The sequence below is a fragment of the Spinacia oleracea genome, chromosome 5 (assembly GCF_020520425.1).
Source record: "Spinacia oleracea cultivar Varoflay chromosome 5, BTI_SOV_V1, whole genome shotgun sequence".
Lineage (NCBI taxonomy): Eukaryota > Viridiplantae > Streptophyta > Magnoliopsida > Caryophyllales > Amaranthaceae > Spinacia > Spinacia oleracea.
In genome coordinates, this window is record NC_079491.1 from 116,884,602 (window position 1) to 116,956,690 (window position 72,089).

Below are 72,089 nucleotides of genomic sequence, written 5' to 3' on the forward strand. Positions count from 1 at the left end.
CATGGGAATTGGTATAAAAGTTGCTTCCTCCGCCCCAACCATACCCTATTTACTCTTTGCAGATGATAGTTTACTTTTCTGTAAAGCCAAAGTAGGAGCTTGTGCAAACCTCCGTGATATTCTACATGAATTTTCTATTATGTTAGGACAATTGATTAATTTTCAAAAATCACCAATTGTCTTTTCATACAAGGTTACTAATTCTAGAAAAATCCAACTGGCTAGTTATTTTAATATGACTTCGAAATCTTTTCTGGGCAAATATCTAGGTGTCTTTTTTAACTCCAAGACATTTACAAAGCACAATTTTCATCACATTGTTGCTAAAGTAGAACAGAAAATGAACAGTTGGTCATCTAACATAGTATCCAAAGCAGGTAAATTTGTTTTAATTCAAAGCCACTTGGAGACTCTTCCCTCCTTTGATATGACTACCGCCCGTCTCCCAAAGACGATTACACATTCTTTAGATCAAATCAATAGGAATTTCTTTTGGAAACAGTCCCCCAGAAACAAGGTATTCCTATGTTGTCTTGGGATAAAATTTGCCAACCTAAATCTCAAGGAGGGCTAGGCCTACGCAAATCTGAAGCAGTAAACACCGTCTTCCTGGAAAAACTAGGGTGGAAAATTTTAACAGATCACACAAGCTTGTGGGTCCAAACCATCTATGCAAAATATTTGAAGCACAATAATTTTTTTGAATATAAGCCGCAACCTAAAGACTCCTGGATTTGGAAGAAAATTCTCCAAATTAGGCCCCTTCTTCGACAAGGCATAAGGTGGAAAGTGGGTAATGGTTCTGGAATTCTTTTCTGGCTAGATAATTGGTGTGCCTCTAGCAATTTAGTAACTTTGCTTAATCTCGATACTGATAATATCCGAAATTTGGACATCACAGTGGATCATTTTATTTCTTCACACGTCAATGGGATATCCAAGCTCTCTCATCTTTGGTTCCTCCAGATATAGTACAGAGAATTAGGAGTATTTCGGTTCCTATTTCTGATCTTATTGATGAACGTTGTTGGGGTCTATCCAGCAATGGTGAGTTCACAGTCAAATCGGCTACATATATGGTTAGCTCATAACTTCTCTTCTAATGCTAAATGGGAATTTTCGTGGATTTGGAAACTTGATATTGCACCTAAGCTCAGAGTCTTTCTCTGGCAGCTACTTCATAACGGCCTTCCCACTCGAGAAAACCTAATTGATCGGAATATTGACATACCTACGTGTTGTCCTCTCTGCAATAGCCAACTGGAAACGCAAGATCACTTGTTTTTGCTCTGCCCTAAAGTTAGAGAGTTTTGGGCTTCACGTTTTGCTACGCAATGGTTGGGAACTCCCGTCCAATATCCCTCTGTCCTACACCTATTTCGTGACCTACGCCAAAACATTATACACCCGGTTAAAAAAATAGTTACATCATTCTGGAGTATCTGAAAGTCTCGTAATGCACTCATCTTTCGACAAACTACTTTCTTGAGTATGTCTACTTATTCCAGGGCTTTTCGAATTTTTTCTGAATGGGGTATTCGTACCAAACTTGATTCTATGCTCATGGAGCGTCAGTCCAGACAATCCTCGTTTTCTCCCAAGATTATTCAAGTAGCATGGTCTCCCCCAGCGCCCGGTGTATTAAAAATTAATTTTGATGGCTCTGTTCGTGATAAATCTGGCACTGTGGGGGGTAGTGATTAGGGATTACCTCGGAAATAACATTGTTAGTCGCACTTATAACCTAGGAGCTACTTCTCCTCTTGTAGCTGAAGTCATGGCCCTCCGTAACGGTCTTTTACTTGCCATAGAACATAATATTAGACATATATTTATTGAGGGAGATAACCTTCTGGTTATTAATATTTTGCAGGGTAAAGCGCAGTGTCCCTGGAAGATCAAATTACTTATCGATGATATCAAGCAACTGTTGACTCGTTTCGACACTAAAGGCTCACGACATGTTTACCGTGAAGCTAACCGTGCAGCTGACTATGTTGCTGCTTTAGGCCACCTAGTCCAGACTCATTAGGATATTGGCCCATTTGTAGATAGTAAATTTTCTTATTTTCTTTCTTCAGATAAGTTAGGTTTCAGTCTCAAAGAGAAGACTTTCCTAACTTTTGTATTTTTCCTAATAAAAATATATATATTTGAAACAGATTATCGAAACAGTCAACCTTTTTAATCACCAACTAGCTTTTAAGCCCGTTCAAAGAACGGGCGATAGTGTAGTGGTTACTCTGTATTTAGTTTATCTTTTTAAGTTCAAATTTTATTGAGCTTGTGATTTTAGATAGAATATATGATTAAATAGAGGTAAATTTTAATAGTTGAATTAATACATAAATTAAATAGTGTATTAATTAATATTGAGTGTTAATCGGAAAGATGGAGTGCAAAATGTTGAATGAATAGATTGGTGAATTGATGTTGTATGAGGAAGATGGAGTGAAAGAATCGATTGGAGTTGTATAATATATCAAACAATAAAGAAAAATAAAATAAAAGCTAAATTGATGGAGGAAAGAATGGATGACACGTGTCATCTAATCAAATGTGTTGACACATGTCATCTAATAAATTGTGGTTTTCCTTTTTAAATACTCGGTATAGATATCAATCGTGGATATCTGGATATCGGATGCACGATCAGTGATGCCAATAGAAATAATATATATATTTAATTGATGGTTGAATTAAATAAATAGAAATCTAATATATATCTATTACTATATACTAAAAGAGACACCAGGAATGACACGTGTCATTTTCAGGTGCGGTTTTTTCCCGCCAAAATATTTTTTATTTTTTTTACTTTAAAATAAATAAATTACATTACGTTTTTTTAGGAAATTAAGATAAAAATATATTTTAATTACCATAGATGTGTACTGCAAAATATATTATTGGAGGAAAGCTAAATCAATATTATTTTTTCCTTTATGATATAATTTTATTTATGTATTATTAAAACTTTTTAATCTGATAAGAAATATAAAAATATTGATAAATGAACTTCTAATGTTAGTCTACTATTAATAATATAATACATGGTAACTGGTAAGTAAGAATGTTAATTAAAATAATAATACATGGTAAGTAGACTAACATATAAGTTTATTTATCAAGATTTTACTCAATTCAAAATATGTTGTATTTGACTAACTCGGTTATGCTCGGGTCTTTTTGAAAATTAGTCTTGAGTCATTCGGGTTTGTTTAACGTTGTTAAATCCTTCTACATACAAGTAACGACTACTCCGTATAATTTTTAACTTTGTATAGTAATATGCAAATTTAGTTCATTTGAATATTTTTTTACACAACTTTGAATTTATACTTTTCATATATCCTTTTTACTTTCCTGTTTTCCTAATATCACAAGTCTTTTAATTACTATTAAAATAATAAATTGTTTTAGTAATAGCCGTGCGTTGCACGGGCCCTAAACTAGTATATATATAAAGGGGAGTTTTTTCATGAGATTTCGGAGCGCCACGTAAGATTTCCACGTCATCAAATACATAGTATAAATAAACTAAATAATATTTCAGTTGTAGGATAAGGATGCTAATTAATAGAATTAACTAACAATTATGATAATTATACTAATTTTTAATCGACCAAATATAAAGATAAGCAATATCAAATCTATTTTTTAGTATAAGAAATGCTAGCTATGTACGAGATTTGATATCAAGAAATACTAGCTACTAATAAGTTACACGGTTTATATCAAATATAAATCTAATTAAATTCAATAAGATAAAGTTTGTTTTTTTATTTTTTTTCCTAAAAGGGATAAACTTTATTTTATAAAAAAAATCAGAGTTTAACATGACATAGAATTTCAATTATAAAATTATAAATAGACTTGATTTTTTTGGGCTTAATCGTAACCCCTTCTACTTATTTTCTTTCGTTTTCAATGTTCAATTACACACGGTATAATTTATTTCTTTAATGCTATGTACGAAGTATTATAATATTCAATTTTTTGTTTTTCGATTGTTGTTTGACGTAATTGTACTATGGTTAGTATAGTGTTTTTTTATTGTAACTTCTATCGATATTTTTTCTTAAATTCACATGTTAATTACATATATAGTATATATGCAGTATGTGGTTTTTTGAATAGTACTATTCATTTTTATGTTTTAGATGTAATGTTCATGTTTTGTAATGCAATTTATATCACATTGTAGAAAAAAAATAAGTATAAAATCTTAGACATAGAGATGAAAAAAATTTATTCGTATCAGGTTTTTATTTGGGTAATTAATGTTCAAGTGATCAGTCAATTAGTCCTAGTAATTTTGGGTTGCATCATATTGTAACATTAGGATTATTATCAATTAGCTTATTCCGAGTATTTTATTTTTAGAGATAAATTTTGCTAAAAATCCAAAGAGATAAATAAAAGAAAATGATAAATAAATACTAAATAAAAGATAATAATAGATGAATTTAATAGGAGTCCACTACTGATAAAAAAATAATAAGAGATAAATTTTGTTCGAAATCTAAATAGATAAATAAATACTTAGTAAAATATTTTCAAAGTCGAAGACATAAATAGCCGATAAAAAAAAGATAAATTATTTTGAGAGTGGAACTTTGCCATGTTACAGCATGATACCATAAGCATTAGTTCCTCTGGAGCAGAATTCCACCAATACGATCATATCATATCATCCTCCCCTAGGCCCTTAAGCACTACTCCATATAGGAGTCCAAATAGATAAAAAAGATTATTAGAGATAAATTTTTACTATGAGTCAACTACCATGTTCTATATAATGCACCTATTACAAAAAAAATCTCATTAATGAATGACTATTTAATCAGGACGGGCTTGCTATTGAATCACGCCGTAATTATTCTTTTACGACAGTTAATCCTGTCATTCATGCTTTCATCCCATAAAAAAGTAAAAACATATCATATATTCCCTATGTAATTTTACTTTATTAATATATGCATTGCACGGGCTTATTCCGAGTAAATTTACCCGGGAGTATTTTAATGTTTTGAATTTTAATTATCAAATTTTTCTAATATATCACAATTCTTTTCCATCTAATCTCACATGGAGTACTTCGTATTAGAGAAGAACATTACATATCGCACGGGCTTGTAATGAAAAGTACATATTTGTTATTATTATATCATCGTACAAAGATAGAAGTGCGATGCACATATCTGTTTTTAATTATTTAAGTTACTATGGGTATCTCTTAATTTAAAACTAATTTCATTTTATTTAATTTTACACCAAATTTCTATATATTTTATTCAGTTCTTATTGTTAAATTGTTTTTAGGATTATTTTACAATAGCTACATTAAAATTGTAGTCATAGTAACCATCTCCAATATGTATTGTCATTTTAATATATTTTACCTTGACCATTCATATACTCAACTAACATTTAAACTGAATTCTTAGAGGGATTTTCTTTTAAAACAATTTACTAATCATTCCGGACTGCTATCGATCAATAAACGTAGCCACTTGAATTAGTAGTTGGTTATTCATGTAATTTAAACAAAATCATTACATATAAATTGTATAAGTATAGACTCCCTATATCTTTGTTTTTTCACCCCATTTTCTATTTAGTCGATCCTGAATTAAATTGGATATGATGACGTTATTTTTCCTTTTGTACATACCTCTTCGTCAATTAAGACCATGTCCAGACTAATTACACTATTTTGTTTAGTGAAGTTTAGCACATCAAAAAGCCTTGAAACACGTACTTTTATTTTCCAATCGTTTTTGCTTGAATTAATTCCTCGAATCAATGAAATATTTCTGAAAAATAAACATACAGAGTACTTAATCATCATAATAACTATAGGGTAAAAGGAAAATCAAATATAATAAGATCATCATAATAACTATAGGGTAAAAGGAAAATCAAATATGATAAAAAGAGGAGTATAGTTGTATAAACTTACGCAGTCATGATCACAAAAACTTGAGTTTACTATAGGGTAAAAGGAAAATCAAATATAATAAAAAGAGGAGTATAGTTGTATAAACTTACGCAGCCATGATCACAAAAACTTGAGTTTTTTTTTTTTTTTGTAAACTATTATGTTGATGGTTAGATATGGGTTGAACATGTCATATATTTATAACCGGAAAAAATATAGTGTAATGCAAATAGAATTCTAATGTAAACGTCATAAGATAAAATTTGCACACGTAGAATTAGAGTTCGACGTCTAATAGAAAAGTCCTAAGATAAAATTGGTGAAGTTATAATCTATCTTTATTATAATATACTTACTCCTAAGATATTCGGCCCACGTATAACATTAGAAGTATAACTCCTAAGATGCCCACGTATAACATTAGAAGTATAACTCCTAAGATATTTTATCTTATGTAATCTAATGTATAACTACGTAATCTAAAAAATTTCAATAAACATTATTATAATTATTATAATTTATTTTTATAACATTATTAAAATCTATTTTTTTTAATAAACGTGATGACGTGGAAATCCTACGTGAACGCTTTCATTGATCTCCAAAAAACTCCCCCTTATATATATATATATTAGATTATTATAATTTATTTTTATAACATTATTAAAATCTATTTTTTTAAGAAACGTGATGACGTGGAAATCCTACGTGGACGCTTTCAATGATCTCCAAAAAAACTCCCCTTTATATATATATACTAGATTTTAGCCCGTGCGATGCACGGATTCTATTAAATTGTTATGTTTAAATAAAAATCCTATGTATATACCACTTTTATATATTAGATTAGATTAGTTTTTGATTTTGCATTGAATTTCATTTTAGATTTATTTAATTTTATTATGAGAGTGTTGGTTTTTGGATGAAATTGTATATGCGTAATATTAATAATTAATTAATAAAAAATAACTACGTGACACTTAATCATTTCTTTACGCGACACTCGACTTTTTTTAATTCAAAATTAATTTTGAAATATTATTTTTCATTGGCCGAAACCATTAGATTTTTCTACGTGGCGCTCTAATATTGGATTAATGTTTGATTTTAAATTGAATTTTATTTATTTTATTTTAGATTATTGTTTGATTTTAGATGAATTTTATTTTAGATTTATTTTTTAATTATTAGAGTGTTTGATTTTAGATGGAGTTGTATATATTAGTAATAATTAATTAATTAATTAAAATATCTATGTGGCACCAAATTAATTATCTACGGGGCAATCGATCATTTTTAATTATTAGAGTGTTTGATTTTCGATGGAGTTGTATATATTAATAATTAATTAATTAAAATATCTACGTGGCACCTAATTAATTATCTACGTGGCACTTGATTTTTTTAATTCAAAAAGAAATTAGAAATCTTATTTTTCATTGGCCGAAATCATTAGTAATCCTAGGTGGCGCTCTAATCTTTCAGCAAATATGCCTCCTTTATATATGTATATATATTAGATATTAGATTAGATTATATTGTATTATTGTGTATATCAGAAAACAAGGATTATGATCAATTTTCTTGAGTTTTTTTTTTTTTTAAATGATCTTATGTTTGTGCAAGCTATTATTATCAACAACTTTCCGCCATAAATCAACATGGTCATCAAAGTCGTACGGAAAACGATAAATTAGGGAATATATATTATGTTGATAGTTGACATACAGAAATTATGGTGATAGTTGGCGAAAGCTAAAATACGTCATGGGCAAGTTCCTAATAGTAGTGAAATTCTACAAGATAGAAATTGTATTAAAAAACACAGGTACGATGTATAAAAATAATTATTTGACTAAATTTATTCTCCGAATAATTATTTTAGTTATTTTTATCTTATCATAAGTTCACAACTGATCAGTTATTGACCATTTATTGTAATTGACCGACTAATAATTTCTCATTTAATATTTTAATACTTCGATCTGGGTGCATCGCACGGGGCTTCACACCAGTAAAATCTAAAACTATATCGGTTGAGGATTATAATAACATTGATATTATTCTCATCTTACGTTGTACAGACAATACATAGATGATAGGAGTAACCAACTACTCATGTCTTATGTCTACTGACTTGCATAATTAGTAATCACTGTCATGCACGACTACAAACTCATCAAATTGCTCCTGTTAAATAATTATTGGATATCTAATTTAGTACTCAAATTTCATCTCTAATAAAAAAAGTGGCACTTGAAATTACCATATATCGGCAAACTAAAATTGTGAAGATTATTCTAGTTTCTATTCACTTGAGAGTTATTATACATTTATTAATTATTGACTTGACCGTTGAAAGTGGGATCCTTGAATAATCACCCCCGAAGGTAGTTAACGTGATTACTTAAGCAGATCACCGATATTTTTCTTCCACTTTTTTAATAGATACACCAATTAACTTTTTATACACAAATTATTTATTAACTTTGACCAAATTTATTACTAATATATAAAGATAAATTTTGTATTTTTAATTGTTATTGAGTTAATCTCAATATATATTTTCAAATTATCTAATTTTTATTAAGATCCTAATTATAGATATACAAAAAAAACTAAGAAAATAAATAAAAAATTGCATGTCTTGGTGTTGAAGAACAAACAACTAAGAAACTAACACTATAAATAGGGACAATTATCGTATCCTAGTATAGCCAAAATACAAATATACTCCATAAAACTATACAAGTATTTAAAAGTTAAAAATTAAACACATTATTTTTCTAATGGGAGGAAAGAGCTCCATGAAGTATATAGTAGCAATGATTTTTATCCTAGCTCTAGGTAATTAATCAATTAATCAATTAATTAATTAATTATGTGCGCGCATGTTATTCGCATTTTATTTTTTTGTATTAATTAGATGTGGTTAATTGTTACTTTCATCCGGTTGTTTAATTACTATACTTAATACTAATCTCTGTTTTTCACATTTTAATTAATCCGCAGTCGGGAAAGCTCTAACTTGTGGTGTACATGGGGATGATTGTCTTCTTTTCACTTGTTGTGGGGGTTATACTTGCGGTAGCCCTAGCCATAATCAATGTATTCTAGGTAATCCACGATTTGATAATGTCATGTATTTTTTTATAATGGCTTGTTTTCTTTAGATTGCATAATATTTACTGTTCAACTTTGTCCATCATCTTCTTATAATGCGACCAATAAATAAGGTTTGGCTTAATAGTAAGATCTGTATCTCACAAACATTTCATGATTAATGACATTGGTTTCTTATGACTTTTTGTCATCCTTTAGTTGTTACAAACTTGGTTCTTTCCCTTCCTCTTCTTTTCTGATTTTGACGAGTTAACTAATGGTTATTCTCCTTGTTTAGGGATATAATAACTCTTCATTTTCATGAGTTAATAACTTTGATTTTCATTGATCACTTTTGATCTCTTATAGTCTTATATATTCTCTCACTTCTTTGATTAGAAATAGAGAATAAGATATATATATATATATATATATATATATATATATATATATATATATATATATATATATATATATATATATATATATATATATATATATATATATATATATATATATATATATATATATATATATATATATATACACGGAGGGAGTATTTGTTTATCCATTCTCGTTGGCTTGATTTGTATTTGGACTGCTCCTTAATATATAATTAATTGTTTGTGTGAAACGTTGTTTTGAAAATTGTGTTAAGCATTAGTGATCACGTACATGTTAATCAAAATGGAGTAGTTTGTACTGACTAAAATTAATATTTGGCACAAGGTACTATGTAACTCTTGTAATCAGACAACAATACTTATACAAAAGAAACAAAACTAAAACATGCGCGACAAGTTTTGAACCCAATATCTCTTAATCATATTGTCGCTGCCATCTAGCGAACTTGGATGTTGTGTTTATATAAACGGTTTTTTCATGAAATACCCCTGAGGTTTGCAATAATGCACCAAATACCCCTGCGCGTTTCAAAATTCATTGAATACCCCTATTTTTTCCGTATTGTTCACCAAATACCCCTATTATGACTTTCCGTTAATCCTCCGTTAAGTCATGTTTATAATTCACCAAATACACCTATTTATAAACTTTTTGCATAGTATACACCTATTTACAAAGTTTTTTGCACCAAATACCCAAACAGCTTATACCATTAATAATTGAATTTGAAGAACAATACATCTGAAAATTGAAGAACAAAACCCATAATATTGAAGAAGAGAATATTAAATTTTGAGAGTTTAATTCCTAAAATCGAAAATCTAAACTACAAATTCGAATTCCAGTGTCTATAATCTCTCTCTAATCTACCTAAATTCTGTTGTTTTTCGCCCCTTGCTGCTGCCGCTGCTATTCTATGCTCACGAAGAACTCAGCTCCAAAATCTAAAATAGGAAAACCAACGAAAATCAAAATCTGAAAAACACAAACAAATGTTGCTCCAAAATCTCCTCTAATTTCATATGCTCCCTCGAACCAAAGAGAAGAACATAAATGCTGAAGAACGAATTCGAGAACGAAAATCTGCAAAAAAAAAAAAAAAAACGAAAATCTAGTTATGTATTCTCTCTTAATTGTTGCGCTACCCTCTTTGCTCTCTACACTATCAATTTTTGTTCTCCGTCCTTCGAATCCAACCCCCGAATTCCAAAAAAAATCAGCCCAGAAAATAGGGGCAACATGAAATCCGAATTCAGCATCTTCAATTTCAACAGAAATATGAATTCATGTCCTACTGTCTTCATCATCACCTTACCCTAACTGAATTCATGTTCATGGGCACATGCCTAACCCACAAATCCACAATTTCATCTTCAATTTCATCTTTGTTCATAATATTCATCATCACCATACCTAACAGAAACCTCCCCTTGTTCATCAAACTTCAATTCACGATTTCAATTCACTAGAAAATTTGGGTTCGATTATTTGGGATTTGAGTTAGCAATTGATTTTTGATGAAGATGGTTTGAGAAGGAAAAATTGTGGTTGGGTTCACCATTTTGATACCCAGGAAAAAGAGATGTGAGATTGAGAGGAGAGAGGAGGGTGAGAGGAGAGAGGGGATTTAGAGTTAATTAGGGTTCATTAACTGTTAATTAGGATTGGCATTAATTCACCTCAAATTACTCAGAAATACAAGCTCGGTAGTTCTGCGAATCCACCATTTTCGCCATTTCCGCCGACGAAGGTTGAAGGTTGGCGGCGAAAGGAGAGGACTAAGCGCGGCAGCAGCAAAGGAAGGAGAAGACGGTGGCGAGAGAAGAGAAACGATGAAGAAGAAGAAGAAGAAGAAGAAGAAGAGGGGCGAGTAATTAAGAAGAACAGAGGAGATGAGATGAGAGAGAAGACATTAGATTTTTTTTTAAAGTTAAAATGTAGAATATTGGGTGAATAAGGGCATAAACGTAAATTAACGCTAACGGAGTACTAACGGCCGTTAAATCCAAGGGTATTTGGTGCACTTTAAGTTTAAATAGGGGTATTCTATGAATTTTGAAACGCGCAGGGGTATTTGGTGCATTATTGCAAACCTCAGGGGCATTTCATGAAAAAACCGTTATATAAATGCGCTAAAATATATTTGGTGGAGTTTAAATTTTCAGATTCTGGAACTTAAATATAACTTTATCAGTTTAACTATACACACCTATACAAAATGCTTGCGGAAATGTTTACCATCTACACAAGAAAGATTGTCCAAAAGCTCAACGTTACAACTCAGAGCCAAACCCAACAAGTACAACCCAATGCAAAAATGGCGTCATAACTTAAGTCGGCCACAATTCACCGTGCCCTTGACTTGCAAAACTATGCCGCCCATTCTAACTAATAATCGTAATGAATGTTACATCTATGGTGCCATACATGCGCTGTACAGTCAGTGTCTGCCTTTACTAGTTCAGTCCAGTGCTTAGGAATCTGTCCAGGACTGTGACATAGGGCTCCTCTTTAGTAGTCTTGACTGCAAGATTGTAGAGCGGCAAGTTCAAACAAGCGTACAATAACAAATAAACAATAACCACTCGAAATGCAATCCAGACCTTTGTTTTCGTCATTCTCCAGCTTCCTGGACTGTGCTGCTGAGACTGATATGCATATTTATTAATAGAATTTATATCAACTGTTTGATCTGAACACCAACTGTTATCAGCCAAAGAATCCTACATCCAACACCAGATCTGAACCTGTTAGGTCAATTCATATTTATTTCGAGCCCATAGGCTGATACAGAATTGGAAAAGCACTCAAGTTTGTGGAAGCAAATTAGTTTATTGCAGGTAAGGGTCAATCACATTCTTCTTGATCACAATTAACAAAGAGATGATCTACATATCAAACAAATTACTTCTTTAGAACGTATCTTGGCCTCAAATGAGCACTATATACCACGGCTGCACAAAAAGTCATTACATTTCTGCTCAGTACACATACAAGATCGACAAGGGCTACCAGTGAAGTACCTTGCTCTCCAGTCCTAGGCAAGTCTTAACTTCCAGGCGATCATAGTAAAAGAGTATCTGCACAAAAGAACAGAATATTGAAAGAACGGGATAGCGAAGAATATACTTCATATTGAAGCGAAAAGGGGATTAAATCACATGATGCATCAGCAAGCAGATTCCTGAAAGTGTTTTATATAGCTGTACTTTCACAAAGACAACCATATATGATGAGAGAGAGAGAGAGAGAGAGAGAGAGAGAGAGAGACAGAGAGACAGAGACAGAGATCAGGTTAGCCAGAACTGAGTCGCCTTCAGTAACTAACTAAGGAACTTCATGATAACCTATAACCACCATTATCAGGTACACGACAAAACCCCAGCCAAGTGCCAACACTACTGCCAACTAACTAAATCTTAAGCAGAATAGCCCTTACCTTATCAATCAACTGAATATTTGATGCATCAGCAGCCATGATCTGCACTCCAAGACAATGGTTGGGAGAAATGCAAAAAGGGCAGAATATGGAATTGTATACACATCCATCATCTTGGCACCAGATACCCTGTCCTGGGGTATCTTTGCTATTCCTATTAAAAAGTCTCTGATCAACTGATAGCATATCCACTATCAGAACTGCGACAAGAGATGGTGAAGTCTGCAGACTTTGTGGTCCATTCCCTTTGGAAAGACTAGTCAAGATAGTTTTTGATAGTGAAGTCAAGAAACATGTGACATACGAGCTGTTTTCAGGAAGACCGAGTGGACTTCTGCAGAGTGAGCAAACAATTTGTAATCGTTGATCCAAACAGAAACCAACAGGTTTGGGAGATATATCACCCTCGTTTGCCGCAGAAGGTTGACCGCTCGTCTTAATTTCACACGCTGAGAAATTCACTTTCGGAAATTTTGTTCTTTGACTAGAACTGTCATTTAACACTGAATAATCCACTATTCTAAAGTCCTGTGTATTTTCTGCAGTCGCCCCGTCAAATTTCATCTTTTGAATCGAGTTCATCTGCTGTGAATTGAGGAACATCCTCCTTTTCTGGGCATGAGAATTAACACTCAAATTTTCGGATGAATATATTTCCTGCATCAACTCGTTAGTATTTTCTCTGCCACTCCTTTCTGGAGTGAATTCGGCACATGTCACTTTTGAAGGAGATTGAGCTGAATCTGTTAAAGACACATGATTTGCTTGATCAAACTCCGTAGATGTCTGAATTATGGTGGAATAACAATCGTTCTCGTTCATGGTTGCTTCAGGACTAGATACAGCATAGTTCTCAGCCATAGGAGTCTCCTTAACAACAGAAAGTTCTATCCTTTCTTCAAAATTAGCTGTGCATGGAGTTTCCCAGCACCTGAAAATAAAGAAACCATGTCAGTAACACTTTCCAGGGGAATCATTGTCATTGACTACTGTGCATTTAGCAAATAAATCACATGCATTAGCACAACAAATAAGATTCCCATGAAATATTCAAGCAGAAACAGAAGGATGCACATTGCACTATATACATTAAAGGAATGGGAGCTCATGCTGGTTACGAAGTCAGCAATAGAGCATGGACGGTGGTGAATTGTTTTGGGCTTGGGTCCAATTTGCATGTGCTAGCTCCAAGTCTAGGCTTAGTGAAGGGCAGGTTAGAGCATTCTCCTAAACTACCTAAGCCACTTTCAATATAAAATCATTCAATTAGAGATGAGTGACAAAAGGTTTTGATTGCCAGAAAAACACATCAAACCTTTTCAGCCAAAAAAAACTTTTCAAGAACCATGATACAAAAATAGTGTGGCACTGGCACTGAAGTGGAAAAACATTAAAAAAAATACTAATCGTTCTAATAGTAATGTGAGTTCTAAGAAGTAGCAAAATTAAGCCTAATCATAGATTTATGGTTCATGATATTGTAGCGTCACTAAGTAGCAGAATATAGAACACAGTCACACACACAAAAGAATCAGAATATAGAACACAGTCACACACACAAAAGAATCACCTCAAACCCTCCCTACTATAGCAATCTTTGTCAATCTCTTTCTGGTTTTCATTATCTTCCTCGTGGACTGATGAGGCTTCCTGAATTCCGTCGTTTCTTTGAGATCTTTTTGTGATATAATCAGAACTACCGCCAGCTTTGCGTGATAGGCAGTGAGAAAGTCCAGTAGATGGCATCTTCTTGGTGTCAGAAACCACTCTGTTTACACTGACTTGTGAATTGGTCAATTTCTGACTTCTACATTTTATGGATCTTTTGACAGAATCATCAAGAGTATTGTTTTCTAAATCAGCAACAGGATCTTGCAGCTTACTAACATTGCAAACCCTCTCCTGTGAAAGAGCATAAAGTAAATCTACAAAATATATTTAAATATGGGACAACATAAATGTGGCAAGGAAGAAAAGAAAAAACATCAAGATAAGCTTCTTGTTTGACCTTAATGTTACAGAAGAAGGAATTCAATTCCTCAACAGATGTCTCAAAGTTCTCATATGTTCTGATTGACTTCCTTAGCCACTTTGAAATGTAGATTGTATTTCTTTCCTCGCGAAATCGTTCATCTGAAGGGAAGATAGTGAAGAGCCTTTGTCAAAAGTTATATAACATAGACGCAAATTTCACTACCAAAACACTGCTAAGATAGGAAGGATCTAACAGAACGGAAACAGTAGCAGAGCACCAGAACACAGACTTAGGGAGTGTTTGGTTTGGTGGAAAACGATTTTTCCCCTTTTCAATCATTTTACGTAGTTTGATTTGAAAAGGGATAGAAAACAATTTTCCATAACTCCCGCAAAGGTGGAATAACCTTTTCCATTTGAAAGGAAGGGAAACCACTTTTCCTTCTTACCTCCCCTCCCTCTTCCTTCTTCGCATCAATACTCACCCATCTTCTCCTATTTTCTTTTTCTATGAATTTTCTTGCATGGAACCAAACAAAGGAAACTAGTTTGGAATTGTGTTTTACCTTTGGAAAATATTCTCGATGAAAAATCATTTTTCACTGAAAATGTTTTACGCCAAACCAAACGGACCCTTAATATGCAGTATGCACTAAAGTTAAAGATAAATTTTCAAGTGATACCTTGCTATTGTCATGAACTTTGGAACAAATTAGCTTTACCGTCGTGGACAAGGAATATTATCATAAAAAATAACTGGTATAATTAAACGCAAAACCTCAGTTCAAACAATGCGCGAAAGCGAGGAAAAGCATACAACAATAAAACCAAAGCCTTATTCCCAAAAGGATGGGGTTGGCTGCAACTTTTTGGGAATAAGGCTTTGGTTTTATGAAGAAAAAGTTGTGAGAATCTATCTTCTGGAACAAAGGCAATAGTAACATCCAGAAAAACAAGCAGTAAGTCTAAATCTCCTCCTCCCCATTAATTTGTTTTATTTTAGTAGGGTTAAACATTGAAGAATGTTCACACATGAAATTAAAAGATAGCAAACAGCAGATTCAATTGCATTAATTCTAATGGATACAGTGGGTTTTACATGTCAAGTCTATAAGCTCTGAATTCTCTGATAAATTTAAATGTAAACATAATAATATCAAGCTAGAAGCTCTGAAACATAATAATAAATGTCAAGTTCAATAAGCTCTGAATCCTCGATAAACTAGATTTATCTTTTGCAATAAATTGTTAGTTAAGAATCTCTCTTTTTGGAAGCATTAGGATACTGTTCCATATAGTCACAAGCAGCAAAATAAAGCCTCTACTTAGCCATAGAACTCCACACAAATTTATGGAGTTCATAATATGCACAATAAAAAAAACGGCTACGTCCTTTTCCAAACCTGACAATTGCCTTTTCCTACATTTATTTATTAATCTCAAAGTCATTCCAAAACATGAAAGTAGCATACAGGAAGAAGACAAGAATTACCTAAGAAGATGATGGCCCCATAATCATGCCTATGACGAATACATCTGCCTGTCATCAGGGAAATCAAAGAGTAAACGTGACATTCTAAAGCCAACAAACAAACAACAAATAGCTATTAACATTTAGAACAAATACCGGGCACAAGTTAGAATTTACGTTTACATTACGACGAAAGCATTAAAATCCAGTACTCAATTCTAAGAGAATAGAAAGATAAACATGTGACAAGGTAAAAACTGAGCACATTTTAGGAAAATGATCTTGGTGTGAATCAATATTTAGGAATGGCAATGGGTCTGGGACCCTAACCTGACCCTACCCTAATTTAAGGGTATGGAACTTATTTTTTTAGCCCCTGTGAGTCTAGTTAGGGTATGGGTCTAGGTGTAGAGTAGGGTCCAGAAGGGTATGGATCTAGGTGTTATTGAGTAGAGTAGGATCCGGGTCCAAAGTTTTCAGACCCAAACCTTACCCATACCCTACCCATGGACCCTCCCAAACTTAGTTTCATAAAAAATAAACAACAGACTTCAAAAATTTAAAAAAAACTATGACTACACGTTTACACAAGACAAACTGAATGCAAATTATATCAGCATCACTGTTCTGACAGTCAGATCCATGTACATAAGACTTGGGCAGAAGAAGAAGACTTCAAATACTTTGGCAACCAACTTTACAATTCTACTAGGCGTCAAACCAACTCTAAGAGCTAGCTATTGTATAACAAGGTATTATTCATCATGATTAACTTGCATTACATTGCCCAAAATTGTCTACATGAAATGAAAATCAGTAAAGCTCGCCATCTTGATAACTCACTGCTCGCACAAATTAAGACACGGATCATATTGCGCCATTACCCCGCTTCTTGCGGGAGCCTCTTTGAGGCAATGGGGTAATGATAATGAATGAATCATATTCCGCCATTCAGATCTCTACAAAACCTGCCCATTAACAGGTGTTTGTATTGTTATGTAGACCAAGGCATATTTTGGTTGACAGCAAACAATGTGAAGAATAATAGTTCCTGGGAGACGTTATTGAAGTACTCTCCCAATCCCACCATTATGATCATCCTTAACCATAAGTGCCTTCCCTCACTCTCCCAGATGCATTCTGAACCAAAAAATCTCCCAATCCCACCATTATGATCATCCTTGACCTTAAGTGCTTTCCCTCGATCTCCTAGATGCATCGTCAACCAAAAAATTCTCTCAATAATTTTTTTAAGACAATGGAAAGTTATCATTAAAAGAAGAAAATGATATACCTTAACCACCAAATTTGTTTGTGTATAGAAGTAGCAACAGAATAAACAAGAAAAGGAAACAGGTACGATTGCATGAGATTAGATAGCCTTAGTTTCCCCATAAATTAGTCTGGCTGGACCGCAGGAGCTTTTCAGGGGGCTTCTTCGACCGACATGCTGAACATTTTAGCATGTTGTTTTGTAATTAGTCCATGCCCCTAGACTATGGACCTTTTTAACTTCATCATTTCATCTGTCCCTTTGATATTTGAAATACATAACGTAGCAGTGTATAGTTATATACGGGTTGAAACCTCCTATAGATCATCCAGAAAGCTAAAGGTTTCCTTTTCTGACTTACAACCAGGGACTATCTACGCTTTTAATAACTTAGTTGAAGCTCATTTTCTAGTATACACGGCATACCTGCAGCCTGATTTAGTGCTCGGAAGGCTTGTTGGCAGTACCAGTCACTCCCACTCAAAAGATTCTTGGAGCATTTATATGTGTCGTTGTATTTCTTCTTTTCTGCAACTTGGATGTCATTTCTGCAAAAAGTTCATGATTGATGATCCCAATTTGGTGTAAAACCAGAAAACCCAGCTCATTAAAGACGGAAGAAGCTAAAAGTTCTTACATGTTTGGAAAAGGAATACCAATTATTATCTGAAGCAGTTAAGAAACTTCATCTCAACAAATATTTACTTAGAGTTAGAAGAGGAGAATTAGTTTTTTTCCTGGTCAAAAGAAAAGCAAACTCTACCTGACTTCTTTGAGCTAATTGAGTCATAATGTGCATTATCATTATACAGATAGTATAATATTTAAAAAAAAAAAATTGAAGTAGTCCAAAAAGGATACAACAACACGGGCATTTTCATCTGAAAAGTCAATTCCTTCAGACACCTGCACACATTACCAGCAGCCAAAAACCAAGATTCAGCAATTTGGAACGATCATTTTGTTTCATCAAATCAGCATTAAAATGTGAGTACGTTGTTATACTAGACCTCTGCCAGAACAATGCCATCTTATGAAGAAACAGAGTAAGTAGAAAACTATAATGGATAATAAATAAGTAAGAAAGAAAAGAATTTTTTCTCTGAGAGAAAATATGCAACCAACATCAAAATCTTTGTAATGTCTTTGGTGAGGCTCCAGCCCATGGCAGAATAGGGAGGGTCAAACATGCACAGTCTTACCAATTACCCCTACCCGCTAAAACAAAAGCTATTTTAATTTTTTAATAAACCCTTCATCTAAAATGCAACAGTCACCTGCTATAAGGAGCCAAGGTCAAAAGCAAAGAACAAAATTAATTAGCTGCAGATGAAATTAATTTTCTCTTTCCTCAGTCTTAGCGAAAGAATTAGCACTATGGATCTAAGTGGTAATACGTTCTGAACATTTGAAGTGCATGCAGGAAACAGTAAGAGCGTTATTGCATCTGCTTCATGCAAAAATAATCACCAAAAAGAGGATAGCAAATTATCACACTTCATTATTTTGCTCCTTGGCTTCTCTGATAATGTTTCCTTCGTTGTTTTCCTTATTATGACTTGGTGCAATTTTACCATTTTATCTCCTCAGCCAACTTTTCCTGTGTCCGGGAAATAATAAGGGCAATGTGTTTTGCCTAAGTGCTTTACTGCCTTCCACTCCAAGGGGGGAAAGAAAGGACAGAAAAGTATTGGACCAAAGGATTCACCATGTTTCTTAAACATCAGGATTTACCAAGTTGCCAGACCCACTTTAGACAGAGCAGTACTTTGTTATCTTTGTCAGAAAGACTCTTTAAAGATGTTCTATTGTTCTAAAGTGCATTTCCTCAATCAACCTCAAAAAAATATCTGAAGTTCATTGGTTGTGCTGTAGTTGAAGTCTGTTCAGATAACTGAAATAGGATATCCTTTTAGCACATCAAGCAACAGCCAGATTGCCCATAATTGAGATCAGGCTTCACCTGTAGAACTTTTGCAATAAAAGCTTTGAATAGGTCTTGACCCTTGTTGCTTAACAATTCTCATTCATGTTGATATGTCCTACGTATTCAAGATCAAAGAAGTATCTTCAAATAATATACACATGAAAGAGACTTGATATTAACAGCTCTAACCACAGATCAAAGACCAAACCAACCAAGGTATAACCAGTAGACATTATTAAATATACTGATAGTCTGATACGACCATCTGCTTAAGGTACACCGTACACATCGTATCGGTCAGCAAAAGGACTCTCCTTTGTCTCACTATTCCTTCAGCTACTCATTTAATACTTTTTTAAAAATTATTTTCTTCAAAATTTTCTAGGAAACAGCTACTCTGCTAGTCATCAATAAGTTAGTGCATGTCATGACCTCTCACAGCCACACTACACTTGCAGTGGATCCATAGTGATGTGTTGTTATGGATGTAGAGGCCGCAGAGAAGATGGCTCCCTAATGAAGGTAAAGAATAATAGCCAGGCTTTTGCCTAGGATAAGCAAGGTTGACAATTTAACATCAATTCATCATCCCCAAGGCAGTAAGGCACTAAGGCCCTAACATATTAGCAATATGTAATGAACTGGACTCATATTTAGTGTAGGTATTGCATATTTAGTTTGTTATGGATAGCTTGAATAAGAAGACAATTAGTTTAGGGGGAAATGAAAATCAGAAATGCAAGCAGAGAAAGAAGAGGGTTAGGCCACTGCCACTCAAAAGCTAATAACCTGCCCTTTTATTTTTCTGTAATTCCAGATGTCAATCTAAATCTCTTTCTTCTTCCTTTAACATCTGCTCCAGTTATCTTAGTTCGTAACACAATAATATGAAGGTGCTTACTGGCCTAATTACCTAATGGCCTAACCTATTAACACAAACATCAAGATGCTTCTAAAGCTAGTATTGATGAACTACATGATGTATACGACCATGTTAAGCACATAGCTAAGTCTTTGCAAGATTACATGTGAAGCAACTAGCTACAGTAATCCAACCAAGTCCATTTCAAGATGAAGACAAATAAGATGCTTGAAAATTCAAGAAGATCGATAAAATGAAATTCCGGTTACAGAAGAAAAAATAATGCAAAGTTTTTTATAATTGCATGGAGCCATAACAAGAAGCATTAGAACAAATCATTTCACAACTTCCTAATGACTGGGAAGACGTTCAGTCTTAAGGCTATTGAAGCTACTTTCATCTCAGGAAGTCAATCCCAGATGATATTATTTGGCTGCATGAAAAAATAGGGCTTTCTATCAACAACTTTTAAATGTATACTTATTGTCTGAAATTCCCTGTTAATGATATTTGGAAGATTAAATCTTCTCTGAAAACATATGTTTACAACTTTACATGGAAAGCAATGTAAGGAAAATATCCCAACCGCAATGTACTTATGACAAGGAGTTTCAGCTTAAGAAAAGTCAAAAGATCATTTCTTACTCTTCTGTCCTTGGGATCTCTCTTTGGCACCTATACTTAACTTTGTGTGAGATCAGTCGGGTTGAAGTTCAATTTTGTTTTGCGAAAGCTGTTCTTTTGGCATTAGGGTAACAAAATAAATCAAAAAAGGTTGGGTAAAGGATGAATAATTTCATGAGAAAGAAGGATGAAGGCACATTCACAAATACACAAGCCAACTTCCTCGACAATACGGAGTGTTTAATGAAATAACTGCATTGCAGAAAAGATCCATCCTCTATCACAATCCGAAGACAATTGTATCATTATCACAGAGTTCCACTTTCCTTATACTAAATTAGTTGAAAATCTTTACTTTATTGGAGTAAAGAGTGAATTGTAAGAAAGATATTTACTTAGACAGTTAGACATATATAGATTACTTTTTTTGAGGTTAAATTCTGATCAATAATAGACTATAGAGAACATTATTAAAAAAAATTAATAAAAAAACAATTTCTGGAAATATGTTATTGTATTGAATAAAGGCTTTAATATTTTCATAAATTATTCAATCGTCAAATTTGAGAAAGAAAATGATAATATACAGTAGCACCCAAAGCAAATGAAGAATATATATAGATACGTTGATTTATGGTGTGATGTATGTGACTCGTTCTGTATGTGGCATGTTGATTGATGGTGTGTTGTAGGTGACTCGTATTGTGTCTGTTTGTGTTTCTGTAGTGTGTACGTGTAAGAGTCTGTGTGTGTGTGTGTTGTGTGTGTGTATCTGACCACACGCATGCATTAAACAACTTCACTCTCCAAAGCCAGCCAGTGATATCAGGTAGAATAGTCATAATAGTGATATCATGCAGAAGAACTCAAGATTCTGTCAGGGGAAAAAGGAAATAAAAGTCACTCTCACATGCCAGATATGTCCGACTACGGACTGAACAATGATACATAACTATAAGAATAGTTGCACACCTTTCCGCGGCAAACAGCAAGAAAAGCAGCTCCCCCTTTACAGACCTCGACTGGGTTAGCTTCAGTAGAAGTTGTAGAACAATTGGAGTTTACTTTCTTAGCCTTTCGCCTTTTTCCAAGAGCTGGCTTTGTGCCTTGATGAATCGCACTGTAATAACCTTTCAAAACAGCCTCAAAGTCCTCTTGGCTTCCTCCTCTGGGCTCTGAAAGTCAAAAGATATTGCAACTATCTTGTAGATTATGCTGCTAAACCAGAATTTCGCAATAAAAAGTAAAAAGGTTCCTCCAGATTGCATTCAGTTAGCAGAGGCCCTCCAGTAGTCTAGCTAGATGATGCATATCCAGTAACACAACATTGTATCTTTTACGTTGTCATTAGCAAAGCAGAATTACTTACCAACAAAGACTGGTTTTATGGCATTCATCCGAGACCACTGGCCTGTTTCACTCCACCTTTTACAGAGCTTGTCCATTAGCTTATAGCTTGGGAAGAACACGAGTGAGCCTCCAGGAACAACCTTGAACAGCTCCTCCAGGGATTTACCAACAGCATCCTTCACAATAGTTTGTAATAGAAACAAAATACACGTGATTGGCCTAGAGTTCATAGAAATTAAGGGAAAAGAAAACTAACCAAATCTGCAAGTACCTGAAAGGTATATCCATCAGCTGTCTTATAGCTAGCATTTAGGGGATAATCATGTGGGCCAGTAGAAATTATAGAAGCCCAAACCTGTGGCAAATGAAGAATATAATCAAAAGTAAGCATGAGATAGTGAACAGAGACGAAGTAATTCGACCAGTTTGATACAAAATGCTGTTTACTACCTGAGATTCAACATCAATTACGTGTGGAGCCTCTAGAAGAGTACCAAATGAGATCCCAAGTTCAGATGAAAATGAATTCATTGGTGACAAAGTCCTGATATTACCAAAAAAATAAAACAAAAAACAGGAAAATCACCAAACATGATGGAATTAACAAAACAGCAACGATGAGAAGTTACAAATAACAAATGAAGAAACTAAGACAATCACTGTTACTTCCATTATCACCACTAAAAAGCAGTCCAGTTACTGATATGAGCGGAACTCTTGGACACGAGCAGATTTCAATTTTAAGTGAGCCAAGCTCACAAGTACAGAGATTGTGACCAAACAAAGAAAAGGCAAGCAGTTGGCTGCAGAACTCATCTAAGGAGGAGGGGCACTTTAGGCAGTATCTTTTTAAGTTAGTTACGGGTAGCTTGGGGAATAAGTTAGCGAGTTAGTTAGGCAAGAAATTCTATGAATAGAGAAGATTAGGTAGAGGGAAATCATGCTGAATTTTATTGAGAGTTCATTGTTTGTTTTACACTTTGGGAGAAAACAAGCCTATCGAGTCTCGAATGCTAGTAACTATCCACTGGTTATAGTTGTTTTCCAGTTATTAATCGATCATACTTTATCTTCTTACCTTAGTCTTCTCGTTGTACATCTTATTCACTGACATCTGCCAGGGGTGGATTGTTAAAAATGAAATAACATCCTTATTAGTTTCAAACTTTCAACGGCTTATTCTCCATCATATCTTTATTTTTCTTTACAACCATTGCATTTTAAGGTGGAAGATTGTTGGTTATTATTTATGTAAGCCAAGTATTTGTTTTTTTTGGTCTTAAAATTAAGCTTAGTATATGACTATACGTGCTACAATCATATGAAAACAATTCGATAAAACAACTATTCTCGTTATTTTTTTCTATTATATTATTTAGCACAACAAGCACTACATCCTGATATGGATGAACTTTGTCTAGGTAAGTGCATGTAGTGATGCAACTGAAAAATCATGGTTATAAAATTATTATTTAAAAAAAAAAGGGTGAGCTTCATACTACAACAACAAACTAATCCCTTATCCCAATGGGTTGAAAGGTTCAAAGTATTCAGCAAGCAGCAACAGGCCAACAGAAACTCAAGAATGACAGCCCCAAGTAAGTTATAGGCTGGTTGCTGTAAAAAGTGGTTATGGACCCTGAACAAAAGAATAATAAACCTACCCAGACGTTAAAATCACGGATAATGAAAGATCAGCGATATCTCTGAATACGACAGCTGGATTCAAGCACCACAAACTGAAAGTAAGTGTCCAGCTACCTGAAAAGTGAACAGCAGAACAGAAATAAGGTATAAATTTGACAAAAAAGTAAAAACTGTACATGAAAAAAATTATACTCCGTAAAATAAAAGAAAAAGAGGAAATAAAATTTGCGATAAATAGTCATAGTCCCGGGACCATCAATCTTCTTATCTCAAACAACATTGTATGGGCATGTCGCATGAACATGCAAGGAATCAGCCTGATTCCCCTCTACTGAAATATGCCAGACACAGCAGGAAGGACAAAGGTGGGTATTTCATTGACAGGTAATTATAGATGTTGACAGCAAGACCAGGGTGGAAATTACAGAATGAGTTGGTTAGAAAAGGAGTACAAATAAGAGAGGTGACTTGAGGGAAGGATATTCAGAATGTTGGAATTAGAATAAGTCGTTTAGAGAGTAACACCTCTTAATGTGGAGACTGTAATTGAAGCTCATATCAATACAATCAACCCGACCTTCCCCCATTTCAGGTCGGGTTGATTGCATTTAGTTTCTACTTCTTGAACTATTAGTTCTTAGCAGAGCTTTCCTTGTTTCAGTCATTGCAAGGAGCAAAAGCACGACCCTTCTTCTGATGGCCCCTTTTTTATCACCATTAAGAAGAACCGAAAATGTTTACAGGCACAAATCAATTCTTTTTAACTTGTTAAGGACTTGAGCATGCTCTAATTCATAAGATGGAGAGATGCTTTTTACTTGAGAAGACATCAACAATTCACTTAGTTGAAAATTTTTAACTCGATACTAAGTCTTTCAAACACTTTGAAAATCCTGAACAGTGACCACACTAACAGCCTACCGCCACCAAGCTAGCTAGAAAAGTGAGATGGGTTCAAATTCTTCTGATAGAAGAAGATGAGCTTGTCAGCAACATACCATATGATAGGTTGAAGGTCATTGAACTCATGGCATAGTATAGCACTCAAAAGACGCATACGAAAAGAAGCAGACAACAAGCAATGCTAACAGTATAATCTAATTCTAATTCAAGGCTAGCCTGTTGTTTTTAGATGCTACCCCTATGATTTGTATCACAAATAAATCCTACAGACATTAAGATAAGCTTTCTCGTTTGAGGGTTAAGGAAATCAGCATGTCAATAGTGTTTAGCCAACCAAAGTACCAAACAATTGCACAGAGATCGCAATGCAAATCCACAATATTCAAGGTTTCCTCCTGCGTGATAACAATTTCCTTTACTTTTGGCATTGAATGTTTACAAAAGAGCATCTAGAAAACTCACCCGTGTCTTTTTTGATAATCCGTTGTACAACAAGTTGGTAATCATTTGTGTGAAGCCCATTACCCTTAAAAAAATAACTAAGCGAACAGAAAAGACCTGCAATGGTAAAGATATATTGCGTTATAAGGAATATGATCTGTAACTCAGTAAAGAAGCAGAAGCACTATGTCGAAAGCAATTACCTTCCAGTGTTGCTGCTGACATGCCACTTAAATGAGCTAACTCTGGCTCGGTGTCTGAAGCAGCTTTAATAGCCTTAAGAAATGGGTCATACAAGTTAGCAAACAGCAGTTTTGTTATAAACAACAGCTGAATTATCAGTATACATATGCACCTTGGCAGCACACTCTTGCAAAATTGGGAAGCACTGTTGTGATATGTTTGCCTCCTGCAGCTCCTTTAGAGCTTTATCACCTGTCCAACTGCATTTAAATTACAATGGAAGCATAGTTTAATTTTAAAATCTATACACCCTTCATCAGACATAAATTTGCAATTGCGATTGACAAGAGTGAAAGTCCAATTGTTGCAACTAAAAAGAAACAGAGGAAGAACTATCTTTGACCGTAATTTTTTACTATACAAAAGAAAAGATATCTTATATGGGGGGGTAATTACATTGCATTTCAAATATGTGATACATGAGAAAGTAAATGAATGATTTACCAAATATATAAGTATAGGGCAAACAATAAAAGATGCTTGGTGGTAAAAATTGATTAACATTATCATGGAAATAAAATAGGACGGAAAATCACACATCGATTGGAAAAACTAGAGCCGGCAAAAGCAGACCCAACCCAACAACCCAACAATAAAGGGTTGGGTCAAGATTTTCAACCCGTTTAGTTAAACAAGTCAACCCAACCCGTTTAATTAAATGGGTTCAGTTAGAAATTTTCAACCCAAAAGAAATCCGCCTAACCCATTTAGTTTATTGGGTCACAGGTCAACCCGCTCAACCGAACCCACATCTATTTTATTAAAGAAGAGTGGTGGGCTACGAGAGGTGAGCAAACCCCCGATACTCCCCTCTCGCTATGCCATGTCAAATGCCACGTCAAACCCATTCAAAAGGCAACTATTCAATCACGCACCAATCAAGCAAGAAAATAAGGAAAATATCTTAAATAGTTACAATCTAACTTAATTGAAGTCAAAGTTGCCGAAAAAAGCCTAAAAATATGAACAATAGGGAAGAAATAATATAATTTCCAAAATAAATTAACTTAAAACAAATATCTGTCAGACTATAAAAATAAAAAGAACAATTATGTAGGAAATTATATATAATAAGTACTCCCTCTGTCCCAGATTAGTTGTTACACTTTCCTATTTCGTCCGTCTCAAATTATTTGTTACACTTATAAATTAAAAATGACCCCACAATTATTATATTGTCTCTCTTCCAACTAAATTTTTTTTGTTCCCACACCCTCTCTCATTCAATTAAAAAAATACTCCACTAACTCCTATCACATCTACTTTTTCAATAAAATAACAATTGATAACCAAACAACCACTTATCACCTAAAACTTTGTGCAAAGGTAAGTGTAACAACTAATTTGGGACAGAAAGAGTACTAAGTAGGTAATTAATCCTCAATGCTATTAGACATCAAAATTTTAAAAACTAAATGTGAATTAGACAAAATCAAAATTTTAAAAACTAAATGTGAATTAGACAAAATCAAAATTTTAAAAACTAAATGTGAATTAGACAAAATCAAACCGCACACCTAAGTTTGACCAACACATCTAAGGTACAACCCCGTGCACCCTCCCACAATTTCCCCTTATATATGCATATTATGTTAGGAGAAAATGTCAGAGAGACCACCAATAGGCATAAAAATACCCTTGGGTGCACGGTGCACATAAGATATTTTAAATTTTGGCAATATACATAACAATTTTACTTTAAAATGTAAGCACAAATCCATGATTTTAAAACGTTGAAATAAACATGAATTCTCCATTTATTTTTGAATTTTAAAAATGATTGGATTCTTTGAGTGTACAAGCTACAGTACGTCGTCAGTACCTATTTTTGAGAGGGGAGGAATTTGAAGCAAATATTTTTTAAATGATAGTTTTTCTAATTGAAAATTTTAAAAAAAATGTTAAAAATTTTAATTCTTTTTGTATTTGTAAAATATGATTTTTTCTTCAATTCTCTTTCTTTTTATATTTTTAAGAAGTTGTGCGAATGCAAGGGTAAAAAGTCATCTAACCAATTTTACATTATACACAACATGGACTATTATTCTTACTTGATTATTATTTTTTACCATTAGATTCTGTTAAACCATCATTGTTTTAGTAGCTGGACTAGATCATCTATCAAAATACATGGGAAAAATCTGAGTTTACATTTGATGAACTTATTAAAATTAAATTTTAGATTCTACAGTCACAAACATTGGTTAATAAATTGTCGTGTATTTTAAAATTTAGAATTTTAGTACCTTCGTTTACTCGCTGAGTCGTTTCTTCTATTTTTTTTAAAAGGATATTCATTGTCATGTAGTCTTAAGATGTACAATTAACATATGGAGCGTTCAAATTGGACAAACTGATTTCATCAATTTTATAATTACCAATAATTTGTCCCTTTTCAAAGACAACTCTCGGGAAGTTTAATGTTCATCGAAATTGTCTAATTTTCCTCTAATCAATCAATATTTAAATTGTTTAAGCAGTAAAAACAAAATAAAACTTGTTCTTAATAGTCCGCTCAACTTCATTTACTACCCTATAAATAATATTCTTTCTTAATTTTTTGTAAAAACTTATCATATAGTACTCCGTATATCAATAATTTCGTTTAGTAAATAATCTCTTATGTTATAACCATATGATTATATTAGGATTAAAGTTATGTTGTTCATATGAAATCTCAAGTAAGTATAATGTGCATAAACAATATTAATATAAATTCCGATGCAACTTTTAGTAAGACGCATAATTTTATTAGGATTATAAAGTTCACATAAAATCTCTAACACGCGATGCGTGCATAACGCTATTATAATAAGAAAATTACAAATATATTATTAAATCCAATTACTATTTAGAATAGCGGACACGATAATGAATAGTAACCTATATAAAATAAGAAATACTAACGTAATATGGGCTTTAAGAGTTTGAGGGTTTGGGCTTTTTTCCTTACATCATTTAGAAACCCTAGTTGCCAATATTTAGACTCTCTCACTTTCTCTCTCCTCTCCACATTTTTATAGTCTCTGGTACTGTAATCTCCGCTTGCCGCTCTCCTCTCGAAATCCCTCTCCAAAACAGCAAAACAACGAAATTCAGCAACCTCAACCAATTTAAGTAATCATTTGACTACTTTTCATTACTTTTCTCATCTTTCCCAATAATGTGTTGTTGCTTTCCCTTTTTATTGATTTTCAAAACATGAAATTGATATGTTTGTGGGTCTATACATTTGTAAAATCTTACTGAAATTGAGGTGTTTTTGCTTGAAAAATGTTGAGTGTTTGATCTGTTTGACATCATTCTTCTGGGTTTGTTGCTTGTGTTCTGGGTATTAGCAAAACCCCCATTTCTTAACTTCATACTCACATAGTTTCATAATCATCAATTATGTTGTAATTTAGAGTTCATGATGCAATTTGTTGACCTAACAATGGTGATAATAAATGGAGTCGGAGATTTGTGCCTTTTTCTTCATTTAGTTGTTGCTGATCCATGTTCAAAACGTGTGTGTTTAAAGTTGAAACAATGCAAATTACGAGTTGATCGAATTAAAATTGATGGGTTTTTTTTGGGTGGTTAAAGTGTTAATCCCATGTGATTGTCACCATAATTCAGAACCACCACTACCACATTATGTAACACAAATTACAATATAAAAATAAAAACTTAGTTACCTGTTTCGTTAGTAGATTTTGCCTTTAATTTGACAATTATTTGAATATTTCTTGTTATTTATGACCTGCAAATTGTTGGTTGAATAATGAGTAGTATGGGGTTTGTATCGGGAGCTTTAACGCATATGAGCTAATTCCTTCACCTTTAAATTATTTATGTACTCTAGCAATTAAATTTATTAAAATTGGATTTCTTCTTACTCAGATGTTTTGTTTATTTTACAGTAAGTTGAAGGTGGAAGATCAAGTCGATTTGGCCGTGGATAGTCCAAGCTCTCCTATAGATGCTTCATGCTTCTCCAGGGAGCTAGTTTGATGTTTAGATTGGGAAAATATATTTAAATTTAGCGTTAACAATTATTAATGCGTTAATATATTTGAATTTTAGCTTTAATGTCAAGAATTTTAGCTTTGGTTATGTATTAACCTTAAATGATTTCTGACAAAGTAATGGAAAATATTGCCGATTAGAGACATTTTTATCATGTACAGATTATGTTGCAAATAAAGCAGGTTGTTTTCAAAGAAAAATAATAAATGGGTCACCTTCGGGTTGACCCGTTTAATTTCAGGTTGGGTTGGGTTGAAAATTCCAACCCGTTTAAGTAATCAGGTCCGGTTCAGGATGGGGAAATCTAAACCCGTTTACAAACAGGTCGGCCTGAAACCGACCCAACCCGACCCATTGCCATCTCAAAAACACATTAAAAGTCGAATGTCAACCAAATTTAGTCAAAATCAATGAGAGAGAATTGTCAATTATAGTCTTTTCTTCTACATCAGCCTTCTTTCATTTTAAACTAAGCTTAAAAGCTAGAGGCACAGAGACAACAACTGACTCACCATGAAACATAGCGCTGAAACTCGCGCTTCTCTAAGGCCCCTTTTCGGCGCTCCATCCAGCTTAAGACATCCTACAAGTCTCGGCCACTATAATTGATTAGAGAAAAAATTGCACCTGGTGATCCAATAATAATGATTTATATGCTAATGACAAAACAATCACCTGGACCATTTCATACAGTGGCTGGTAAGTTAGTGTGTCACCTCCACATAGCTGACCAAGCTCCATCTGCAGTTCTTCATAAAGCATGCGAGCATTAGTAACACATGATCATGAGAAGAATAGTAAACTGTAAGAGGTGCACTTACTATGCAAAGCATCTTCATCAACATTCACACTACCAGCTTCCCGAGATATGTCCTCAATATTACTGTCAAGTTTTAACAAGTAACAAGTTCAGAGGTTACTCGGTAAAACTACAAGTACTAGCAGGAAAAAAAAACTAAAAATAGAACCACACAGCCACACAGAATTATCATTGTCCTTCAACATTTTGGCTTGGTCAGACCATCATTAAAGCCTTTACAGGTAGTATCTCAAGATGAACATCTGTATAATCTCATGAAACAAACCAGAAACTCGTTCATAGGAATTTTTGAAATCATAGTCCTACAATCCGTTCATTCCTAATGAAATCAGAGATAGGAGGTATTCCATGCTTTCGCATGATCAAAGGAATTTTTGGAAAAAAAAATGTCAGATACATGCTTTCGTATGAATCAAAAGGAATTTTGAAAAAAAACTAAAGTCAGATACATGCTTTCGTGTGATCAAAGGAATTTCGGAAAATTTTGATGTCCGATACATGCATGACCCAATAATTGAAGACGACATAATTCGGAACAATTGGAGTAAAATATATGGTAGCATTGGGTATGCAGTTATACACTGTCACAATTTTTTAAGTCGTGATAAAAGCCACAAATATTCAGATGTTGCTAATGCGTAAATGGCTTATATAGAATTAAATATGCCTGTATCTAAACATGATTGAGTAACACAGAAAACTGGTTAAGCCTTCACCTTTCTGAGACGACGAGCAGCCAAATAGTCAACTATCAAGAAAGTAATAAAAAGGGAAAGGTGATCATTGATGCACGTACGTTAAAATATGGCGGAAATAAAAAGCTTACGTTTTAGTTGGAGGTTAAGTTTAAACACAATTATTTTCTCTCGATTCCCGTGTAAATGTAGACATATAAACGGAGGCAAGGCTACACATACAGAAGCAAATTTTCTATTTCCGTTCCAAGAAAATTTAAATGGAGGATGGAATTATTGGAATGATTTGACTTTTTTACCAACATGAAAAGAACTTTAGTCTCCTATCAAGAACTCATGCTCGTAATTTCAGTGGGAAAGAGATAAAACAAATAATTAGAGAGTTTTAGACATACTGGGCTTCATCAAGAACAAGAATAGCTCCCTTGATATCAATTTCCATTGCTCTTCGGATAATCGGATTAGTTATATAACTATAAGGGCAAAATACAATATGTGCATCATCAGCCAATGAACGCGCTGCAAAATATGAGCAGCCTGCAAAATATGACCAACATGAACGCGCTGAAAAACACTTGTTCTTATTTTGGCAAGGAAAACCTCCAGGGGTCATTAGGGAAATAGAATTTACAGACCACAACAGTTACAAAAGAAAACAGATGTGTGACCCCACGGGATAAATAACCTTTTACTGTTTTTCCAACTTTGACTAGATCTTCAATATCATGAGCTTCATGACAGCCACCTCTCTGGAGAGATGGATGACTTTTAACTTTATGATAATTTCTGCATATACGAAAGTCACAGACATCAACAACAGAAACCGTAAAAAGGGCACAACAAATGTGGAACCGTGAATATCACTTACTTGAACTGTGGACACCCAGTTTCTTTGTTTTCAAGAAGTAACTTGCTGAAAATATTTGAATATCTCCGTGTTAGTGGAAAGAATTAATGAAAGAAGATTGAATTTACCAGCATACTGGGTTACAGAAATTTCACCATTCCTCATCCAGGTTATCTCCATTACGTACTTTTGCATTGGTGCAATAATGCTTCCTAGAGGCCTGTGAAGATGTGAAAATTAGCGTACCATTTCAAGTTATACATGAAAAAAGTGGTGCACTTTCAAAAAAGATGCTTGGTTATCTTACAAAAGGTGCAAATTGTACAAGATAGACTGAATGGTACAGATAGGTTTGCACAGTGCTCCATAACATGGAATAACAAGAAAAGCCTTTTCAGCCAAAACAAAGTTAAAAATTAAAAGACTTACCAAAACAGCCATTGGGACCCTGTAAGCAGTCTTCCGGTATTCACGAACAACTTGAGTGATTTGAGAATGAGTTCTCCTAGCAAAGTTACAGATAATGAACACATGTTACTGAGGCAAAAAATACATGAATTGGTTCTCCCACCCAAATTTAAATATATAATACATCTCTTTATAAAGCTTAAGTAAATTCATTTATCCTTGAACTTTCAGTGCAAGCATAAAAGTGGGAATCTGTCCAGGTACCTACCAATTTTGTCACTAAAATCATAAGAGCAGTCTTCATTCATTCATCCTCGTGATATTTTATATTTTAGTAACTATGTGAAAGTATTATATCTGAAACTAATTGGTCCTTAGTAAGTCAAACTGCAAGGAACATCCAATTCTCAGAATTTACTCTCTTTTGTAGCATGATGCATAGTTGAAAAAGAAAGTAAACATTCTAGATTATATGATTGTATCCTAACCAACTTGATAAAGCACATTAATAACTTGATAAAGCACATTAATATAATATGTTAAAACGTAAGTAGTGGTTTATGAGAGGAAACGAAAAATTTACCAGCTAAATAAGATCAAAGAACACAAACTCCATACTTACGAGGCATAATATATCGTAGGCACTGGTTTCTTGTTTTGACTTTTACAATTTGTTGCAGATGCAGCTGCCTCCGGTGTGGAAGTCTCTGAAGAAAGATTGATCATCTCTTTAAAGGAATGTCATTGACAAAAATAATGGCCAAACACTTGCTTAGGAAATGTAATATAACATCACCAATCAACCAAGTATACAATAATTATTCATATTTGTCAACATTTCTTTAAAGGGTATCTTCACCACTATTAGAACATAAATTGCCATAACGAAAACCATTGTATCATGAAGGTTAGAGACCTCAATCATCACTTAGCAACACGATCTCCCACCAAAATAGAAGGCTATGTATCTAAATGCACACGTAGGGAATATATCATAAGGTATTTATGCGACATCTCGGAACTTAGTACTTTGTAATATATAAAATGATAAAGCTGCTTGATGGAGCCTCGAAGCATTATCATTCATTTTAAACCAAGTTATCATCCTCCTGTGCCCTAATTATCCATGTAAATTTCAATTTCAAAAAGCATAATAAATACCCATAACTCTAATTCAGTAATTCACATATACTACATACATAAGATACTCTATATACAGATCCTGAATTTCTTATCATTTTAGCCCTAACCTTCGCTCTAAACCGCTTTTCTTGCCAGTAGTTTACTTTTTGCTGTTTCCATCTTCGTCTATTAATTTTGAAGCTTGAGTGCAACAAAATTGGTTCCCATTTGTTCTAATTGATACAAATCTTCCAAATAAAACAGAACAAAAGAGTATCAAAACCCTAAATTTAAGTATAATTCTAAACATTTCACCTTGAAAACACGAGCCCTGCACTGAATTCCTAAAACCCTAAATTTAAGTATAAATTCTAAACATTTCACCTTGAAAACACGAGCCCTACCCTGAATTCCTAAAACCCCTCACCAGCAAACACGTTCAAACCGTAAAGGGGGCGGGGCAATCAGATTCCTGACCATCAATGATTGAATTAACTAAATTGGCGTAAAATATTGTCAATACCACAAAAATTTCACTCCCAAAACCTCAAACCCTACCCTAAACTACCCAAAAAAAAAAAAAAACACTACCAACTAATTCACTTCAAAATGGGTAAAATAACCAAATTCCATAAAATCAATGAATAGGGTTTCTAACCAGAGAGCTGAGAATCAACCACAAAGCCGCCTCCATGACTAAGAGGATCAGAAGAAGCCCTAGGGTCAGGTTTAGTCTGCGGCTGCTGCTGAAGAATGGGGTTTTTACCGCGGTGGCGCTGCCAAGCAAGGGCGGAACAGAGGAGTGAGAGAGACTTTCCAGTACCAGTAGGAGACTCGAGTAAGGCATGGCAATGGCCGTCTCTTTGAGCTCGGTCAAGCGTAGAAATGATACGACCCATGAATGCAAGCTGCGAACCGTATGGCTTGTAAGGGAACTCAACGGGAATTCCTCCAATGTGATAGACATTTTTAGGGTTTTCAGGTTTCTGGGTTGATGCTTCCATTTTCGTGTTTCTGATTTGTAGTGTACTTGTGTGGGAGGAGAAACAAAGAGAGAATAGGAATAGTCTGAAGAGGAGGAATTGACGGGCGGGAAGGAGGTTTCAAAATAGGGGTTTGGGCCGCGCAAAGTATCTGAAATTTAGAGGTGTCAAATCGGGTCACAGGATGGGTTATGGGTTGACCCATGGCAGTTCGGGTCTATTCGGTTCGGGTCAAGTTCGGATCAAAAGTTATCGGGATCATATCGGGTTTGGGTCGGGTCTATTCGGTTCGGGTCAATTTCAGGTCAATTGTTGTCGGGTCCGGGTAAATTTCGGGTCGGTTCAAGTTCGATTCGGGTAAAAAACGGACCCGGTGTTCCCGGGTCGGGTTCTAAACGGGTTTTATCGGGTCAAACCCGGGTCGGGTAACTTTGGGCCGGGTAGACTTTGACTCGGGTCATTTCAGTTCAGGTTAATTCAGTACCAGTTCGATATCGGTTCGGGTCATTTCAGTTAGGTCTCGGGTTGAATCGATTAATTCATTCTAGATCTTTTCAAGTCATTATCGATTACTTTTTCCATTCTATTTCTAATTAGACAAGTTATTAATCTACGTATTTACGAGTATTTTAAATTTACTAAACTACAACATCGTTATAATTTTATATCAATATTTGTGTTTCTGCCTGAGAAACTGTGAATATAATAACTTGGGGATTAACGTAACCGATGACGTATTCGACCGTGATTTCCTTATATCCGACCACCTGTGTTACCGTGTTTAGATAGTCCCTGAATGTATCCGAGGAACCTTCGTATGATAATTAAAATTAGATAAGTTGTTGTTAAGTGAGAAGAACTAGAGAGAGAGTGACTGATTTGCTTTTTTAGGTAATGATTAGATAGATCTTTTTATGATTACAGCAGAGTATTTATATGATTACACGGGGGTAATTATGTAATTACGTCTATTTTTAGTGAACAACTGTCCTTCTTGGTTCCTAAATAAGAAGGGCATTTTTGTCTTTTTACATTGAGTTGGGCTGACCAAGTATATGGGCCCAAACAATTAGCCCCACGCTTGACGTAGGAGATGGCATCCTCGGTATGTCGTATGTCGAGCGGAGTTCAGTACCAGACATGGTATATTATCCTATGGCGTCGAGGAACCTCTTCCTTTTTGGACTCCTGGATCCTATAGTGTCGAGGAGCATCCATTCATGTTGCTCGGTTGGAGTCTTTTCTTCGTGTGTAGTCCACCTTGCGCCGTCGAGGAGCGTCACGGGGTCCATACCGTGACATTCGGTCGAGGACCTCATATTGCGAGCGAGCATGCATTAGCCCCAAGTGTGGCGGAACTCTATGGCCTCGGCCAAGAAGCGTTGATGATGCCATCCTATATGGCGATGGAGGGGGCCTCCTTGGTATAGGAATTTCGGATCTTTGGGCGAGGAACCCACCTCGCCGTCTGAGTGGGAATTCATGGTCGAGGGACCTCCATCGGTCGAGGAACCTTCCTTTGTCGAGGAGCGTCCCTTCGGGTTGGTGCGATAGGTCATTGTCGTCCGAGTAAGGACTCGTAGTCAAGGTAGAGTAGGAACTCACGGTCGAGGAACCTACTTTTCCACGGCCGAGGAACCTACTTTGCCGTCCGAATGGGAATTCATGGTCGAGGGACCTCCATTGGTCGAGGAACCTCCCTTTGTCGAGGAGCGTCCCTTTGGGCTTGTGCGACGTGAGGTAGTAGGGGAAACCCACTCATCGAGGGTTTGGTCGGAGGGATTAACGATATCCCCTTTTACTTTGTTGCCCGAGTAGGAACTCATGGTCGAGGAACCTACTTTGTCATCCGAGTAGGGATTCATAGTCGAGGAACCTCCTGCGGTCGAGGAACCTCCTTTGGTGGAGTTCTTTGGCTTTTGGTCGAAGACCCTATATAGGATGGTCGACTTAAATAGAGATCCCCCAACGACACCACGGTCGATGGCTGCGTCGTCGAGGAAGATCCTAGGCCCACGTGATGAAGCTTGGTCAAGGACCTTCTCCTTTCGAGTGTTTGCTTGGTCGGGGAAATGAATGGACTTGGTCGAGGAACATCTCTCATGGGATGGGCCTCACCTTGCGTTGTCGAGGAACACTTTGGGTTCACATTATGGCATTCGGTCGTGGGCCTCATGTGTTGAGCACCTCGCTTGGTCGAGGAACCCTTCGAATCCGGTCGAGGGACCTTCCTTCGTCCCTTCTGCTTTTGTCGAGTCGGATCGTGTGTCATAGGAGTGTCAAGGAGGCTTTGCCGAGGAACTTTCTGGATTTGTCGACTTGATTTAATTTTAAGTAGAGAGATAATTAGCTCTTCACGTTGAGATTTTTGAGTGACTAATAAGCCCCAAGGGTAAGTTTGATGTCCGCATGAGATAGGTCGACCTCTATATGAGGAGGATGCCCTTTAAGAAAGGTCTTTGGACACTTAAACGATATGCTTAAGTATGCCTTGGAAAAAGGTCTTTGGACACTTAATCAGATTTTAAGTGTACTCTTCGAACATCTTATTTGAGCGAGGAGCTAATGAGTCCCGAGAGTTCGAAGAGGTATTCAGTAAAGGGTTTCGCTCTTCGTGTCGAAGAGTAAAAGTTTGTAACAACAACGGTGGTGACGTGGCACCGATTAGGCGATGGATATAAGATGACATGGAGTCGATAGTGGTGTGACAATCCATTTGGACAAGGCCATGGTGGGCCGCTTCGCCACGTCGTCTAAGTCTGAAGATCAGGTTAGTAAGCCAACGCGGGCTTTGTAGGTTATGGGCTTGTTAGAGCCTCAGGGTTATTTCCCTAGTTTCTTTTATCTAATTCTTCCATGGACAGGATCCTAAAAAACTCAAGAGGAAGAGAGCGCCTGCCGATTCGGTTCCGACGGTTGCTCTGACTGAACCGGCGCCAAGGAAGGTGTCTCGTGCCGTGTCGACGATCGCTGTTTCGGGTTCCAAGGGAACGAAAGCCGCTAAGAGAGTGGTTCCTACCCCTCTTAGTGTTTGTCTCGACGAGGGGGAGAGGCGCCAAGCCCCAGCGTCCGAGGATGGTCGTGAACTATCTTCTAAGTATCTCGCCGAGGAGGCTTCTTTGGCTCGGGGGTCTTTGATGTGTCTTTTGACAGATGATGGAGGTTCGAAGCCTTTTGCAGAGCTTCTCGCTAATCTGAAGAATCGGCGTATGAGCAAGGCGATGAATGAGTTGTTTACTCCTGCCAATGATGCTCATTTGTCCTCCCTTGGGAAGTTTGAGACCGATGCCCTTCATGAGAGTTGGGTTGAGGTAAGTTTCTCGATATAGTTCCCTCTTCTCTTTTTGAATCTTTTCTATTCCTCTAACTAGATTTTCCATTTCAGTTTTCCATCAGGATGATGACTTACACACGTCGATGCTACAATGGGGTTGCGGATGAGGTAGAGAAGCTGACGGACGAGATCGGGAAACTTCAGGAGAAAGAGAAGATGCATTTTTCGGAGGTAAGTGAGCTGAAGAAGAAGCTTCACTAGACTGAGTCCGAGTTGGACCGCGCTAAGAGGAGCATCAAGAATGACGAGGGGGAGCTTCAGCAGGCCAAGGATGATATGCCAAGGCTAAGGAAGAGGCAACGACTTTCCAAAGTCAGCGTGACTCCGTTAATCGGGCATTGAAGGATGTGAAAGCTGAGTTGGAGGTCGTCAAGGGTCGTCTGAAGACCTCCGAGGCTATGGTTGGTGAGATTTTGAGTTCGCAGAACCGTCTCAAGGAGAAGATCGTCGAGGAATGGAAGAATCCAGAGGAGGGTGAGGCTCATAATGTCGAGATAGGTCTTGAGGCGACTACTTTTGTTACTTCAGATATATTGCGTCGAGTTCAACTTGCTTTGGCTGAGTTTGCGCCCAGTATTGGTTGGGATGAGATACAAGGGAAGTATGATTCTATTTTGGCCAAGGAGCGAGAGGATCTTAGGGCTCAGCTGGTTGCTTAGGACAAGGTTGATGGAGGCGAGGTCGATTCGTCTGACTCTGATTCTGCTAGTACTTCGGGTTCTGACTCGAGCAGTAGTGGTGATGACGACGTTGGTAGCCATGTTGATGTCGTTGACCCTTAGGCAGATGATTGTGCTTTTCTTGTGTTGCTTTTGTAGATTTCTTTCCGTATTTAGTATGATGTAATGTCTGAATATTTGAACATTCGGTCCTTCGTAGAGGAACATTGATATTTGAACTAAGTTTGGTCCTTCGTAGAGGAACATTGTCAAGAAATTAAATCTAAGTACTTTTCGAGATTTTTGGCTCAAAACTTTCTTTCGTTTCATTCAACATAGCCTTACACTTTATTTATTACAATGATGAAGTTATTTATCACTTTGGCGACAATGCCCCTATTATGCCTCTAGCTACATCATTGCTATTAAATACGTACCGGACACTTTAGACGCAGAATTTTTTGAGGTTATCGGCATTCCATGGTCGAGGAAGGTGCTTGCCTTTGGTGTCGACTAGGTTGTAGGTCCCAGGTCGAAAGACTTTTGCAATCTTGTAAGGGCCTTCACAGTTAGGTCCCAATTTTTCGAGAGTGCTTCTTCGGCCAGTTGCCTCGACTTTCCTTTGTACCCAATCTACTTCGTGCAGTGGCCGAGGGAGAACTCTTTTGTTGGAGTACCGAGCAATCTTCTGCTTATAGGCAATGGACTTGAGCAGAGTGTTTCCTCTTGTTTCCAGGAGCAAGTCGAGATTAACCCTTTTTTTGGCTTCATTTTTCTCGTAATCATAGTAAGTGACTCGGGGTGAGGGAATGCCAACTTCGACGGGAAGGACGGCGTCGCTTCCATAGACAAGTGAAAAAGGAGTTTGCCCGGTAGATTCTTTGACGATGGTTCGAGTCGACCACAAGACACCAGGTAGGTCATCGACCCAAGAACCACTAGACCCCTCGATCATTGTCTTGAGTCCATTTAAGATAATCTTGTTAGCAAATTCTGCTTGGCCATTGCTTTGGGGCCTTGAAACCGACGTGAACCGAGTTTGTATGCCGAAGCGATCACAGTATCCTTTGGTGGCTTTGCTGTCAAACTGTCGACCATTGTCTGATATGAGTGTCCAAGGGACTCCAAATCTCGTGAAGGGCATCACTTTGTAGCAATATACTCCTTGGCTGGTGATGAAGGCAGTGTGAGCTTGGTCTTTTTCGGACATGGGAATCTGATGATAGCCTGCATTGGCATCCATGAAGCTGAACAGGTCGTGTCCAGCCGTGGAGTCGACGAGCCTGTCAATTTTTGGCAGAGGATAGTCATCTTTGGGGCAAGCTTTATTTAGATCTGTGAAGTCGACGCACATTCGCCAGGTTCCGTTTGGCTTCTTTACCAAGACCACATTAGAGAGCCACTCTGAGTATTGACACTCCCGGATGAACCCTGCCTCCAACAATTTGTGGATTTCCTCAGCAGCAGCTTGGCTGCGCTCTAGGCCTTGATGCCGCAACTTCTGTTTGATTGGTCGATGACCTTCTTTGATGTTCAGTTCGTGCACCATAGTTTGTCGGTCGATGCCCGATATTTCCTTGACCGAGAAGGCAAACACATCCCTGTATTCTCGCAGAATAGCAATGATTTTACCTCGTAACTCTTCGTCTAGGTTCTTTCCAACCCGAACAGTATGTAGCGGATCTTTGTCGAGTAAGATCTCCTCATCTTCCTCGGCTGGTCTAGGGCGGGCATAATGTTTTGGATCTTCGCCAAGGAATACACCTAGATCGTCAGCCGAGGACCCTTTTTCCGCCGAACGTCTCTTCTTCAGAGGGGGTTCTGTACTTGAGATCGAGTTTTTCTCATTCTTGAAGCTGTTGTTGTAACATTGTCGAGCAGATCGCTGATCCCCATAGATTTTTCCGACTAACCCGTTGTCTGTTTCATATTGGAGAAGGAGTTGATAGGTTGAGATGGAAGCCTTGATTTTGTTTAGCAGAGGTCTCCCCACTATTATGTTGTAGGGCAAGGGTGTGTCGACGACCATGAAGTCTATGGGAAGGATTTTTCCTTTTCCTTTTTCTCCGATACAGACGGGGAGTTTGATCATGCCGACGGGGTATACTGATTGACCACCGAATCCTACGAGGGGTTGGCTGATGTCGTTGAGGTCACTTTTCTTGTAACGTAGCCTCTGGAGGCATTCAAGAGTTAGGATGTCAGTCGAGCTTCCACTATCAATCAACACCCTCTTTACTGTTCGGTTGGCTACCTTAATTTCAACGACTAGGGGATCATCGTGCGGGGCACGGATAATTCGAGAGGGGTCCTCTTGGAACGTTATTGGTGGACACTTGAGGTCTGATGAAGGTGCTTCGACGTCGAGGATCTGATGGGTTAGTGCGTGCAAGTGTCTTTTTCTGGCGTTGTCGGTTAGGCCACCATATGCGAGACCCCCGGCTATCACCCCAACATATCCCTCGGTATGATCGCTCTGGACATCTGATCCCTTGTTATCTTCCTTCTTGCCAGAGGAGGAACCCTTCAAATATTTGTTCAACTTTCCCTCGTCGGCGAGTCTGTCCAAGGCCCTTTTCAATTCTCGACAGTCCTTGGTGGTGTGTCCGCACTCTTTGTGGAACTCACACCAAAGGCTCTTGTCTCTTTTGGACGCGGGGGTCCTGATCGGGGTTGGACTCGGCAACAACGACTTTTCCTTGATGTCAAGGTATATCTCCCTCCTGTTATTGTTATACCGAGGATCGTTTCCATTGTCAGTTTCTCTGGGTTTCTTCTCTTTTTCTCGTCCAACGACCTCTTTTCTCCTCTTAAGGTCAGTCTCGACCGACGGATTGCAGATTTCCGCGGATTGAATGTATCTCTGAGCCCGGACCATTGCTTGGGGCAGGGTAGATATTTGCTCGTCGGCCAAGACCCAACGAAATCGGCTTCCTGCCTTTAGCCCGGTCATGAGTGCGGTGAAGGCAACGGAATCTTGCAAGTTTGGTATGTTCAAGGACTCGTCATTGAATCTCTTGATGTATTCCTTGAGACTTTCATTGGGCTGCTGTCGGACGGACATGAGATGCATACTGGTCTTCTTGTATACTTGTCCGGCAATGAACTGTGATTTGAATAGAGATTCGAGCACTGAGAATCTCGTGACGACACCGGCCGATAGCCCAGAGAACCATGAGAGAGCCATCCCTTTGAGAGTGGCGGGGAAGAACCGGCACCATGCCGCTTCATCTCCTGTTTGGACAGTCATTCGGGCCTTGTAGGCATCCATGTGGTCATTCGGGTCAGAGGTCCCGTCATATGGGTCGATAGAGGGCACCTTGACTTTGTTCGGGGTTGGTGCTTCAATGATCTGCCTACTAAAAGGACTTAGGAAGCTGAGGTTGTCGAGCTGCACCTCATCTCGAGGGAGGGTTGGTTCTCGTCTCCCGGTCCGAGGAGGTTCTCTCCCTGTTTGGGTGTGTCTATCCGCCCTTCTTCCAGATGTGATTGAGTTTTCCTCTTGATCTCGTTCTCGAGAGGATCCGTGTCGAGATCTTGGAGGTTCCACTGGGGTGGGGGAGCGTCGAGGGTGATCAAGGGACCTTCTCGAACTCTCATGTTGAGAGTGAGTAGAGACCCTCCTGGCGTCGAGCTCGCCTCTCCTGAGTCTTCGTTGGACAATCACATTTCGAGCATCGCTTCGGCCATGCCTCTGGGGTGGCGGGGGGAGGCTTCTCGATGTCTGGTATCTCCCTGTGTGTCGAGGAGGATTCAGTGGTAGTTCATGGTCTCTTTCGGACCGAGGAGGACCTCTCGTAGAGAATGTGCTTCTAGGGGGCTGGAGGCGTGATCTTGTCTCCCGCTGGTCTAGGACCTCCTCCGATGACCTTGGTTGCCCTCTGGGTCGAGATGGGCCTTCATTACCATCCCGGAGGTTCAACACGGCGGCCCTGAGGCTGCGCTCCAAAGTGTCATTGAACTGCTCAGCCAGTCTCCTTAAGTCTTCCTGTGTGACGGGCAAAGGTCCCTCGACTTCTCCATGAGGTTGCGGGTCGCTGGCATGGATCGACTCGAGCACGTGATCGTGTCGAGAAGACAGCACTGGACCATGACGCGACTGATCATCGACATGTCTGGAGGCCGAGGACCTTCCTTGAGAGGGTGACTGGGTAGGTGAGGGATGTCGAATGGGTGACGGTCGTCGAGCACGTCTGGTGTTCACCATGGCTTCTTGTTAAGCGTTCCCCACAGACGGCGCCAAACTGTTTCTGCCTGAGAAACTATGAATATAATAACTTGGGGATTAACGTAACCGATGACGTATTTGACCGTGATTTCCTTATATCCGACCACCTGTGTTACCGTTTTTAGATAGTCCCTGAATGTATCCGAGGAACCTTCGTATGATAATTAAAATTAGATAAGTTGTTGTTAAGTGAGAAGAACTAGAGAGAGAGTGACTGATTTGCTTTTTTAGGTAATGATTAGATAGATCTTTTTAATGATTACAGCAGAGTATTTATATGATTACACGGGGGTAATTATGTAATTACGTCTATTTTTAGTGAACAACTGTCCTTCTTGGTTCCTAAATAAGAAGGGCATTTTTGTCTTTTTACATTGAGTTGGGCTGACCAAGTATATGGGCCCAAACAATTTGTTTTAAGTTATTAGATGATTAATGATTATATAACGAGAACCATATGTAAATAATAGATATACAATATATGTAAATCTATAAGAAATTAAGAATATAACTCTTTAAGTTAACACGAAATTCAACTTACTAAATAATAACGATTATAGTGTATAAGAACATACATCATAATATATACTCCAAATATAGTTAAACAACTACTCCGTATAACTTATCACAACAATTCTTCAATTTACTAGTAGTCCTAACAGGTTTAAAGAACATAGTATTCATTTTTATATCATGAATTTGATCATATCATTAGACATTTAATGATTATTACATGTATACAAGTACTTGATTAACAAGAAATAGGTAATTGAAACTGATAACGCTATATCGAGATAACATATACATTAAAGTATGAAACAATAAATCTATGAGATTGTATCAGTCGACAGAAAACCAAACACGACCAATATGTCAAGTGTTAACGATCATAATGACATATAAGAACGCAAAATTCACAAGACATTAACGTACTCTACAAGTGTAAGAATTGAAAGTATAACAACTAGGCGGAAATAACTATTAGGAGTTGGATTATATCATTAAACATTGGTCAATTATTACTAGTATACAAAGTACTTAATTGTAAATAGTTAATTGGATCTGATAACATTATAATGAGACACATGCAGGGACGTAATCTATGAGATCTCTTTTAGTTGACTATATATCATTAGAGATCAATGTGTTGAACGACTAATTAATACGAAATATATATTCTATAGAGCACTTCATATAACTTATACTCGTATAAGACTATAAGTATCCAACAATACAATACGTAATAAGAACCAATATGTAATTATTATATTCCGATCTGTATTAGGTTTGAAACCAAATACAACCCGTTGACCACATCTAGGCACTGTTCTTTTGGACTTGTTTTGACTTATTTCAGACAAAATAAGTTTAGATAAGTTCACTTAAGTTCAGATAATATAAGTTCAGCAGAAATAAGTTTTGTTCAGACGTTTTCACACACAAATTAGTTTATTTCAGACAAAATAAGTTTTAATAAGTTCAGATAAGTTCAGTCAAGTTCAGATAAGTTCATTTAAGTTCATACAAATTACTTCCGAACTACTACTAGTATCCCACCTTTCCACATGGTGAGCTACTGTATTGCCTACCCTTTTCACATGGTAGGGAGAACTCGTGTTCGATCCCCCGCAACAACAATTGCGAGGGGACTGGAACCTATCCACCCATAACTTGCCCCGAATCCGGATTAACCCTAAAGGTAAACCGAGTGCTAACACACAAAAAAAAAGTTTTAGTTTGACAAATTAATATTTACGAATTAAATTGAACCAAAAGGATGCTTTATTAATTTTCAAAGTCACAAAGAGAAAACATAATCCACACAACTCTCTTCAATGAAAATCACACCGTTGATTAAACAAAATCAACGGCTCTCAACAAATCACCCCCCAATACACAGATCGTGACCTTACTATAAAAACTTACTCCTTAAAACCCTTTACCCTCAACCTACCCGCCTCCCACTCCTCTTCTCTCCCTCCCTCCCTCTTTTTCAAGCTGCTCTTCCCTTCTCTGCTTTTCGGACCTCCAAACCCCACCAACCAGCGCTATTGACGACCGCCTACCATATGCGTCGTCCGAATACCCCATCAGACAACACCGAAACCCCCTTAATATTCCTCCTGTTGATTAGCCATAGAAACCCCAAAAACCCATTAAAAATTTGCAAGCAAGCCGTCAATTAATCTCAAATGTTCCCGGTTCGTTGTCAATTGTTGAGCGAGCATTTTTGTGGTTAATGATTTTATGGTTCCGGATCAATTTGTAATCACAATTAACAACGAATCCAATATTTTGTAATTATGGAGCTAGTTTAAGAATAATGGACGCTGTTCTGAGTACTGTAGTTTCTATTTGCATTTAAGAATTATAATAACAACTCTCATTTAGTAAATATCCTTTTAATTAGTAAAGTTAATAGGTTAACAATTACTTAATTTTAAATTTATTTAATATTACTAAATAATACTACTAGTTGATAAAGCTTGTATAAAAATACTTGATGCAATATACACCAAGTTTTAAAAACAATATAAGCCTGAGTCAATGACAATTTTGTAGCAGTCAAGCTGTATACATTGTATCTACCTTAATATATTATGATATACCATGTAATCAGAGTGCTAAATATAAACTGTGCAAATTTATACTTCATATTTACATTTATGGATAGTAAACATAGAATTTAATAAAGTAATTATAACGTTCTAAGTACTTTATAAGTAAAGAAAAGTGAAGTTAACTAAATTAGATTATCAATTCAATATTCTATTTTGAATTAGAAAGGGAAAATAGGTTGTTAAGTAAAAATAAATAAATACATGAATTTGAGTAATAAAAAATTTGAAGTTAAAATTAAGTGGGTCGGATATAGATTAGGTTAAAACCATGATGGTTCAATACTAGTTTGGTTAGTAATTGTTCGGGTGAAATCAAATCGGGTCAAATAGGTGTCGGGTGGAGTTTAGGTCGGGTCAAACCGGTGTCGATTAGATAACAATTCGGGTCAAACCAAATCGGGTCAAATCAGATATTTATCGGGTAAAATCGGTGTCCGGTGAAGTTATGGTCGGGTCAAACCGGTGTCGGGTGGAGTTTGGGTGGAATCCAAGCGGTGACAGGTGAAGTTCGAGTCGGATCAAACTGGTTACGGGTAGAGTTCAGATCGGGTGAAACGGATGTCGGGTAGAGTCCAATCGGTTAAAGATCGAGTATGGGTCCTGAATTTTCCGGGTCAAACCAGTTCGGTTAGAGTTCGAACCAGGTGATGTTTTCGGGTCGGGTCAGCTTTTGACACCTCTAATCTGAATAGCTTCTCTTACAAGGATCCCCCGTGCAAAGTATCTAAACTTATTTAAATTAATTTTTTTTTCCCTATTATTTTTTAGTTTGAACACAAAACAATATAAAATTACCACAGCGGTGCGTTACCCACAGCGGTGGGCCTAAACAAGAGGATAAGTAGCATATCCCCAACCTGCCAAAGGTGCGAAAGGGAGGAGGAGAGTGGCCTTCATTCGGTTTGGAGTTGCAAGAAAGTAGTGGGTGTTTGGGAGGTAGAGGAAATGTCATGTATGATGGAGTGTCCACGTGTGGGTACAACGAGAGATTGGGTGAACTGGTGGACAACATCTATATCAAGGGAGGAAGATGTTAGTAAGGTGGCCATGGTGGCGTGGACGAATTGGAACGAGAGAAACACCATAATTCACGGCGGGCTGGCGAGGCCGCCAGAGGAGATTGTTGCAGCGGCTGTGTCATTGCTGGATGCGTTTTTGGAAGCTAGAGAAGTGCATGGGGCTGAGAGTAGAATGCTGGTAGCAGGCGAGAGGGGTAGCAGGAGGGGTACGAGGCAACGCAGCGAGGCAGTATGGCAAGCGCCTGTGGGTGCAAATGCAAAACTGAATGTAGATGGGGCAACATTTAAAGGAGTGGGGGTTGGGATGGGCATTGTGATCAGGGATGGTGGGGGGGTGGTCTTGCGTGCGGCATGCCAACAGGTACGGCAGCCATGGGAGGTGGCAATAACGGAGGCAAAAGCAATCGTGTTAGGATTGAAGCTAGCAATTCAAGGTGATATAAGAAGGCTGGAGGTAGAGTGCGATAATTTGCAAGTGGTTGAGTTGATCAACAACAAGAGCAATGAAGGCAGCTATTTGGGTATGATAGCAAGAGAGATTAGATCGATAGCTAGCTGGTTTGATTTCATTAGTTTGGCACATGTATTTAGAGAGGCCAATTTGGCAGCCCATACAATGGCACACCTTAGCCCATTAGAGTTTACTACTAGAGTGTGGATGGGTGGATGTCCTAGTATATTGGATGATGTAATTGCTTCGGATTTTGCTTGATCAATAATGAAAACTAACGGATGCGACCGTTTTCTCAAAAAAAAAAAAACAATATAAAATTTATCATTTTATTGGTTAAACTAGATTTTAGCCCGTGTGATGCACGGATTCTATTAAATTGTTATGTTTAAATCGAACTCCTATGTATATAGCAATTTTACATATTAGATTAGTTTTTTTATTTTGCATTGAATTTTATTTAGATTTATTTTTTAATTATGAGAGTGTTTGTTTTTTGATGAAATTGTACATGCGTAATATTAATAATTAATTAATAAAAATATCTACGTGACACTTAATTATTTATCTATGTGGCACTCGACTTTTTTAATTCAAAATTAATTTTGAAATCTTATTTTTCTTCCGCCGGAACCATTAGATTTCCTACGGGCGCTCTAGTATTAGATTAATGTTTGATTTTAAATTGAATTATATTTATTTTATTTTAGATTAGTGTTTGATTTTGGATGAATTTTATTTTATATTTATTTTTTAATTTTTAGAGCGTTTGATTTTGGATGGAGTTGTATATTACTAATTAATTAATTAGAATATCTACGTGGCACCTAATTAATTATCTACGTGGAAATCGATTTTTTTAATTCAAAAATAAATTAGAAATCTTATTTTTCATTGGCCGAAACCATTAGTAATCCTAGGTGGCGCTCTAATATTTCAGCAAATATGCCTTCTTTATTAGATGTGACACATATTATATGATAAAAAGCTATAATTCACTGCTGGAGAAAAAAATTGGAAAAAGTAACTCTACGAAATACAGTAGTATTTTTTGAAATTTTTCATTATATTGAATAATAATTTGTACTACAGTATTTACATAGAATTCTTTAATAAGTCTAATAGTTACATCAAAGCTAAATTCTTTGTACAATACATAATTAGAGTTTTAATATTACATTCTTTAAAATTTATCCCTAACATAATTAAATCCTAAGTTTGTTTATGCTTATTAGGGAATATTAAATTGCCAATTTGTATACTTTTTCAAAAACGGGTTAGAAAAATATCACACTTCCAAAAAAAACAAAAAGTGTGACCCCACTGATTACCAATTGATTTTAATACTATTCCCTCCGTCCCTTTGCACAATTTTAACTGGACACGCTTACAAATGCACAACTTTGACCACCAATATCTTTAACTACATGTTATAAAAACTTATAAAAATATTAATAATTTGAAAATATATATTAAGATTAACCCAACAATATATTATATACTAACATTTATTTTCATATACTAGAAATAAAATAGGGGAAATGTGAGTTATGTGAATAATGCAAAAATTCAAAACGGTACGAGTATTAAGGAACAGAGTGAGTACTACGTAATTTGGTAAGGCTAGACCAGCTCTTGGCTAGCCATTTTCTTAGGTGTCTAATTATCTTTCACTATCTTTCTATTTTCACAGCGAAATGGCGTCGAAGACATTTTACTACTCCTTCTCTTATATGCTGCCCTATATGGAGTAGTTTGTCACATAAAGATAAAAAATAAGATATCGTTGTTTAGCACAGTATTATTTTTATTACTAGATTATATTTCGTGTGTGCACGGTCATTCTAAATTATTATTTAACCATATTATTTATTAAATATTTCCCCCTTAAGCTCATGCATAATTAACAAATCTTGAACACACTCATTTAAGTATCTAATATAAAATTTTCTTCCTACCACACATTACATATTTTATATGTTTAATATGCTAATTTGATCAAAATATTTAGCAAATATATTTTCCATTAATGATATACCAATTTGACTAAAATATTTCCAAAATAGTTTTAGATAAATTATTATTATGTGTTATCTATTATTGTATTCTATAATCCGATATGTTTTATTCCATACATAAACAGTCTATAAGAAATTTAGAAAATAAATAAGATATATTTTAGGATACATAAACCATTTATAAGAACTGCATGAAAATAAAGATACGTAATATATTTTAGGAATATGTTTTTGGCGGGAAAAAATTGCACCAGAAAATGACATGTGACATTTCAGATGTCTACTTTAGTGCATACTACGTATTAATAGAAGTTTGAGTTTTTTTTAACGTTTACTAATTCGAACACTATATTTGTTTTCTCTTCTTTTATAAAATTATAGTGATTTCTATTGATCAAACTTGATATTTACTTTTACACTGGACACCCCAGCAGATGGCAAGCAACAAATCCGTAAAATGTTTTACTTGCAACACATTTTTTTTATACTACACATACTTCATTTTGTTGTATTTTAACCATCTATAACTTAAGAAAAAAAGTATTAATGTGAGATCTTGTTAGTTTTGTCTTAATGTATATTTTTCAAATACCATTTTTTGAACTTTTACTTATCTATAATTAAAGATATTAATTGTTCAAGTTAAAAGAAACGGATGAAGTATTTCTTAAACAATCAGTGAAATCAATTCAAGGAGTAAATCAGCATGGACACTATGAAAAGAGGACATGTAGCGTGTAGTTAACTGACACTTTAATAATTCTTATCCAAATTTAATTTAAAAGCGTCTATAAATAGATAGATAATGAAATCACAATGTAGACGCAATATTTCGACTGTCTTTCTGCAACAAAGATGTCTGAAGAGTGGCACTACTTGATCATTTTAAAGCAGATGTCTAAATGTTATCTTCGATAATAGTTTGGTTTGTTTGAAGCATAAACATTAAGTTTACCTATGGCACAAGATCACTACAAGAATCAGTATCAACGAGGGCGATTATTTTGTAAATGGAAAGGCGCGAAAAAAGTCGTCCATAAAAGGGCAAACAGGGCAAAATAATGTCGTCGTCTTTGATAAAAACAAAGAGGGCGAAATGTTATTTTGCCTTCTTTGAGAAGTAATAGAAGGGCGACTTTTCTGTTTCGCCCTCTTTGATCAATTATTTTTTAAAAAATAAACAAAACAAAAGAATTAACTCCAGGAACGCACCAGTGCTCCACCCTAACTTCAAACACTCTGCCAAAACTTCTCATAGTTTCTATTCGCAAGAATCCCAAAATGAAATTTGATTTCCCTATCTTCAGCTTTCTCTCTCCCTAAATCTGCAATTTAGAAGCTCTTTCTCTCCCCCCAAAATCTCTAATTTAGCTTTCTCAATCCCTCTCAATCTTCAATTCGCTGGTCATAAACCCTAATATTATGCATTTTGGTTCGCCTGAAATTTGGTAGAGTTTGCCTGAAATTTTGTTGAGGTCGCCTATCTGAAGTTCCCCTGAAGTTCGTCTGGTATCGTATTTGTTCAACCTCTTCTCTGTTTGCGTTTTTTTTTGTGAGCTGGTATTTGAATTTTGAACCTAAGTGACGAATTAGGATTTGTACAGTAACTGGTGTCATATTGTTTATGATTTGTTGTTGTATGTAGTAGAGAAAAAACGAAGAAGAAGAAGGAATAGGGCGTCGGAAACTATTTTTGAGTGCTCTCCTTCTGGTCCTTGCGTTCCCTGTCAGTACTCTGAGAAGGTTTTTACTCTCTCCAAAATCGTCAATTTCATGTTTTAATTTTGTTTATATTTCTGTTAATTCAGTTTGATTCAATTGAATTTGATTAAATTGAATCCATGGGAAATTTAATTTGTTCGGAATTAGGCTTTGATCTTGCTTTTGAATTTGAGAAAGGTAATGCTATTTAAATGGATATCCCTTTTATTGTTCACCTTTCATTTTACCTGTAATTATGTTAAACTAATGGAAGAGTTATAAAATTTGTTTGTTAAATAATCAAATAGTTAATCAGCTAAGTGGGAGAATTAATCTTTCTTCTGTAATGTTACAAGATCCTGACAGATTATGACGTTATGTACTTATAAATGTAATTGAAGTTTTAGTTGTTTATGATAACATTTTGTCTATGACTGCATTATTAGGTTATGTGTTATGTTTGAGTTCTTCACGGTCCCAGATGATGTGAATACCTCAAAAGAGTTAGAAGTTTGAGGGGTTTCTCTTCTTTAATTATGACTGTCATTATGATTTGAGGTATTTGCTTCGCCAACAACCAAACAGATCAGAGTTATCGCTACTTTCAGAATGCTAGGATCCCATGACTTTAAGAATTAAAGGTTAGCTCCCTTGTGGACAGGAACTTGTGAATAGGAATTTGAATTAACGGTGGCGTAAATTATCTGTTAGAGTACTTCTGTAGCTGTCAGTATTCAATATGATTAGTGACAGCGTCCAACAGAAGAAATGTCCCATAAAAACAATATGAGATTCAATACAGTTTTCATATCTTTTAATTTTCAGTATGCCTGATGTATATCAGTTTTTTTTATAGTAGTTGACCTGATAAATAGTAGTTTTTGTCAATTGCTAATAAGTGCAGTTTAGTTTTTTAATTTATTATTTTCATGGTTTTAGGATTTAGAGTGTAGTATAATGATCAAATATGGTTTTACTCTGCTCTATAGTATGTCCAACTTTGCTAATGTAGGTAATATGCAGACTTTGCTAACTCCAGATAGAAGTTCAAGCTAAAATTAGGTTCTATTGTCGGTCCCCCGCTTCTTCTTTTGTGGTTGGTGTTTGGGTCTGACACTCTGATCTGCATCCCAATTATAACATTTAAAACTTTGTATTCCTTTATTAAGGGAAAGACTAGCTGTCTGTATTTTCCTGTATTGTAGTGCAAACATTTTTTCCTTATAGCTTTGCCAGTGAATCATGGCATTCTGGCATTCCTGATGAACATGTGTTTGGATTTGGTTGATTTTATTTTCTGGTAACGTTAATACTTGGATCAAATCATATGTCTTGACTCTTGAGACCCTATTTCTCAAAATTTAGCAAACAATTCAGATCAGCTAAAGTTTCTGAATCTAGTGATAAAAAATTTAGCAAACAATTCAGATTTTTTTATAATATGCGATCTTATTATACACATGCTTCCAGTTTTTTTCATTAACTAGTGATAAAAAATATTTTATCACTAGTTAATGAAAATTGAAGTGGATAGGTGAAAATGATTGTGCCTCCCCACCCCTATAATTATTTCCAATCTTTTGCTAGATAGCATGGATAATGATAGGAGTTGGATGCATATTCAAGGGTTGAGCAATCGGCTACAACCAACTTACCGAAATGGTGTTAAAAGTTTTCTCGAATTTGCTTTCAAGGACACAATCCCTAATACTGGGGCTAAGAAAAGGTGTCCTTGTTTGAAGTGTCGAAATTATATCGACCATGATAGAGAGACAATGCGTGCCCATCTTTTCCGAGTAGGAATAGAGCCTGACTACAATCCTTGGATATTCCATGGAGAAGAACAATCCCTTGACATGGGAAACATGGAAATGTCCGAGGAGGAAGACGATTGGTTTGATGATGAAGATCCTCTCGTATCAGAGGAGATGGCAGCTTTGGTGCATGATGCCACAAATGCAGTGCCCGAGAATTTGAATGAGGAAGAAGAAGAGGATCGTGCTGAGATTCCTGATAAATTTCATAGGTTGATGAAAGATGCAGAAGAAGAATTATTCTCAGGTTGTAAAACCTTTTCAAGGTTGGAGTTCATCGTAACTCTCTTACATATTAAGGTTAGTGGACATTGGCCTGAGAAGTCATTTAGTCTGCTCCTTAATGCATTACAAAAGGCCTTCAATTATGATCCAAAATTTCCAAAGAGCTCCCGTGAAGCCCAGAAGTACACAAAAGATCTTGGGTTGAATTATGTGAAGATCCATGCTTGTGTGAATCATTGCATTCTTTATAGAAAGGAGTATGAAAATGCCGATTCATGCCCTATTTGTGAGGAGTCCAGATGGAAAGAAGGCAGTGGTGAATTTGATGATAGTGTCACATTTTTGGAATCTCAAGGGACCTCACAACGGCTTCCTAGAATAACTCGTCTAGTTCTTCGCCATTTTCCTTTAGTGCCTAGGCTTCAAAGGCTTTTTATGTCTTCAAAAATTGCTAAGCATATGAGATGGCATAAGGATAGGAAAAGAGTTGATAAGGACATATTAAGGCATCCATCTGATTCAAAGGCATGGGAGAAGCTTGATGATTCATTTCCTGATTTTGCAGCCGATCCACGTAATGTGAGATTAGGTCTTTCAACTGATGGTTTCAATCCTGGTGCACATTTAGGCACTAAGTACAGCATATGGCCAGTCTTTCTAGTGCCATATAATCTCCCACCATGGATGTGTATGGCAAGTCCATACATCACGCTATCACTCTTAATTCCTGGTCCAAAGTCCCCTGGAAATGATATAAATGTGTTCTTGGAGCCGTTGATTGATGAGCTTCAAGAGTTGTGGGAAGTTGGGGTGAAAACTTATGATTCACATAGTCGCCAAAATTTTAATATGAAGGCAGCGCTATTTTGGACTATGAGTGATTTTCCGGCATATGGAAATCTGTCTGGTTGGAGTACTTGTGGTAAACTTGCTTGCCCATCATGTCATAAGAATACTTGGCACAAGCGGTTAAAGTATGGATCGAAGGAATGCTTTAAAGGTACTCGTATGTTCTTGGAACCCGATCATAGGTGGAGAAATGACAAGAAATCTTTTGATGGGGAAAAGGAGAGACGACCACCTCCGATTCCTTTGTCAGGGGATGAGATATTAGAGGCATTTGATGGTGTCCCCAATGTGATTTTTGGGAAGAAGCGAAAGAGAATTGATAGATACTTGTTTGACCAATGGAAGAAGTTGAGCATCTTCTTTAGACTTCCTTATTGGAGTAAGCTTTTGATAAGACACAACTTAGATGTCATGCATATTGAAAAGAACATTTGTGACAATATATTAGGAACAATACTTGACATTCCTAATAAGACAAAAGACACCTTGAAAGCTCGAAAGGATTTGAAGGAGATGAATGTGCATCATAATTTAATTCCTATTAAGATAGGTGATAAATATGCCATCCCTAGAGCACCATATCAGTTGACATCTATAGAGCGGCGTAAAGTTTTGGAGTTCTTGTCCAAGGTTAAAGTGCCAGATGGTTACTCTTCTAACATAGCTCGATGTGCAAGTATGGAAGATGGAAAAATCTCAAACATGAAAAGCCATGATTGTCATGTGTTCTTGCAAGATTTGCTTAAGCCGGCATTTCAAGGCATCTTACCTAAGGAGGTGCTAGAACCTTTGGTTGAGCTAAGCTTATTTTTTAAGCAATTGTGTTCTAAAACTCTAAAAATTGATGTGTTGGAGAAGATGGAAAAGAGTATTGCAGTTACTCTTTGCAAGCTTGAAAAGGTATTTGTTCCGGCTTTCTTTGATATTATGGTCCACCTTCCAATCCATTTGGCCGGTGAGGCTAAGATAGCTGGCCCAGTGCAATATCGTTGGCAATATCGGTTTGAAAGGTAACAAGCTATTCCTTTTATATTAACATGTGAAGTTATTTTTTTATTGCAACATGTTATATAATGGTTACCGCTTGTAGGGAAATGCACACGATGAAACCTACTGTGAGTAACAAAGCACAACCAGAAGGCTCGATAGCTAATGCACGCATAATGGAAGAATGTCTTGCATTTATATCAAGATATCTAAATGGGATTGAGACTAAGTTCAATCGCATGAGTAGAAATGACATGGATATGCAAGAATCTCTGTTGTTTAAGTTATCAGTTTTCCAAAAGAAGGGGAATCCATTAGGCAAAAGAACATTTAAGCAATTGAGCTTTTTGGACTGGAAGCAAGCTCAATTGTATGTTCTAATGAATTGTCAAGAAGTACAACCATTTATAGGGTAAGATATCATCTTTTCTTTAACTATCTTATTAGAAGTATCAAGAAGTGCACTAACACTTGTATGTTGTACAGAGAGTACACCACTATACATGGGCCAAAACCAAGTCTAGTTGATTGGTTTCAATCTCAGGTAAGTGAAACGAGTGTTGTTGATTAATTTCTACTTCATATATTTTGATTTAAGATACTTGATTTTTTTTAATAAATTCATTTTCATAGATTTGGAAGCTTTACAAGGAGAGAGATCCAAGAGTAACAGCTGAGTTATTGTCATTGTCACGAGGCCCGAGTAAGAGTGTGAAAAGTTATCAAGGATACTATGTAAATGGGTATCGCTTTCACACTAAGAAGCGCCAAAGAAGGCGAAAGACACAAAATAGTGGAGTAGTTGTCAAAGGAGATGAAGAGAGCGGAGAAAAAGACTTCTTTGGGGTTTTGAAAGAAGTCATAGAACTTGAATATGATGCTCCAAACAATGGGGACAAAGAACCTATTGTGGTGTTGTTTAGATGCGTTTGGTTTGATGTCTATAGGGAGGGGCGAGGGATAAAAAGGGACAAGTTTGGTGGCATATGCCTAAATTTCAAAAACTTTTTAGGGACCAATGAGCCATTTGCTATGGCATCTCAAGTAGGGCAAGTTTATTATGTTAGGGTACATAATGAGCCGGATTGGAGAACTCCTATTAAGACGGTCCCTCGTAATTTCTATAATTTTCCAATAGTTGAGGCAGATGACTCTGATGATGAGCATGATGATGTGGATGTTAGAATACCAAACGCAGTGGGAGATGATGGAGATGATGATGTGATCTTACCTAGAAATGATGTTTCTCCGGAATTAGTGAATGCAACTGAATTTGAGTCGGGGGAGGACGAGATTTTGAATGAGGAAGAAGAAGAAGACAGTGAGCAAGATGAGGAAAGTGAGCTAGAGGATGACGAAGAAGAAGATATTCCAGAGGGTTTATATGACTTGGACTCAAGCAGCGAATGATCAGATAGGTGTAGCTAGGATCTGTTTTTGGGAATTGTAGTTCAAATATCTTTATGTTGTCAAATGTTTACATTAGGAGACCCTCTTTAAACTGTTTGGTTTGTGTCATTCACTGTTAATTGTTAAATGGTTTTGGTTGAGAAGATTCACCTTCTTAGTTTGCATATTTCAAATGAGCTTTCTTTATTAAAGTTATTGTGATTGAGAAGACGCAAAGAGATTGATTACTATTATACGGAGTAGCCACCATTATCGAATCTGTGTGTAGAAGCTGTTGGGAGAATGTTATGAACTTATGAATATGAACATAGGAATATGACTGGCTGGTTAGTGCCTTACTGAGGTGATGCTGGAGTTGAGAAATAGGTAAATTCTGCAGTTGTTTACTTTGCATGCTATTTTTTTTGCCGAGAATTTTAGCTGCAGTAGATCTGTGAGTTTACTTATCATCTTACCTAGGGCTAAATGTGGCTTCCTATTTCCTAAGCTGTTTCACTTAGTTCATTCTGCTCTTGCTGGATTACAGTCTGACGTTTTATCCCATGTTCTCACAGGGGGTACATGTGATTTACAGAACAAAAGAATTAGAGGAACAACAAGCTAAGAGGTTAGTTTTGATTTAAATCAGATAGGTAAATATTGTAGTTTGATCATTTTACAACTTTTTTCGTTTTCAAGTCTGGGAGTGTGTTGTCTGGTAGACCAAAGTTCTCTTTTCTGTTAACGTTTCCTTCTTTATCCTCGTGTTCTCTGGTTCAATACTATGTTACTCAGACACGAGTGTATGTTTAAGTATCATATTTGTCTGTTTATAAAGAATTTTCCATGAATTTGGTCCAAACTGAAGTGTTAATTGGCCATAGCGATCCTGGAGTATCATGTCTTGGTACTTGAGGGGAAAAGAAGAGTCTGATACCATAGGAGAAATTACTAGTCCATGTTCTTCACTGTTATGTATCAAGTACGAGAAATTCAGATGCTTACACTGCTTTTATTCTTGGTTATCAGCCGAATATGGAGTGAGACATGGCTTTCAAGCTTCTTCTACAAACCGTGAAACAAACCCTTAACATGGAAATGGCTATTGTCATGGTTAACAGGAATCGTGTTCATCACTCTGATTTTTTTGATGGTGCTGACTGTTGACAGCTGATCGAGTTGCAGCAGTTTTTGTAACTTTTTGTTGTCAAATTAAGTACACAAGAAAATGTTGTGAACTTTACTTGTGCATATGATAAATGGAGAATTAGGAAATGGAACTGCTAACGGCTAACTTCTGTGCTCCTGCTAACTACTAACTGTTGTTGTATTAATTGCTAAGGCATATTCTAAGAAATGTCTTCTGATTTTGTAGGAGAAAGAACAATGAATCCGGAGACTCAATCATCGTTATCGCAATTAGAATCTAACAACAGTAATCACCTCGTAGAGTCTACCACTCAACAACCAAAGAAAAAAAGACAAGGTAGAAATACGTCAGCAAAATCAAGCAATTTTCTATATCTGTTATAACAACTTGCAATATTCTACTCTAGAATTCCCAATTGTTAGTACAAATACTAAACTAGAAATTTTCTATATAGCATCACTTTCTATATCTGTTTTGTTTATATTCTTTTGTTTTCAGGTCCCTTTCGAGGTCCAAGCAGAGCACTTAAATATAAAAAGTTGAGAAGTGTGCAACCAGGAAAGGTCAAAGTTCGTATTCCAGCAGCTTTGGGAGCTATTGTGGGCGATCGTGCAAATCAATTTGTGGCCGAATGTGCTGATTGGGTGAAAGAAATATGCCCTCTTAATGTTACAAGTTGGAATGACATGCCTGAAGAAGCAACAGATCGATTGTATAGTAGGATTAAGGTATGGCTTACTAATTCAAGGCTGTTACCAATAATTTATTATTCACAGACTCTACATCATAACAAGCCTGGATAAGAATACTTCACTTCCTTCCTAAATAACCAAATGGCTGCTCAAAACTCCAAAATCATCTTCTTTTCGGCCTTTATTCTTCTCTCTATTGCAGTTTTCGGTTCTCAAGCCGCACTCGATAATCACTATTACGATCAAACATGTCCACAGGCTGAGTATATTATCTCACAGACAGTTCTTAATGCTTCTGTATATGATCCTAAAGTCCCTGCTCGCCTCCTTCGTATGTTCTTCCATGACTGTTATTGGGGAATTCGTAAAAAAATTCAAGTTCCTTTGATTTCAGGTTACATTTGACAGTTAGTCAGATCTTTTGCTACGAATCAGTTGCATTCCTTGGCCAAATCAGTGAAAACACAAACAAAAAACAAACAATGAATATAGGGGTTGCTAATTAACTATTATTAGAAATTAGAGTAATCAACTAACTGTTATCCACCATTAGAGTTGTGGAATCCTATCTTTGCTGTGACCAGCAGCAGCAAGCTGAACTTCTCTTTTATAACAAGCTGCCGTCTTCAACTTTTTGTAGGCTAAGTATGACTTCAGTGAAGCTGACGGTACACACATTGATAAAGCATTAAGGATTCAATGTTCTACCCTTTACAGACATCGGAGAGAAGGACTGAAGGCGGCCTATTTTTCACTGTTATGTACCCATCGATGGCTACATGTAAAGAAATTAAAGTATGTGAATATTATATGTATTAGGTTACTTTTTCAAATGGTTTCATTTTTAAGTATTAATTTATTACTAAAATTTTATTTTATATAGGTATATAATGGGTTTAACAATCTTATCTAATGTTTTATATGTGATATTTTTATTTAAAAGCATAAGATACGCATTATATATATATATATATATATATATATATATATGTATATATATATATATATAGAGAGAGAGAGAGAGAGAGAGAGGAAGGCTCATGTGAGAACACCTCCTTTATGTGAGAACACAATCCTATGTGAGAATAGATCTTGACCCTTGAATCATCTCTAATCTAACAGCCTGAAATGAAGGATTATTAATGGCAATTTGGTAAATTCTTTTAAGATATATTCAGCCCATAAAATTCAGTTTTCACGTAATTAGTTTCTCTCTCTAATCTCTGCTTTCTCTCTCTGTTTTCTCGCCTCTCTCTTTTATGCTGCCGCCATTACAACACCTTAATCACGGTCCAATTCATCTCCAAATTCGCTTCAAAATTCAATTCAATTCTCGAATACCTTCATCTACTTGATTATTTCAAGGTATTTTTTTTAATCAATTTTCGCAATTTTGATTTGTGTATTTTGCTTGATAATTTCCCAATTTCTGACCTAGTTTTGATTATCGATTCCAATTCCATTAGTATTGAATTGAAATTATTAATTGTTGATTATCGAATTGTTTATTTGCTGAATTTCGTGAGCTGCTTTTATAATTGGAAAATTTGGTAATATTAATCCAACATTTGGCCGATTTTCTTTTATTAATCTCACCTACGACATATTTTTTAATAATCCCACCTTTACTACCCGACGACTTTTATTGGGCTTAAGTGGCCGGTAATCGGTGAAAAAGTCAACGAGATGGTGATGAATTGATGATGATGACTGAATATATCGAGAGAGAGTACTGCCATGTAGAGAAATAATGCCGCTTACAACAGTTTTATGACCTGTTGGGCCCAATAAAAGTTGTTGGGTAATAAATGTGGGATTATTAAAAAATATGTCGTAGGTGGGCTTAATAAAAGAAAATCGGTCAAAGGTTGGATTAATATTACCAAATTTTCCTTTATAATTTGAATTTGTGAGTTGTTTTTTATTACCGAATTGCACTCATATTTGGTGAGTTGTTTTTGTTTTGTGTTTGATATTCTGATTTGTTTTTTTATTTTGATTTTTGATTTGTATTTGTTATATATTTTAGATTTTTGATTATCTATTTGTTCCTTTCAATTTGTGTTTTTAATTTATGTGTTCAAATTTGTATTCAATCATGTAGTTTTTGATTTATAGATCATTATTCTTTCGAGCAATGGCATCAGAATTTCATCATAGTTCGTCCTCATCATTGACGGAATCAAATGAGTTTTCTTATTATTGTGTCTGATTTGTTAACGTTCTGAATAATCGCTATAAATGTTCTGCATTTGTAACCCAATGTTCTATGTACATATTATACATGTTCTGGATTGTTTTTTAATTCTTTTTTTGATCATGTTGTGAATAATGATCACCTCTAATGAACTGCAAGTTGTAAATTGTTTTTGATGATGTGAATGATTGCATTATATCTTCTGCATAGTCGTTTAAAATGTTTTGAGTAATACTTGCTTCTAGGGTTTTGTATAGTTCTCTATTTTCCTGTCATATTCTTTCTGATGTTCTGAATTATTCTTACATTGTTCTCCACTTTTAACCCAATGTTCTATGTAAACTTTATACATGTTATGAATTATTTTTTGTTATTTTTTTTCTAGATTCTGTTGTGGATAATGAACAATATGCAAGTTGTTCTAATTCAAATGTGGCTGTTACTCCTGAAGTAATTCCTATATTAAGTCCTAGAGGAACGAGAGAATGGATTCCATGTTGTTCTGATGAGTTAAAACCTGTTGTAGGGATGAAATTTATGAGTGTCGAAGAGGGTATTTCATTTTATAAAGCATATTCAAAAGCTGCTGGTTTTGTGATGAGGAAATCTACTGCTATAAAAAGGAAGTCACTAAACGTTATTGCTTTTCAGTATTGTTTATGCAATAAGCTGGTTTCAAAGAAAAAGCAATATTTAAGGTTGGAGGCATGCCAAATGTTAAAAAAGGGGAAGGTAATGAAGATAAAGTACCTATACCTCGAAGAAGGCTAGTTACTTGTGTTGGTTGCAAGGCTCGGATGGTTATGAAGTATAAAAATGAAGGTTTTTATGTGGTGACTGAATTCCGAGAGCCACATGTTCATCCTCTTTACACCCCGGGTTGTCTAAAATTTCAGAAAGCGGGTAGGAAAATGAATATTCTTCATAAGAAGATGATTATTGATAATTCAAAGGTGAACATTGGTCCGGTTAAGACTTTTAGATTGATGAAGGAGTTAGTTGGATCATATGATAACGTTGGTGCATCCAAGCAAGATTTCAAAAAATTTCATAGAGATTTGAAGGCTTACATTGAAGGATCGGATGCCCAAATGTTTGTGAATAACTTTCAGAACAAGAAGTTGTTATGGAGTGCATTTTTCTTTGACTATGAGGTGGATGAAGACGAACAACTTTGTAAAGCTTTTTGGGCAGATCCTATATGTAGAAAGAATTATGCACTCTTTGGTGATTTGGTTTCTTTTGACACCACATTTCAAACAAATAGGTAATTTCTTGTCATGTTCTGAATTCATCTAAATTTTGTTCTACATAATATTCATGATGTTCTAAGTTAAAATCTGCATGTTTTAAACATTACTCATCAAGTTCTGAATGCATGGTTATCTTGTTCTAATAACTGTACATATGTTCTAAATATTATTCAGCATGTTCTATATAACTATTCATATGTTCTGAACATTATACTGAATGTTCTGAAATTTGTTTTTAGGTATAATATGATATTTGGCCCATTTACTGGAGTTGATCACCACAAGAAGTGTGTTACTTTTGGTGCTGCTTTAATAGCCCATGAGGACATCGTGTCTTTTGAGTGGGTTTTTAGAACTTTCCTCAAGGCAATGGGAGGTAATTGTTAGGTTATGATACATATGACAATTCATAAATCATGCGGAAAAACCATAAAGCCAGGAAAGCATATTATTTACACATAATCATTTAGCATAGTATAGATGCATACATGTTGTAGCGTGCCTTCCCTAGCTGCGCCCGAACCGAACAAGAACAAGTCTTTAGGACTCCAAATGTCGTCCCTCCGTAGATAGTCCACAGTACGTCCGGATCCGCCTCAAGTTAGACCAACTAGAATCGCCCTTAAGGTTACTAGGAATTTCGGCTATGTGTTTGCAAGTGTATGGCTGATTTTTCTTTCAAAACTTACCCTTTGAATACTTCAATCGTGCCTGCAAATAATGACCCTAGGCCCTTATTTATAGAGGTATGGAAAAGGAACTGGAATCCTATTAGGATACTAATTAGTTAAACTAGAATCCTAGTAGTACTCTAACTAATTAATTTTATCCTTTTAGGATTAGGAATTTAATCATCAAACAAATCCTACACAATTTAGGTTTCGTATGTGAACACAAACTCTACACGAGCATGACCCACGAGCATGCAGGCCATGCCCGCGCACAACCTACACGGCCGCTCGGCCCACGCGAGCCCCAAGCCCACGCGAGCAGCAGCACAGCTCGCAGCCCATTGCTGCGCGCTGCGCGCGCTGCCATGGCCTGCTGGGCCTGGCCTTGCGCTGGGCCTGGCGTGGCCTTGGCTGTTCGTGTGGCGCGCTTGGCTTGCTGGGCGATGGCCTGGCTTCGTGCTGGGCCCTCGTCCGATGCTTATTCGTACGATACGCTTCCGATTAAATTCCCGGTTCCGGAATTCATTTCCGATACGAACAATATTTAATATTTCCGATTCCGGAATTAATTTCCGTTTCGAACAAATATTTAATATTTCCGTTTCCGGAATTATTTTCCGATTCCGATAATATTTCCGATTCTGACAATATTTCCGTTTCCGGCAATATTTCCGATTCCGGCAATATTTCCATTTCCGATAATATTTTCCGATACGTACCATGTTTCCGTTTCCGGCAACATCTACGATTTGGATAATATTTATATTTCCGATACGATCCATATTTCCGTTTCCGGCAATATCATCGTTTCCGGAGTATTCATTTCTTGCTTGTGACGATCTCAGCTCCCACTGAAACCAAGATCCGTCGATTCCGAATATCCATAGATAGAGTATTTAATGCCATTAAATACTTGATCCGTTTACGTACTATTTGTGTGACCCTACGGGTTCAGTCAAGAGTAAGCTGTGGATTAATATCATTAATTCCACTTGAACTGAAGCGGCCTCTAGCTAGGCATTCAGCTCACTTGATCTCACTGAATTATTAACTTGTTAATTAATACTGAACCGCACTTATTAGACTTAACATAGAATGCATACTTGGACCAAGGGCATTATTTCCTTCAGTCTCCCACTTGTCCTTAGGGACAAGTGTGCATTTCCTAATTCCTTTGTCGCTCGATGCTTGCTCTTGAACATAAGGTAAGAGTTGTCATCCTTATTATGTCCAGAGGTGTTTCTCGGTTTCAGAGTTCAACTGATCAAATAAACAGATAATCATAGCCTATGATTCATCCGAGCATGGCCATGCATTTCACAATTTCTAGCTCTCCGAGTGGCCTTGTACAACTTTTAAGCATCTCATCCCGATTTATGGGAGGACAATCCCAATCTTGCGATCTTGAGATTAGACTTCGTTTGATAGGTGATTACCTGAGCGTTGCCTTTATAGCCTCCTTTTACGGTGCGACGGTTGGTCAACGTCAAAGCAACCAGTTCTCAAACAAGTAATCTCAAATCACTCAGGTATTGAGGATTTAGTGTCTAATAATTTAAATGAAATTTACTTATGACAGATTTTCATCTCTTACAGTAAAGTTTCATAGGTCTTGTCCGATACTAGTCTTCCCAAAGTAAGTATCTATGCAAATGATTATGACATTGCCATGTCCACATAGTTCAAGAAACAGAACTACTAGTCATCTTGCATTCTAGTCGTCTAACGTTTTCTATGCGTCCAATTTTATAGAAAACTCCGACTAGGGACCATTTTCAACCTTTGATATTCAAGTTCAATTGATAGACATTTCTTAGTCACAGGACTGGTCCTGACAGTCTATCTTGAATATATTGTCAAATTGAAGGGACTCATCATTTAATAAACCACAAATTAAATGGAAAAATGAATTCTCTTCATTTATTGTGAATGATTAACCAATAATGTTTTACAAAGATTTAAACTCTAAAACTTTAAAACATTAAACAAGGATATCAAAGCCATTCTCCAATATGCTTGATTCCCATAGCTGCAGTGTGCGAGTTGTGCTTCGCCTGCGACATAGGTTTAGTCAATGGATCTGATATGTTGTCATCAGTTCCAATCTTGCTTATCTCGACTTCTTTTCTTTCAACGAACTCTCGTAGAAGGTGAAATCTACGAAGTACATGCTTGACTCTCTGGTGGTGTCTAGGCTCCTTTGCCTGTGCAATAGCTCCGTTATTATCATAATACAGGGCTATTGGTCCTTTAATGGAGGGGACTACACCAAGTTCACCTATGAACTTCCTTAGCCATATAGCTTCCTTTGCTGCTTCATGTGCAGCAATGTACTCCGCTTCAGTTGTAGAATCCGCAATGGTGCTTTGCTTAGCACTTTTCCAGCTTACTGCACCTCCGTTGAGGCAGAAGACAAACCCAGACTGTGATCTGAAATCATCTTTGTCGGTTTGGAAACTTGCGTCCGTATAGCCTTTAACAATTAATTCATCATCTCCACCATAGACCAGGAAGTCATCTTTGTGCCTTTTCAGGTATTTCAGAATATTCTTGGCAGCAGTCCAATGCGCCTCTCCTGGGTCTGACTGGTATCTGCTCGTAGCACTGAGTGCGTACGCAACATCCGGGCGTGTACATATCATAGCATACATTATTGAACCAATCAATGATGCATATGGAATCCCATTCATTCGTCTACGCTCATCAAGTGTTTTTGGGCACTGAGTCTTGCTTAGAGTTATTCCATGAGACATGGGTAGGTAGCCTCGCTTGGAGTCTGCCATCTTGAACCTATCAAGCACCTTATTGATATAAGTGCTTTGACTAAGTCCAATCATCTTTTTAGATCTATCTCTGTAAATCTTGATGCTTAATATGTACTGTGCTTCTCCTAGATCCTTCATCGAAAAACATTTCCCAAGCCAAATCTTAACAGAGTTCAACATAGGAATGTCATTTCCGATAAGTAATATGTCGTCGACATATAATACTAGGAAAGCGATTTTGCTCCCACTGACCTTCTTGTATACACAAGATTCGTCTGCGTTCTTGATGAAACCAAAGTCACTGACTGTTTCATCAAAACGTATATTCCAGCTCCTAGATGCCTGCTTCAATCCGTAGATTGATTTCTTTAGCTTGCATACCTTTTTAGCATTCTTTGGATCCTCAAAACCTTCAGGCTGTGTCATAAACACAGTTTCTGTTAAAACGCCGTTTAAGAAAGCAGTTTTGACATCCATCTTCCATATTTCGTAATCGTAATATGTAGCGATTGCTAACATTATCCGAATAGAATTTAGCATTGCAACTGGTGAAAAGGTTTCATCGTAATCCACGCCGTGGACTTACCTGTAACCTTTTGCAACCAATCTAGCTTTGAAAACTTCAAGTTTCCCATCCTTGTCCTTTTTCAGTTTGAAAACCCATTTGCTTCCAATGGCTTGGTAGCCATCTGGCAAATCGACCAAATCCCATACTTGGTTTTCAGACATGGAGTCTAATTCAGATTGCATGGCTTCTTGCCATTGCTTGGAGCTAGGGCTCGTCATAGCTTGTTTGTAAGTCGCAGGTTCATCACTTTCAAGTAATAGAACGTCATAGCTCTCGTTCGTCAAAATACCTAAGTACCTTTCCGGTTGAGATCTATATCTTTGCGATCTACGCGGGGTAACATTTCTAGATTGACCATGATTCTCACCAGATTCTTCTAAAGATCTCTGAGTTTCATCCTGAATGTCATCTTGAGCATTCTATAGAGTTTTTTGTTCGACTCGAATTTCATCGAGGTCTACTTTTCTCCCACTTGTCATTTTGGAAATGTGATCTTTCTCCAAAAAGACACCATCTCGAGCAACAAACACCTTGTTCTCAGATGTATTGTAGAAGTAATACCCCTTTGTTTCCTTTGGATAGGCCACAAGGATACATTTGTCAGATTTTGGATGAAGTTTGTCTGAAATTAATCGTTTGACGTATACTTCACATCCCCAAATCTTAAGAAAAGAGACTTTTGGAGGCTTTCCAAACCATAACTCATATGGAGTCTTTTCGACAGCTTTAGACGGAGCTCTATTTATAGTGAGTGCAGCTGTATTTAGTGCATGTCCCCAAAATTCTAATGGAAGTTCGGCCTGACCCATCATTGACCTGACCATGTCTAGCAAGGTTCTGTTCCTCCGTTCCGACACACCGTTCCATTGTGGTGTTCCAGGAGGAGTCAATTCTGATAGAATTCCACATTCTTTCAGATGGTCATCAAATTCATAGCTCAGATATTCACCGCCTCTGTCAGACCGCAGTGCCTTAATCTTCTTGCCTAATTGATTCTCTACTTCACTCTGAAATTCCTTGAATTAGTCAAAGGATTCAGACTTATGCTTCATTAGGTAGACATAACCATATCTACTGAAGTCATCAGTGAAAGTGATAAAGTAGCTGAAACCACCTCTAGCATTTGTACTCATTGGTCCACATACATCTGTATGGATTAAACCTAATAGTTCATTTGCTCTGTCTCCAACTTTAGAGAAAGGTTGCTTTGTCATTTTGCCAAGTAAACATGATTCGCATTTACCATAATCCTCTAAGTCAAATGGTTCTAGAATTCCTTCCTTTTGAAGTATTTCTAAGCGTTTCAAGTTTATATGGCCTACTCGACAATGCCACATATAGGTGAGATCTGAATCATCCTTTTTGGCCTTTTTGGTATTTATGTTATAAACTTGTTTGTCGTGATCTAATAAATAAAGTCCATTGACTAATCTAGCAGATCCATAAAACATCTCTTTAAAATAAAACGAACAACTATTGTCTTTTATTAAAAAGGAAAATCCCTTAGCATCTAAGCAAGAAACTGAAATGATGTTTTTAGTAAGACTTGGAACATGGAAACATTCTTCCAGTTCCAAAACTAGCCCGGAGGGCAACGACAAATAATAAGTTCCTACAGCTAATGCAGCAATCCGTGCTCCATTTCCCACTCGTAGGTCGACTTCACCCTTGCTTAACTTTCTACTTCTTCTTAGTCCCTGTGGATTGGAACATAAGTGTGAGCCACAACCTGTATCTAATACCCAAGAAGTTGAATTAGCAAGTATACAGTCTATAACGAAAATACCTGAAGATGGAACGACTGTTCCGTTCTTCTGATCTTCCTTTAGCTTTGGACATTCTCTTGTGTAATGGCCTATTCCATCACAATAAAGACAGCTTGATGTGGACTTGTCCTGCTTTGATTTAGCATTGCCCTTGGACTTTCCACTTTTCTTGAACGGTCTCCTTCTAGCCTTGAGTAAATCTTTGGCTTCACAGTCCAGTATTATTTCAGCCTTTCTGACAAGGTGAACAAATTCTGCAACTGTTTCTTCTCTTGGTTCACTTAGGTATAGTTGCTTGAAGCGACCAAACCCACTGTGTAGTGAATTGAGCAAGATAGAGACTGCCATCCTTTCGCTTATTGGTGTTCCTAGTAGACTTAGGCGATCAAAGTATGAACGCATAAGATCCACATGGAACCTCAGTGGGACGCCTACCCTCTGTTTAGTGCGAAGGAGCTGAACATGTGTTTCTTGGACTTCCATCCTATAACACCTGTTGGGAGAACTAACCTTTTGACCAGACATTGATTCAATCAACTCATGGACGTTCAGGTCCCTGTCCTCCGTGCTTCCACGACAGATATCCCTCAGATTCTTGATGAGCGTAAAAGGTTCATAGGCTACAAACCTTCTAGCCCAATCATCAGGGATATTGTTCAGCATGAGACTCATAACCTTTTTGAGATTTGCATCCCAGGCGAAAAATCTCTCAGGGGTCATGTCTCTGGCATAGTAGCTTGGCATGGGATGTGATAGTACATACTCAAGTCCATTGAGTCTTACTATTTCAACTAGCTTAGCTTCCCATTCAAGAAACTTTGCCAGGTTCAGCTTGACCATAAGCTCAGAACCTATGATGATGTTTTGATTGTTGTTTGCCATAGTTAAAACTACAATTGAAAAGAATAAACAAATAAATAACCATTCACAGTTTCTCTTAATAAACTTTAAATTCCAGCATACATGCATAATTCAATGTTCATTAAGCATTTTATTCAAGTTATGTGTTCCGGCAGGTGTGAATAAAATGATTCCAAGATCCTAAAATCATTGAAGAACTAAGCATAGTTTGTCGACTTAATCCTAAAACATCTTAGGTAAGCAAAAGCCTTTTGCTAATAGTCTAGAAACTATTCTTGGTTGATAGGTACGTCTAAGAACTTATTAGGTAAACCTATCGATTTTGCCACGACATAAAAGGACTCCTTACTTATATCGTTGAGTTTTACCAAAACTAACATGTACTCACAATTATTTGTGTACCTTGCCCCTTTAGGACCAATAAGTAACACGTCGCTGAGCGAAAACTATTACTAGATTGATGTAAAGGATATCCAAGCAAGTGTATATTTTGGTATGGCACCTTTTAACTCAATTTTTAAGTTTGGAACTTAAGGCTCTTACTATGTTGGTTAGATTTTAAGTGAACTAAAATCCTTAATCATGCAACATAATCAAGCTTTGATCTCATGCATTTTAAGACATATTTAAAAGCAATAAATAACTTAAAACATGCATAAGATAAATGTGGTCTAGTATGGCCCGACTTCATCTTGAAGCTTTAACTTCAAAGTCCGTCTTGAAAATCTCCGTGGGAGGCACCATTTTCTTCAAATAGAATAAGCTATAATTAAAACTAATTACAACTATTTGATGGTACGCAGACCATATTTGAATTGAAAAACAACTTTGGTACTTTAGACCAATTATATTCAAATTAATGGTACGCATACCATATTTTCTATCCTATTTGGGCCATACTAGTCACTTCATAACTTGCAAAACAGTACATATGCAATATATACCATTCACCCATTCATTATCATGAATGGCCCACATAGCTGGTTAGTAAAACACATTATGCATCACACTTCATAACCTGCAAAACAGTACATATGCAATATATACCATTCACCCATTCATTATCATGAATGGCCCACATAGCTGGTTAGTAAAACACATTATGCATCACATAAACATTTGCAGCAATTAATCAAGGGCACCAATAATCTACAAATTATTCAGTCCTTATTAATTCTAATCAAGTTGTTTTAACCTTAAGGATTTGTAGACCTAATCAAGAGTATATGACTAAAAAGGGGTTCCCACTTAAACCAATAAATTCATATGCTTTACTAATTTTAAACATAAAAATGTATTTCTAGTCTAACCGGAAACATACAAATTTAATTAAAATTTAAAGCTCATATAAATTTATAATTGAATCCAAAAATTTAATTTAATTTCAGTCGTATTTAAATTAATTCATGATTTTAATTTTAGTAAAATAATTAGAATAAATAAAATTTATTATAATTACAATATTCAAAATTAAAATCCAAGAAAATAATTTAAATTATTAATTTTAAAATTAATTAAAATTACGTAAACTGAAAATTTCAAATTAAAATTTCAAAACGATCTAATCGCAACAACCCCACGCAACGCACGCCCATGGGCCACACGCACACAGCCATCGCAGGCCATGTGTGCGCAGCCCATGCGCTGCGTCGCATCGCTGCTGCTCCCCATCGCAAGGTGCGCGCCAGCGCTCGTCGCAACAAGCATGCCGCCGTAGCCCATCGCTGGGCGCAGCGCTCGTCGCACGTCGCAACAGGCAAGCTGCTCGCCATCGCTGGGCGCAGCGCTCGTCGCACGTCGCAACAAGCACGCTGCACGCCTTCGCTGGGCGCAGCGCTCGTCGCACGCACACTAGCGCTCGCTGCGCGCGAGGCTCCGCACGCTTGCGCGAGGCAGTGCGCGCTGTGGCGCAGCACGCTTGCTGCCCACACGCGACTGCTCGCTCCTTGCTCTCGCCCTTGCCCATGCGCCCATTGCTCACAGCCCACGACACAAGGCAGGGCTGCTGCCTTGTGCTCGTGCACCATGCCCTTGCTCGCTGCATTCGTACCGCATGGGCTACGAGCTCCCTTGCTCGTCGTTGCATGCCGGCACTATACAACACCCCTTAAGGGTAACACGTAGCGTCCATTGCTTTGTGCGTGCAAGTTATATGAGCGAATCGCATAAAAATTGGAAATTTATATTCAAAATTAATGACAAATTAATAAATAATATTAATTTCATAATTTTAGGGCGAAAAATCGAAAATTTATTATTTAATTGATTTCCGATTAACATGGATTCAAGTCTAGGTCATAAAAATAAATTATAACTAATTATGAAAATCAAATTAATTCTAAATTATTCCAATTTTCAACAAATTAATCATAATTACAAATTAGATTGCATAATTAACAAGGCTAGGCATTCAAATTTGTTAAACATATACAGTAGGTCAATAAAAAATTTAAGATTTATCAACAAGAATCGCAAATATTTAATTTAACATCTTAAATTTACGAAATTTTGCATTAGAAAAACTAAAACCTCCGAAAAGTCATAGTTAGGCTTCGAATTTGAGAATTCTGGGTTCGGCCGAAAAATATCTTTTTTGTCAAAATTTTAGAATGCCTTTTACATGCGGAATTGACACAAAAATCACTCGATTTGGATGAGTAACGAAGAAACTGCCGAAAAACTGCGTACGTATAATTAAATAAACGCAATTTGCAATTAATTAACAATTACGAAAATTAATCACCCCTTTTAAATTCTTGCAAATTTGTAATATTTAACCATGTTCATTCAATTTAGATTATGAAAATAATAAGAGGCTCGTGATACCACTGTTAGGTTATGATACATATGACAATTCATAAATCATGCGGAAAAACCATAAAGCCAGGAAAGCATATTATTTACACATAATCATTTAGCATAGTATAGATGCATAAATGTTGTAGCGTGCCTTCCCTAGCTGCGCCCGAACCGAACAAGAACAAGTCTTTAGGACTCCAAATGTCGTCCCTCCGTAGATAGTCCGCAGTACGTCCGGATCCGCCTCAAGTTAGACCAACTAGAATCGCCCTTAAGGTTACTAGGAATTTCGGCTATGTGTTTGCAAGTGTATGGCTGATTTTTCTTTCAAAACTTTCCCTTTGAATACTTCAATCGTGCCTGCAAATAATGACCCTAGGCCCTTATTTATAGAGGTATAGAAAAGGAACTGGAATCCTATTAGGATACTAATTAGTTAAACTAGAATCCTAGTAGGACTCTAACTAATTAATTTTATCCTTTTAGGATTAGGAATTTAATCATCAAACAAATCCTACACAATTTAGGTTTCGTATGTGAACACAAACTCTACACGAGCATGACCCACGAGCGTGCAGGCCATGCCCGCGCACAGCCTACACGGCCGCTCGGCCCACGCGAGCCGCAAGCCCACGCGAGCAGCAGCACAGCTCGCAGCCCATTGCTGCGCGCTGCGCGCGCTGCCATGGCCTGCTGGGCCTGGCCTTGCACTGGGCCTGGCGTGGCCTTGGCTGTTCGTGTGGCGCGCTTGGCTTGCTGGGCGATGGCCTGGCTTCGTGCTGGGCCCTCATTCGGCAGGCCTCTTCTGATGCTTATTCGTACGATACGCTTCCGATTAAATTCCCGATTCCGGAATTCATTTCCGATACGAACAATATTTAATATTTCCGATTCCGGAATTAATTTCCGTTTCGAACAAATATTTAATATTTCCGTTTCCGGAATTATTTTCCGATTCCGATAATATTTCCGATTCTGACAATATTTCCGTTTCCGGCAATATTTCCGATTCCGGCAATATTTCCATTTCCGATAATATTTTCCGATACGTACCATGTTTCCGTTTCCGGCAACATCTACGATTTGCATAATATTTATATTTCCGATACGATCCATATTTCCGTTTCCGGCAATATCATCGTTTCCGGAGTATTCATTTCTTGCTTGTGACGATCTCAGCTCCCATTGAAACCAAGATCCGTCGATTCCGAATATCCATAGATAGAGTATTTAATGCCATTAAATACTTGATCCGTTTACGTACTATTTGTGTGACCCTACGGGTTCAGTCAAGAGTAAGCTGTGGATTAATATCATTAATTCCACTTGAACTGAAGCGGCCTCTAGCTAGGCATTCAGCTCACTTGATCTCACTGAATTATTAACTTGTTAATTAATACTGAACCGCACTTATTAGACTTAACATAGAATGCATACTTGGACCAAGGGCATTATTTCCTTCAGTAATGAGCCAGCTTGTTTGATTACGGATGAAGGTCCGGCAATGAAAATAGTTATTCCTAAAGTGTTTCAGACCGCTGAGCATAGGTTTTGTATGTGGCATATAATGAAAAAAATGCCTGA

At 36.5% G+C, this 72,089-nt stretch overlaps 4 protein-coding genes and 1 long non-coding RNA gene across 6 annotated transcripts in view; 3 read left to right on the plus strand and 2 right to left on the minus strand.

Annotated features, from left to right (window-relative positions):
• Positions 1–4,494: 4,494 nt before the first annotated feature.
• On the minus strand, positions 4,495–6,087 carry LOC130462020 (uncharacterized). 2 transcript variants are annotated; one of them, XR_008922127.1, is made up of 3 exons: positions 5,966–6,087; positions 5,765–5,819; positions 4,495–4,718 (listed from the first exon to the last, which is right to left on the minus strand). It is a non-coding gene; the product is annotated as an uncharacterized lncRNA (long non-coding RNA). The 2 variants fall into 2 exon arrangements; XR_008922126.1 differs by having other exon boundaries at positions 5,678–5,819.
• Positions 6,088–11,570: 5,483 nt separating this feature from the next.
• LOC110795306 (uncharacterized) lies at positions 11,571–34,593 on the minus strand. Its single transcript, XM_022000305.2, has 28 exons — positions 34,164–34,593; positions 33,006–33,090; positions 32,405–32,480; positions 32,131–32,195; positions 31,997–32,041; positions 31,814–31,914; positions 31,524–31,665; positions 30,435–30,496; positions 30,289–30,362; positions 30,126–30,196; positions 25,718–25,805; positions 25,566–25,638; positions 25,384–25,479; positions 24,036–24,132; positions 22,822–22,915; positions 22,643–22,726; positions 22,391–22,547; positions 21,994–22,196; positions 18,470–18,514; positions 18,246–18,274; positions 18,035–18,156; positions 16,357–16,404; positions 14,899–15,023; positions 14,461–14,792; positions 12,891–13,821; positions 12,475–12,531; positions 12,055–12,174; positions 11,571–11,975 (listed from the first exon to the last, which is right to left on the minus strand). The coding sequence occupies exons 1-28, from the start codon at positions 34,507–34,509 to the stop codon at positions 11,925–11,927; spliced, it is 3,819 nt and encodes a 1,272-aa protein (XP_021855997.1). The 5' UTR covers positions 34,510–34,593; the 3' UTR covers positions 11,571–11,924.
• Positions 34,594–37,216: 2,623 nt separating this feature from the next.
• On the plus strand, positions 37,217–38,023 carry LOC130461807 (uncharacterized). The gene is made up of 3 exons (XM_056830028.1): positions 37,217–37,258; positions 37,353–37,799; positions 37,874–38,023. Exons 1-3 carry the CDS (start codon positions 37,217–37,219, stop codon positions 38,021–38,023), a joined length of 639 nt encoding a protein of 212 aa, XP_056686006.1.
• Positions 38,024–52,111: 14,088 nt separating this feature from the next.
• LOC130461808 (uncharacterized) lies at positions 52,112–55,804 on the plus strand. Its single transcript, XM_056830029.1, has 4 exons — positions 52,112–54,417; positions 54,498–54,764; positions 54,881–54,938; positions 55,028–55,804. Exons 1-4 carry the CDS (start codon positions 52,112–52,114, stop codon positions 55,802–55,804), a joined length of 3,408 nt encoding a protein of 1,135 aa, XP_056686007.1.
• Positions 55,805–72,081: 16,277 nt separating this feature from the next.
• The window catches only part of LOC110795313 (protein FAR-RED IMPAIRED RESPONSE 1-like), a 1,215-nt gene continuing 1,207 nt past the window's right edge, over positions 72,082–72,089 (plus strand). Inside the window, exon 1 of the mRNA XM_056830030.1 lies at positions 72,082–72,089. This exon is cut by the window's right edge and continues 1,207 nt beyond it. Within this exon, the coding sequence (XP_056686008.1) occupies positions 72,082–72,089 (8 nt within the window).

Bases quoted from the DNA above. Each gene is read 5' to 3' on its own strand.
- LOC110795306 (XM_022000305.2), bottom strand. From the start codon at position 34,509: ATGGAAGCATCAACCCAGAAACCTGAAAACCCTAAAAATGTCTATCAC. The intron at 30,497-31,523 runs GTATGTCTAAAA...AAAACTTGACAG, and splicing joins CTTGTTCTTGATGAAGCCCA to TAATATTGAGGACATATCTC. The intron at 16,405-18,034 runs GTATGCCGTGTA...CCCTGATGACAG, and splicing joins AGCACTAAATCAGGCTGCAG to GCAGATGTATTCGTCATAGG.
- LOC130461807 (XM_056830028.1), top strand. From the start codon at position 37,217: ATGGTGGGCCGCTTCGCCACGTCGTCTAAGTCTGAAGATCAG. The intron at 37,259-37,352 runs GTTAGTAAGCCA...TTCCATGGACAG, and splicing joins CGTCTAAGTCTGAAGATCAG to GATCCTAAAAAACTCAAGAG. The intron at 37,800-37,873 runs GTAAGTTTCTCG...TTTCCATTTCAG, and splicing joins TTCATGAGAGTTGGGTTGAG to TTTTCCATCAGGATGATGAC.
- LOC130461808 (XM_056830029.1), top strand. From the start codon at position 52,112: ATGGATAATGATAGGAGTTGGATGCATATTCAAGGGTTGAGCAATCGG. The intron at 54,418-54,497 runs GTAACAAGCTAT...TACCGCTTGTAG, and splicing joins TGGCAATATCGGTTTGAAAG to GGAAATGCACACGATGAAAC. The intron at 54,765-54,880 runs GTATGTTCTAAT...TATGTTGTACAG, and splicing joins GACTGGAAGCAAGCTCAATT to AGAGTACACCACTATACATG.